This window comes from Dryobates pubescens, chromosome Z, assembly GCF_014839835.1.
Source record: "Dryobates pubescens isolate bDryPub1 chromosome Z, bDryPub1.pri, whole genome shotgun sequence".
NCBI classification, from domain to species: Eukaryota; Metazoa; Chordata; class Aves; order Piciformes; family Picidae; genus Dryobates; species Dryobates pubescens.
In genome coordinates, this window is record NC_071657.1 from 18,995,591 (window position 1) to 19,058,974 (window position 63,384).

Below are 63,384 nucleotides of genomic sequence, written 5' to 3' on the forward strand. Positions count from 1 at the left end.
CGGCGGGCAAGGCAACCGGCCTGGATGAGCAAGCAGCTCCTGGAGGATTTAAGGGAATAAAAGAGGCTGTATCACCTTTGGAAGGAGGGGAAGGCTACTTGAGGTATGTTCAAGGAAGCTGTTAGATTATGTAGGAATAAAATTAGAGAGGCAAAGGCCCAGTTGGAACTGAAGCTAGCCACCTCTGTGAAAGACAATAAAAAGCAATTTTACAAATATATCAACACTAAAAAGAAGGGCAAGAAGAACCTCCACTCCTTACCGGACCTGGAGGGGAACACGGTGACTGAAGATGAGGAAAAGGCTGAGTTCCTGAACACCTTCTTTGCCTTGATGTTTAACAGCAAGGTAGGAGTCCAGGATGAGTGGCCTCCTGAGCTGGGTAGTAGGGTCGGGGAGCAGTGTAATGCCCCAGAAATCCATGAGGAATTAGTTCGGGACCTGCTGAGCCACTTGGACACCCACAAGTCCATGGGACCGGATGGGATCCATCCTAGGGTGCTGAGAGAGCTGGCAGATGAGCTGGCCAGGCCGCTCTCCATCATTTTCCTCCAGTCCTGGCTCACTGGAGAGGTCCCAGATGACTGGAAACTGGCCAATGTGGTCCCCATCCACAAGAAGGGACGGATGGAGGAACCTGGAAACTACAGACCAGTCAGCCTGACCTCAGTGCCAGGGAAAGTGATGGAACAGATTATCCTGGCGGCAATAACTGCGCACCTGAAGGATGGCCAAGGGCTCAGGTCCAGCCAACATTGATTTAGGAAGGGCAGGTCCTGCCTCTCCAACCTGATCTCCTTCTATGATCAGGTGACCCGTCTGGTGGACATGGGGAGGCCTGTGGATGTAGTCTACCTGGACTTCAGCAAGGCCTTTGACACCGTCCCCCACAGTAAACTCCTGGCTAAGCTGTCAGCTCGTGGTTTGGACCGCAACACTCTGTGCTGGGTTAGGAACTGGCTGGAGGGCCGAGTCCAGAGAGTAGTGGTGAATGGTGCCACATCCAGCTGGCGGCCAGTCACCAGTGGCGTCCCCCAGGGGTCAGTGCTGGGCCCCATCCTCTTTAACATCTTCATTGATGATCTGGATGAGGGGGTTGAGTCAGTCATCAGCAAGTTTGCAGATGACACCAAGTTGGGAGCAGATGTTGGTCAGTTACAGGGTAGAAAGGCTCTGCAGAGGGACCTTGACCGACTGGACAGATGGGCAGAGTCCAATGGGATGGCATTTAATAAGTCCAAGTGCCGGGTGCTGCACTTTGGCCACGGCAACCCCATGCAGAGCTACAGGCTGGGGTCAGAGTGGCTGGAGAGCTCCCAAACAGAGAAGGACCTGGGGGTGCTGATTGACACCTGCCTAAACATGAGCCAGCAGTGTGCCCAGGTGGCCAAGAGGGCCAATGTCATCCTGGCCTGTATTAGGAATACTGTGGCCAGCAGGAGCAGGGAAGTCATTGTGCCCCTGTACTCTGCATTGGTTAGGCCACACCTTGAGTCCTGTGTCCAGTTCTGGGCCCCTCAGTTTAGGAAGGACATCGAGACACTTGAACGTGTCCAGAGAAGGGCAACAAGGCTGGTGAGAGGCCTTGAGCACAAGCCCTATGAGGAGAGGCTGAGGGAGATGGGATTGTTTAGCCTGGAAAAGAGAAGGATCAGGGGTGACCTCATTGCCCTCTACAACTACCTGAAAGGTGGTTGTAGCCAGGAAGGGGTTGGTCTCTTCTCCCAGGCAACCAGCACCAGAACAAGGGGACACAGTCTCAAGCTGTGCCAGGGGAGGTTTAGACTCGAGGTGAGGAAAAAGTTCTTCACTGAGCGAGTCATTCGTCATTGGAATTGGCTGCCCGGGGAGGTGGTGGAGTTGCCATCCCTGGAGGTGTTCAAGGGGAGATTGGACATGGCACTTGGTGCCATGGTCTAGTTGTGAGGTCTGTTGGAACAGGTTGGACTTGATGATCCTTGGGGTCTCTTCCAACCTTAGTTACTGTGATACTGTGATACACAAGTCAGTGCTGCAAACAGAGTGGCTTGAGGGAAGACATGGAGGTTGCTGGGTTAGAGAACTTCTTGAGCCTTACGACAGTGCATCTCTGGTGTCTTGTACCAGACAGACCAATACTTCACAGACATAAATCATATTCCTAGGGTTGCCTCTTCAGTGTTTTCTTTCTGGTGGTGACTGTTCTTGAGCAGAAGAGTAAGGATGACAAAAAGAAATACTTGAGTGTGAGGAGTCCCATGTCACCCTTGTTCCTTTCACCAGTAAGATCTCCAAGTAATGGAGATGTTTGCGAATAACTTTTTAAACAGTATTTTTCCAAAAGTAGAGGAAGGAACAACCCTGTATTTCCCTAATAACTCACTGGAGCCAATATGGAAGAGCTGGAGTAATCTGTAGGGTTTATCAGGCTCAGCATTCTTTTAGTGACATCACAAATGCAAACTCCTCGTAGGCAAACATCTTCCCTAGAGAAGGTTTCCAGATTCCAAATGGATGCATTGGTGCTTTTCAGTAAAGCAGTCAGCAAGATGCACATGAATTCTGATGCTTCTCTGTTGGTGCTTTGTATAAATTTTGCTTGAATGGAAGCACCAAACTGGACAAATCTTCCCAAGCCACCACCTTTATCTATCATTTGGAGGGTATACAAGAACCTGAGTAATGTGCTTAAACTGCAAAAGAGTTTCAGATATCTATGAACCACTCTATGACCCCACCTCGGATATCAAGGCAGTTACACCCATCACCAGAGCACTAAAACAATTTGTGAAACCGTAACAACTGGATGATGAAAACACCTGTAAATGTAGCAAGTGTAAAAAGATGGTTCATTTCTCAAAGAGGTACACAAAACATCATGTTTCCAAAGTTCTCATTATATCACTGAAAGGATTTGTAAATTTTATGGATGGGAAAATCCAAAAGGATGTAAAATATCCCAAAATTCAGATCTACAAGCATATATGTCCTAATCAATGGGAGAACCCCTCATCTATTCTTTATATGCAGGTCTTGTACATAGTGTTTTCAGCAGTAGTGTAGGACACTACACAGACCTCTGCTTCAAGGCTGGGAATAGACTTTGGTATTGAATGAATGATACCTCAGTAGAGCTTACTCGTGTCAAAACAGTGTTCAATCAGCAAGTTTACACATTTTTTTATGACAGGCACCACGATTTGACATGTGGAGAATCTGCTTTTTATTTATCAGCACCATCTTATCCCTGCTCATTCCTTGGTCAGCACAGGGCTAAAAGTAAGCAGGATGGATTTAGGGGACCATGACTTTCTCTTCATATGATTAATGATTCAAATTGTCATCCTGGTTTAGAGCTGGACAGATTCCCTTTTGTCCCTCTCAGGGCAATATAATGACACTCTCACAAATGAAATGGACAGTGATGGAAAGTTTAAACGGAAAAGCAATTGGTGTTTTACAGAAACTACAAAGCACAATGGCAAAGATATTCCAAAGCATACGGAGTCCCTTACACCACACCCAAAGGCCTCTAACACTTCACTTCTCCCCAGCTGAGGGTCTACCGAAAAAACCCCAGGGCTCTTTCTTCCCCCACCACTGCTAGGCTAGTCTCAGGCTGGCCAGGACTGAGACTGCGTCCCCTACCCCATTTTCTCCTCCTGGCATTAGGCCCAGACAGGCCTAAGAGGCCTGAAATACTAACCCACTGTTACCCAATAGGGAGCATCTCCCATGAGAGCAAAGAGAAAAGAAAGAGGAAGAGAATGACTTTGCAGATTAATTCATAGGATGCAGGATTTATGGGTATGAAATACACTGTTTCTTGTATCCATCTTATTGGGTTGGACAGTGGAGACACTGAAGGTATGTGGCAATAACACGAGGCAGCCTGCCTAAACTGACATAATTGTTTAAATGGAAATGGATCCCTAGAAGGGGATCCAAATACCATTGGTATTGCCCTAAAAAAGCCATCTTCATCTCCACCATCAGCGTGTGTTCCAAACTGGGAAATTACCAGATCCATAAAAAAACCCAGAAGATCACAATCAGTATTCATAACAAATTGCCTGGACATCAGACTATGTCACGACATGGTTGTCTTAGTGCTGTGGAGGACCTAAACAAGCCTGTCCCTTCATTTACAATTACAAATTCTCCTACAGCAGAATCTACCTCAAATGCATCTTCAATGTCAGTTGCTACTAACATTTCCAAAAAGGACGTTCCTGATGAAATTTTTCTTGATGAATGAAAATAGGAATCCTAAACTAATCTTTGGTAACACAGTCCCTTACAGTGCAGAATCTTCAGTAAAATCTGAGGAACTGAATGTCTTGTTTCAAAGGAATTGCAACACAGTATCTCCTAATGGAATTTTTATCAGAAAGGTGGTCATACATTGCAGAATTCCCATTCTTCCTGTAACAGTGATGAGAAGAAGAAAGAGTTCCTAACATGAGTTTGCAAAAAACTGATTCACTACACGGCACTGCTACTTTACATAATCACACAGAATCATTCAGGTTGGAAAAGACCCTTGGGACCATCAAGTCCAACCACTGACCCTATAAGTTCACCCCTTAACCATATCCCCAAGCACCACATTAAAACAACCTTTAAATAAATCCAGGGTTGGTGACACAACCACCTCCTTGAGCAGCCTATTCTGATGTCTGAAAACTTTCTGTGAAAATATTTTTTCCTAATGCCCAGTATAATCCTGCCCTGTTGTACTTTGAGGCCACTCCTTCTTGTTCTATCATTAATTACCTGTGAGAAGAGACCAGCACCAACATCTCTACAACATCCTTTCAGATAGCTGTAGAGAATAAGGTCACCCCTTAGCCCCCTCTTCTTCGAACTAAACAGCCCCAGTTCCTTCATTCACTTGTCATCATTCTCCAGGCCCTTCATCAGTTTCATTGCCTTCACTCACTCCAGCACCTCAATATCTCTCTTGTGTTGAGGTGCCCAAAACTGGACACAATACTCAAGGTGTGGCCTCACCAGTGCCAAGTACAGGGGTACAATCACCTCCCTACTTCTGCTGGACAAAGAAATTGGTTTTATTGGCCACCTGGGCACACTGCTGGCTCATACTCAGCTGTTTGTTGATTAGAACCACCAGGTCCCTTTCAGCTAGACAGCTTTCCAGTCAGTCTTCCCCAGGCCTGTAGCATTGCATGGGGTGGTTGTGACCAGAATGCAGGACCTGACACTTGGCCTAGCTGAAGCTCATACTGTTTACATTGGCCCATCCATCCAATCTATCCAAGTCTCTCTGCAGAAACTTTTGTACATCAGCACTCCCACCTAACTTGGTGTCATCTGCAAATTTACAGATGACAGACTCTATGTCCTTATCAAGATAATCAGTAAAGATATTAAACCTAAGTGTTTTCAAGACTGAGCTCTGAGGAACACCACTTGTGACCATCGGCCAGCTGGATTTAATTCCACTGACCACCACTCTTTGGGCCCACCCAGCCAGGTAGTGCTTTGTCCAGCAGAGCATGTGCTCATCCAAGCTACAAGCAGCCAGTTTTTCCATGAAAGAACTGTGGGAAACAGTGTCAAAATTTTTTGAAATTCTAGATGGACAGTATCAAAGCCTTTCCTGTCATTCAGTAGTTACATCATCTTGTCATGGAAGGAGATCAGTTTCATCATGCAGGACCTGCCCATCAAAAACTCATGCTAATTAGGCTTTACTCCCCTGGTTGTTCTCTATATGCTGTGTAATGGCACTCAAGATAATCTGCTCCATGACCTTTCTTGGTACCAAGGTCGGACTGACAGGTCTACATTCTCTCAAATCCTCCTTTCTGCCTTTATTGTAGATGAGCATTGCAATCACAGTATCACAGTATCACCAAGGTTGGAAGAGACCTCAAAGATCACAGAGTCCAACCTGTCACCACAGACCTCATGACTAGACCATGGCACCAAGTGCCACATCCAATCTCCTCTTGAACACCTCTAGGGATGGTGACTCCACCACCTCCCTGGGCAGCCCATTCCAATGGCAAATGACTCTCAGCGAAGAACTTTCTCCTCACCTCAAGTCTAAACCTCCCCCGGAGCAGCTTGAGACTGTGTCCCCTTGTTCTGGTGCTGGTTGCTTGAGAGAAGAGACCAATTCCCTCCTGCATACAACCACCCTTCAGGTAGTTGTAGAGAGCAATGAGGTCTCCCCTGAGCTTCCTCTTCTCCAGGCTAAACAATCCCAGCTCCCTCAGCCTTTCCTTGTAAGGCTTGTACTCAAGGCCTCTCACCAGCCTTTTTGCCCTTCTCTGGACACGTTCAAATGTCTCAATGTCCTTCTTAAATTGAGGGGCCCAGAACTGGACACAGTACTCAAGGTGTGGCCTAACCAATGCAGAGTACACACAATGCACAATGACATCCCTGCTCCTGCTGGCCACACTATTCTTGATGCAGGCCAGGATGCCATTGTCTAGGTAGAAATCAGTGACACATGCCACCCTCTGCTGTCTATGCTTGGACCAGTACTGTTTAGTATCTTCAGCAATGGCTCTACAGAGAGATCTGGACAGGCTTGATCATTGGGCTGAGGCCAAATGTTGGGTCCTGTGTGCAATGCTACACGCTTGGGGAAGAATGGCTGGAAATCTGCTCAGTAGTTTAAGACCTAGGGCTGCTGGTTGACACCCATCTGAACATGAGCCAGCAGGGTGCACTATCCTGGTCTGTATCAGAAATGGTGTGGCCGGCAGGACCATGGGAGTGACTATGCACCTGTACACCACATTGGTGAGGCCACACCTTGAGTATAATGTTCAGTTTTGGGGTCCTCAATACAAGGAGGACATTGAGATGCTGGAGCAAGTCCAGAGGAGGACAACAAAGCTCACGCAGGGTCTCAAGTCTTATGAGAAGCAGGTGAAGGAACTGTTTAGTCTAGAGAAAAAGAGGCTAAGGGGAGAGCTTCTTGCTCTCTATATCTACCTGAAAGGAGGCTGTAGTGTGGGGGGGTATTGGTCTCTTCTCTCTAGCAACAAACAATAATAGAAGAGAAAATGGCCTCAGGTTGCACCAGGAGTGGTTTAGGCTGCATATAAAGAAGAAACTTCTTCACTAACAGAGTTATCAAACACTGGAATAGGCTCCCCAGGGAAGTCATTGTATTTCCACCCCTAGAAGTGCTTAAAAGAAGAAGACATGTAGTGCTAAGGGACATGACTTAGCACCAGACTTGGTAGAGCTAGATAGTATTTGGACTCAAGGTCTTTTCCAACCAAAGTGATTCTATGGTTCTATTAAAATAGGAAGGTCTGTGCTCATATTTTGACAGGGCACACTTTAAGCAAGGTTGCAGCAAGCTTGTCAGCTCACAGTCAGTACACTTTTCCACAAAGATTGTTTTTAAGAAGATTATTAATATGTTTTACAAGAGCAGAAGATGCCGAATCTGTTTTACGTGTCACACAATTTCACTCTCAGTTTCTGCCAGCATCCACAACATCCATATATAGGAGTAATTTCAGCAATTGTGTTTTGTTCCTTCATGTTACTCAATTGCTGCTAGGCTTCACCAGATATTCCTTATAGATAAAACAAATTGGTACATTATTTAAGAGATTCAGGCTACAAGTTTTTTCATATATCAACAGCACCAAATACAATAAGCCCACTCACAGGCAGTTACAATACAAGGCTGTTAATCTTAGAGCTGTGCATTAAACAAGGCAAGAAATAAAAATTTCATACCTGTCTCGGTCCAGAGAGGGAAAGAGACTCAGTTCTTTTGAATATTCCTGTGTTATTAAATTAGAGGCACAAAAGGGGCCAAAATATCAAAAGTGAGCCTAATTATTACGCAAATTAAGTGGATGGATCAGAAGGGGACAGAAAGAAAATAGGGAGAGAGAGAAGAGGAAAGGAATTATAATCCCACACCCCTCACCCCCCAAGACTCTATGGAGGAAAGGGGCTGCAGCTTTAGATATAGAGGAGATGTTGGGTCTGTAGAGGAAGGGTGCTGCAGCTTTGGCTGTAGAAGAGATGATGTACTTGTTGTCCATGTTGTCCTCTGAGCAGCCTCTTCAGCTCCATTGAGTTGCAGCAGGTGGAACTTAGGACACAGAGGGAGGGTTCCTCTTGGTCTGCTTCTTCCAGGCTACATGGTGATGTCTCTGTCCTGGTGTTCTCTCTGTTGTTCTTCAGAGCAGCATTGCCCCAGACTTTCCCTTCTCTTGTGTTTTTCTTCTCAGCGGGATTGTCCAGGTCTTTTCCTTCTGCGTTTTCCTTCTACTGAGCCAGTAGTTGCTCAGATCTTTTAGAGTTTTTAGGTATGTATGTTCCAGAGAGTATCGATAGCAGTGGACTCTGCCCATTTTCAGGACAGCTGCAGTCTCATGAGCAATCCTTATCTATGCACCTTCCAGAAAGTCATTCCAGTGGTGTCTGCCCAATACATATCAGCTATTCTCTGGGCAAGCAGCAAAGGTGATTTCATCTTTGTTGAGCCACATCAAGAGACAAGATTTAGTCTCTCACAACACCCATGTGAAATGGAATGATAAGACTGCCCCTGGGCTCAACACAAATAAAAATATAGCCTCCTTTCTGAATTGCCCACTTTTATTATGTGCCATGCTTTTTATTATTTCCAGGACTCTAACTTTTTATTTTCTCACATGATGCAAGGTATTCTCTCAGTCTGCTTTCCTGACAACTGATTTATCTTTAAACCCAGACTTATACTTTCATTTTAGGCAATGTCCTTTCAACATCTACCGGAAGAATCACAACAACAAATAAAGCTTTTTATTTAGAGCAGCAGCATCCACTTACTCCACTGTGGTACCAGTTAGAATGTGTAACCAAGGCAGCAGTGAAGCAAGGAGACTTACTAATTGTTTTTCTTACAGTTATAAACTTTCCCAGTTAGAAACTTGAGAGATTAGCTTCTAGCCTTCTAGACAAAAATAATGATAAGGCTTTGAGCTTGTTAAGAGTGAAGGAAGACCACAGATGCAGAGAATGACTGAAGCTTCAAAGGGGATAAAGAAATAAACATTCCCACACTAAGAGGACAAAGGCAGGAAAGAATGCTAGGAGACCTGCCTGGATGAACAAGGAGCTCCTGGACACACTGTCACTAAAAAAGAAACTCTACAAGGAGTGGAAAAAAGGACAGCTAGAATGGGGAGGTATACAAGGAAGCTGCCCTAGCAGCATGAGACCTGGTTAGAAAAGCCAAAGATCACATTAATTGTCCACACCATCAGCAGAGATGTCAGCATTAAAATCATTAAAACAAAGACATGTAAAACAAGTAAAGTCATGTGGATCCTATTTTAAAAAACTTGCTAAAATATCTGCTAAAAAGAAACCAACTCTCTGAAGTCTGATAACCATGAAAACATTGGCAAATCATGGAAAAAGAAAGTAGTTTCAAGTGCAGCAGAAAGTACCAGTTAGCTCCTGTGCACTCCTTCACATAAGCTTAGGGGCATTTTTAACTACCTGCACGAGGCAAGAACTGGCACATCAAGAAAACTACCTCTTCTAAAAGCTAGCCCACATGGGGCTGGGTGCTCTGCCTGTTAAGGGCAGTGCCTGTTGACTTCAACGGGCTCTGAGTACACCAGGAACCCTTTTGGTGGGTGGGCACCAGTGAGCCACACAGGACAATGTCTGCACAGGCCTTTCTCTGTCACAGGAACTACTTCTAAAGCACGACTGATGACCATTCAATCCCAAAGCCATGGGACTGTCCCAGGAAACAGCCAGGGCTCCTCAATCACTTCAGGCCACTTCTCTGAATATTAAGCTACTGCTGATGAATATTAAGCTGCTGTTGCCTGGAAGTAACTGTCCACACTTCCTCACAGAGCCTGTAGCTGGATCTCAGACCCTGAAGTAAGTCTCTATGTTTTCTAGTCTGAAACATGGATGGTATCCTTCCCTGTCATGTAACTTATGTGCAAGACAGATTAAGTATCTACAGTAACATTTGTGAAAACACCCATTTAGCTTGGCTGTTTGTGCTCATGAAAGAGCTGTGCGTTATACCTACTACAGGAGCATCATACGCCATTGTAACAACTGATTAGATTCAGAAAGGGAGGAATTTTACACAGCATTGTCTGACTCTGATCAGGTATCAAATACGTCTTCTGGGTTTCTGTTGGAAGAAAATCCCTTTCCCACAGCTATTCCACAGCCACTTGACCAAAATAATGACCAAGTTTTCCCAGATACTGCTACATGGCAGATCATACCTTTATCAGAGAGAGTAATTAGTCTTCTCTATTGCACCCCATGTCCCTCTGGGCATGGGCCAGTTCTTTGCATAAGCAGTCAAATTTGGTTTAGGCTGCTTTCAAATGCCACTCATATGTACTGAAAGATAAAAGCAGGGCAGCCCTCCCTTTGTTTTCCTGTCTTTTAGATGCTACTTTGATTAGTCAGATTTCCATGGGTAGGACAAGGTCTCAAAATAATCAACTAAGCCACCCAGTACAGAGGATCAAGGCTGGCTATGATATAGTGCTGTATCCCACTTTTGACATGAGCATCTAAGGGCTTAAGGTAGTGCTGGCAAGTTAAAGGTCCAGGATACGGTAACAGACACCAGACAAACAGGTTCAGTTTGTTCCTCAATAACAGTACAGAAAAAAATACCTATTAGTAGTACAACTATACAAATTGTAACAACAGCAAGTCAAGTAATTTACCAATCAGGCAAAGGCTGGTGACCATAGTCACCAGGCAGGTGGCAGGGGATAACTTCTCCAGACATGTGACCCAGACCAGTTAATGACCTTGAGGACTGCAAATTCCCTTTTTTTAACAGTGAGCCACAGAACCACTACTTGGGTTTCCTAAGCAAACACTACACCCCCATCTCTGCTCACTATCTGGGCCAACTTCATCCTTGGTATGCATAGGGCCCAGGAATCCTGTGCAAGGCAATACTGCCTCATATTCCTTTATGGGTACAGGTCTGGAAGCATTATGTCATACAATACAAACCTCACAGCTCTGTTGTACACACCATCTCCAGAAATATTCTATTAGGCAATACTAGCCTTAGAAGGACACAGTTGGTCTTGTACAGACCAACACAGGAAGCAAAAAAGAACAGAAGGTAATCTCAACTGTGTGGATATTCTTATTAGACAGGAAAAAAACAGAGAACAGGCCCAGAAGTACAAAATTCTTGATTCAACTTAAGAATGACAACATCGTGCTGACAGTGAGAAGACTTAATTGATAACAGCTTTATAGTGCTCAAGACTCTGGGGGAAGTCCAATTGAACAAAGCAATAGTAATATAAAATAAGAAGGCATACATTGAATGAAGAGAATGACTGCATTGAATGATATTATATTATTTTTATTTTATTGTTTTAAAGAAATAAAAATCTAATAATGCCCAAGTTAGTGAACTATTACAAGTACCATTTTTAAGCAGGCCTCTGAAAGACTGTTGCAAGGTTGCAACATGTGAATACCTTTAAAAGGTGAAAAATACTTAAAACTGGAAACACTGGCAGACCAAACCACCCTCAAAAGTCTCATGACCTTTCACATTCTTCAGCTGCCCAATCGCTTGTATGAATACATCTTGCTCTCTCACATCATGCATACAGAAGTTCAGCAAGTACTTACAGAATTCTCCAATATGTTTGAAGGTATCTGCTCTCAATGTATTTTATGCAAACTGCAAGATTGCTTAATTGGTAACACACTGGTTTATTTCATAGATTTTACTTTGCTAGAAAGCTTTACATGTAAACTGTATATTTAAACTGTCTGCTGTGCTATTTTAAAACTGCAAAGAACTTACATTTGGTCTACTGATTCAAACTTAGTTGTGAACTTAACCATGTTTTTAAGTTATCAACCACACACTACTATTAAAAAAAAAATCAGTTAAAAACAGCCTGGTGAATAATGTTGTGACATTTGTTAACACAAGAAAATACTGGAACCAACATAATTCCCTCTTATTTTTCCACTGCTAGCTACACAGCATGACCAACAACTTTAAGAGCTTGTTATGCCACCATCTTCCACATCTTTGTATTGCAGGCATGTCGCTGGTTCTGGTGGTTATAGCTGGTGTTTCAATCACAGCTAACAAAAAACCAACCAACCAACAAAAATCAAAAGGAAAAGAATATTTAGTACGAAGCCTTCTGGCTTGTGCTGCATTGTATATAGATAGTGTTTCCTCCAACAAAGCAGGCAGGTAAGGCATGAAGTAACTACCTATCACATCCCTTGACATATCTTCTATCAGTTGATTTTTTTTCCTGGAAAAGGAATACAGTCCCAAAGCTGCAGCAAATGCTTTCCAACTTGTGGTTCCAGCTCCTAGAAAAGAGCAGAGGAAAAAATAGCAGGAAATTAGAAAATGTATTTGCACTGCTCCTATTGAGCACATACAAGCTATTTATTTATAACAAAATCACTAGATGAATTTTCTGGTGATTGGTTTCAAGTCTTTCTGAAAGAGCTCAGACAAGAACATATGCACCATGTACTTTACACCTTCCACAGGTCACGTAACTCCGCATCTCTATATCTTTTAAATTTAATTCTGTCAAATGTAGTGTAGAATGTGAAACAGGTAAGTAAGAGGGAACAGAGTGGCTCTTGGTGGAATCCTAGACAATAACAGAAATCAGTTTTTCTTAAGATTCTTAAGAACCATTAAGCTTGTTTAGGGCTTAGAGCAACTTACACAGAGGCACTGTTAGCTCAACCACGTTCTACATTCCCTTCCTCATTCTTACATCTGGAGTTTTGGAGAAGTACTGAGAAGAGGATACACAAAGTTTAGCTAACACTGTATCAAGAAGGTACTTTGAGAGGGGACTGGAGAGAACATAGAGGCTGCCACAGGGCACTCATGTACCAATTCTCTTCCAGCTTTTTGTACCTGCACTTAGCTTTAGTGAATTGTCCCGAAAGGGACAAGCCCCAAAACATGCCCTAAACCAGACAAGGGGCTAAGCACCTGTGAATTTACACATCTGGACATCCCCTGGAGTCCAGAGTGTCTAGGTAAACATGTAGCTGATGCCGTATGTGTGGCTGGCCTTGTAACACACATGTGAACTGTGTGTGCTTCTGACCATTTTTGGACTTGCTTTATTCTATAGGCTAAACTATCAGGTTTCTCTCTTATCTTTTACCAACGGACATTGTCTTCAGACAGTATTTAAACCAGCCAACCTGGTGAGCAATTTGCCTTGTTCTTACCAAGAAAGCAACAAGAGCCAAGATGCTGCCAAAGTCACAGCTGAGCTTATCCTAGCAGTCAAACTACACTGTGGCCAAGCCAAAAGCTGCAAGGGGGCAAGCTTCTCCCAGTGCCCAGAAGCTACTGCAGCAAGAGCACTGAAGGAACCCCAAGCCACAGCCAGCCAGACCGACACATAAGCGGTCCTGCCGAAAAAGCACCAAGGGATGTGTCCCTAAGAGAGAGCTACTGTAGCCCAACTTAAGAGAAGAAGGACCTGAGGAACTGCCTGGAGAAGACCCAGCAGCAACAACCTTCCTAGTTACACGCCCAGGACACACCCACAGCTACAGAGCAAAGCTACAAACCTAGAAGCCTTTTTGTGGTACAGTGTCCCACACAGTGGGAACCATGTTTGCTTTGTTTATCCACACAAATTTCAAATGTGCACTGCACTTCTTGGATTATAATTACAAAATCCAGGAAGATACTGGACAAAAGCAAACAAAGCCATAAGTAACCTGGCTAATTTTGCTACAGAGTGCCCTGTGTGGGAAAACTGCAAATCATGGCAGTCTCTCCAGTTTGAATTGCTGTATTGTAAATGCTCAAGATTTTTTTTGCTTGAATCACTTAAGTTGTCTTCATGTTTCTCATATGTGACATACATTAGCCACAACTATCCGTGCCTGTAAATAGACTTTGTAAATAAGTTACAGTGGTGTCTGAAAATATCACTGCCTGAAATATTAAATATGAAATATATTTATATTTTATAACATGGATCAAAAAAAAACCCAACTGTCCTAAGATTTACTCTACTTCAAGTCTCAAGATTCTCTTCACCCTTTGTAAGAAACTCAAGGCTACAATAACTAGTAATTCTTTGAATTTGATCTTGGGGAACAAATCTGAATAAAACTGGGAACGTATCTCCAGAATCAAGATTTAAAATTCTAAAAAAGTTTTACTTTTGGAGGCTTCCATCTTCACATTTTCCATTTTTTTTACTACACACTACATAAGAAATTGCTTTATCAAAATTCCTCCATTACTTCAATAGCAATGCCTTACTATGTGCATCCATGGACTGTGATTCAAATTAACAGATATATGAGAACAGCTGAGACAAATGTCAGGGCCAAACAAGTTAATTAACAGTAACACAGCTCTACTGAGTAAAGACGACTTTAGAAGGGAATTACATTACCTGGCCATCTCTGCTTATTTGTACTTTCTTATTGTCATTCCAAGGGTTGACCAAGTGGTGAGCAAACTGAAAAGGAATGCTTTCTTTTCGGATCCACTCCACCTTAAACACACCTCCAAAACCAGCAGATCCCCAGTCTTGGCTTTTTTCACAACCTATCTCTGAAGCCATTCTGGCAAAACCCTGGAGCAAAAATTGAAGTATGAAACATGAAATAATGTTGGAAATAAGTAAGTGACTGGACTTTATTTAATACTTTGAAATTAGTTCCAAAGTGATTCACACACTCTCCCATGTAAAGCTGGACAGTTAAAAGCACTATCACTTGTTTTTCCACTTTAGATCCAGAAGGATTTGGCCACAGAATGTGTCTTAATTTCTCAAAATCACCTTTAAAAGATAGTTTAGGTTTTGTAACAGAGGCTGAAAAGGTGTTCTAAGAATCATTTGAAGCATGAGGATAGTAGTTCATTAGCTATTCCTTGTTAGTTATGGGTGTTTTTTGCAGAAATCCATTCCTTCCAGCTAACCTGCAACTTTGCAAGGACAGATCAAGTCTTTATTGTTAAATTTGCTACATATTTGCCAACTATTTGTGGTTGACCTTGCTGAAATTGAAGTCAAGATACAGCTCCTGAAGAATCATCACCATGACTTTCCAGTGTCCTAACTTTTAAAAACTACTGTTCAGGCACCACAGATTGTATTAAGATTTGTAAAAAAGATATCAGTGAGTTTCCTGGCTTTGGAAAGCTGGGACTTGATTATAAATGCTTTTTCATTTACTCTTTTTCTCCATGACAAATAATTACTGTAGCAACAACCTGATTTGTTTGGGGTTTTTTGGTCATTTCAAAGGATTAATGCACAGTATATGCATTATTCTGACTCAAGATGTTTGAATTCAATTCAGTCTTTGCCTTTGAGTGGCAAACTAAGGTAGCAAGTCTTTACATAGTCTTTCCTCAGCAACCAGACACATTTGCTTGGTACTCTACTTATTACATCAGAAGCAAAGCCTCCACACAACAGAGTCATTTATTATGCTTTCCTAAATCATCAACCAGAGCTAGTATTTAACGTTAACTAGGGACTCACCTGAAAGTGTCCAGATCCCTGAACAGAAAATATTAAGTAAACGAGGCTGCTTGCCCAAAAGGCTCGATTTAGTTTTTGTTCATTACTTGGTGTAGTAGACCATACACCCTTCTGTTGAGAAATATCAATGTTTTGCAGATTGCTACTTTTCATTATAAAGTATCGAACTGGTGTATATGGTCTCCGTGTAGGCGATTTAGAACCCTGGAAAAATTACAGTAAATTAAGCTACAATAAAATAAACCATACCATTTTGTCTAAAGTTTTAAACACATGAAGAGAGAAATCCCTTGACTATGCTACCTTCCTCTTCTACAAGAAACACAGAATCTATCAGCTAGCACTGTTTGAATTTAGTTTAGAATTCATTTCACATCTATTTTACATTTAAGTACTTTCCAATAATTCATTTGTGAGGGGCAGCAAACATGTAGAGCAGGATGTGCTATAAATAGCATAGTGACTAATTACAGTGCTTTTAAGTCTTACACAATTACAAGTTTTTGACAGGCAACAAAATTATCATTCTACCCATAGTACACTATTCACATTTCCACCTTTAGGAAACAGGTTTTCTCCAGTTTACACTGGGTAAAATTTAAAACTTAGGAGCAATTATTTAATCCTCCAAGGACTACATGCCTAGAGGAACAATAAGGTTTCCTCTGAGTGATCTGTTCAACACTATTGCAGTTTACTATTCAAACACTTAGTCAGAATGGCACCAATAACTGTATTAAAAATGTGTGCTTTGTTAAAACAACAGTCACTTAAAAAGCAAATAGTCATATTAAGGCAGAAAACACAAACCAGAGACAATCAGAATCTATATATGCTATTACAGAAACAAAGGCAAGTAGATTCCAAACAGTTCAGGAGTACATGCACTGCATACTAGTTTAGAAAAATAAACTATATCTTCACTGTTTATTAGATCATTGGGGGAAAAAAAAAAAATTCCTGCTTTGGATACAATTATCTCAGCAGTGTGCAAAGAACACAATTTTTACCATGATAAGCTATTTTACCATGTTAAGTTATCAAGGGTATTTAGCCTAGATTTTAGATTCAAGAAAGGAAACAAGTATTATGCAGCTGCTAAAAATGAACATTTAAGTTAGGTTCTTAAATTCTCAACATGCCTGACAACTGCTGAAAGATACAATTTTGAAGAGCAGGTTAATTTGTTTACAAGAACTCTACCTTTCCAGATATTGAAGAAGAAGGACTAGCACAGGGGCTAGGATAGCTACTGCTGTCTGTAGACTTCACTGATGATTGATCTGACCTGTCATCTGAAGTTCGTTTGAAACGCAGAATGTTTTTTTCTTTGTACCTTTTTGGCTGGTCAATTGAAGGAGTTGTACATTTCATTGAAACTCTGTAAAATAAAGGTAGATACACAACATACCAGGATTCTTAGAAACTGTCTACATACCACCTTATTGCACAAATATATATGACAGTAATTTCAAAACATATTAAACTAACTGAACGTTAGGATTAAACCTCTCCTGCTGATTCTTCCCAGAGATGACAATTCATGGACAAACACCAAGAAACGCATTAAATACTTTGCCGTGAAATCAAAACTACAACACAGCACAGGACAATCTCAACTCTTTCAACTGTATTCCTCTTGTTTCTTCCTTTTTATTACTAGCAGAAATTCAAGTATATAAATAGCAACTTAAAATCTCTACAAGATTTCAAAACCTTACTTTTCAGCATTAAAGGAGTCAGAGAATTCAGTTTCTGCTGAGCTTTTTCTAGTGTTGACTGACCTCCAAATAGGTGCTAAAGGAAGTTCTTCAGAAGCCATAGGTCTCGGTCTCTGCCCAATTCCTGAAGGCTGTTGCAAACCCGCCGACTGTTCTTCACTAGTTAAAACAGCTATAATTGCTCGTACAGTTGTTTCATCAACTTGAGACCATGGTTTAGAAGGAGCTCGCATGCGACGCAGAAATAAGCTATGCCACTTCTGTCTGAGTTGAAACAGCAAACCAGCAGCCTGTAATAAATTTCAGTTCTGTTAAATGCTAATAAAAATTAGGTCAGACAGCTAAGAGTACTCCACATCTTTCTTATCAGGAAGCGTTTGGCATTCTAGAACGAACAGGACCCAAATGGAAAGAAACTCATGTACTGGAGAGTGGAGGAAAAGTCCACACTTAAACTGTTATGTTACCTTTTCTCAGGCGCAAAACCTTCAAAACTTCATTTAGTTCTGCAGAACTTCATTTAGTTCTGCAGAACTTCATTTAGTTCTGCATAATACCTAAAACTAAATTGTAAGCTCACAGGATTTTATCTTTAAAAAAAACCCATAAAATTAAATATTTTCATGCTTTCTATGCTTCCTCTCAATTCAGCCTGTACTCATGCATTCTTCATTCATACCTGAGGGATATATTCTTCTTATGCAGACTTCTGCTCAAATGAGATGAATTGATTTAGAAGTCTAACTCCCACATTACCAAAAATAGCTCTTTTTAAAAATCACACTTTTGAATATCTCAAAGAGAGACAGTTATTATTATTAGATTCATTAAGTCCAAGTGTTTCATAATCCTTCAGCTACTCTAACTCCTACCACACCCAGAACTTCTCTATGACTGGAAGATTTTTACATTCAAAAGGTGTTTTCTTAAATTTTGCTAGAATCTTAGAGCAACATTCTTTCAGCAACTCCAAGTGCTCCATTTTGATCCAACTTCAGTCATCCTCTCAAAGAAGGAAATACACTATATACTCTTGGGACTGTTCATGCAAATCCTGCTCATATTTTGGCTAACAGCTCATGCTAAGGCCTGCTGTTTCCGGGGCACAGTGCCATTACGTCAAATAGGCAGGACAATTGCTCAGAAAGGGCTGACAGGCCATTATGCAGCCACTATCAGATGCAACTGGCTGTCCTCTGCAACTGTTATGTTTTGTCTGGAAGCTTCATCAGTATCTGCTAATTTACAGAAATGGATCAAATCTCTAAGCTGGAAGGTGTACAAATATCAGCTGTGCAAAAAGATCCAATAGCAACTGAACTGCTGAGGCTTTCCTGCTTCCCAGTGTGATAGAGTGGACACCCACATCATGACAGAGGAAGAAGGAAAAGCACTCTTGGTGTCAGCTTGGTAATTGCTTATTTTTGTTAGCTCACAGGTGAAGGAATTAATACTCAGAGGTTATAAATTATGAAACCTCCTGACCTGAATGTTGCAGAAGTGAGTTCATAGGACAGATTAGTCTGGGGAAAGCCTTTCTTTGTCATATTTCTTAATGAGCTCATAAAACAAAGGTTAAATCACAGACTACTTTTTTCTGTAAACTTGAGAGACCTAAATGGACGTGACAACCATTCTTACAGAAAATTGTTAGTTACTTAAATATTTATTTCAAAATCTTTTTAACAAGAAATTACATGAACATGCTCCTACAAGAAATAAGTATTGAGAGATACGTTACTTACTTCAGGGTCCAGTTTGAGATGGAGCCATTCATCTAGCTTCAGTAGTGACAAATTAGCAGTTGTTTGGTCCTCTATCTCACTATCGCTGTTATCATTAGATACCCCATCCCCTAAGTTAAATATAAAAGGTGCATGAACATTTCTGTATTATTTCCATTTACATACAAAAAGAATTCTATTGTGTTATCAACAATAAAACAATTTTCCATTTAAATTTTATTTTACAATGCAAACAATTACAGTTTTCTGAAAATACACTTCATTTTCTTCACCACCTGTATTGATGTGATCTGATTCATTCATATACCAACAAGCCATTATCAAACTTTTGCTTGAGGCTGTTCGAAAAAATCACATATTGCCCCATGCTTTATTTCCTACTAAACCATCAGATTTAAAGCCCTTAAGGAAAAAACCCTAATATACACATGCAGCTATTAAGCAGGAATTTTTTTTCTTACGTGCAATTCAATTGGCATAAACACTATTTTAAGGGTAGCAATATAAAACCAAGACAGGAAAGCTTCACAAATAACACTCTGATTCAAATTAACGTATTTCTAGAGAACTGACAGCAAGATACATTATTTTTCTTTCTATTCCTACAGCACTCCATTTCAAGAAAAAAAGAAATTTTTATATATTTGTTATTACCTCAAATTATTAGCATAGCTAATTGTAATTAAAACTTATCAGTAGAAAATCATCTTTAAAATGCAGGTGGAAGCAATGACTTTGCCATGTTGATAGTTTCTAAAATATTGGTCAATTTGAGTAATCTGCTTCAAAGCATCAAATAAACTATTCTGCAGGAGAAATACACATATTACACTTTTCAGCATTATTATTGTAACTAGAATTTAGTTTGGGTTTTTTTATTATTTTGTTTAATATTTTTTATTTCATTATGAAGTTCTAAGACTTCATAATTCTGCAATCTAATTTCTGGACATGAATGCGTAAGGATTCACAACACTGAAAGATTTATTACAGACCCTGTAAACTATTGTTGAACACATCCATAGAAACTACAGCTCTGCCATTTTAAGAATTAGCCAATATGTTGTCATGGTAGGGCTAAATGTCCCCAGCACAAACCCAGACAGACACTAAGGTGTCTAGACATGGTCCCACTCTCCTCCCTCCTTCTTCCAGAAAGCCAGGGTAACATGGGAAAAGGAACAAAGGGGACAGGACCATGCGTGTCTGGTAAACAACCCCCGATCTATGGTAAAGGCATGTGTTCTGGCCACAGCCTGGCAGAACTCCTTTTCATTGGGTAACTGTGTGCTAGTTCCTGTTGCCCTATTGGCCCAATCAATCTTGGGCAAGATTTATATATAGGCTGATTTCTAGTCGCCTGTGCCTTGCTCAAGCCTTGCTCAAGCCTTGCATGGTAGAACCCACTTGGGACCTTGCCTGGCATGAAGTTGCCTCGAGTTGCCCGGTCCAGTGTCTGGGATAACGCCATGAGCACACACACCGCAAGCCATGAGAGAAGCCCTGACCTTAGGAGTCAGAGCCAAGCCTGATTCCCCTTGCAACCAGGATTTTGCCATGCCTCAGTTTCCCCAAAGCAAGCGCCCGTTGCAGAAAAGCCCACTGCCTGCTGAAGCCAGACCAGCCACAGAAGACTGCTTGGCCATCCTGCTGGCAACCTGCTGTGCCTGGCACATAAGCCTCTAATACACAGCAGCAGCACTCCCTACTTGAGTACAACCAGTTGTAAGTAATTAATTCCCTGCCTCTTTGGCATAACAGTTCTTGTCGCATCTCCCCTCTACTGTGGTTGAGCACCATTCCACTCTCAGGGTGTTCTCTTTCTGTTGTATTTCTCCCAGTTTGCAAAAAATAGCTTAATTCTTATAGTTGCCCAAATACTGTACATTCCCATTGTCAATATACTCTAACCATACATCTAACCTTTTGATACCTTTTGGCAATTTTCATATTAATAAGAGGTTATTATTATTTTGATTAATATTGCTGTATTGTTTATAAATAAAGGAAATATTATATCCTTCAACATACATGTATAAAATAGTCTGGAAAAATAAGCTTTGTGTATCACATACACCAATGGAAACATCTAAAAATCAAACCCCACTATACCTCGGAGGGACGAAGGTTCCTGCAAAGCATTACTTGGTAATCTAGCTGGTCCACAGAATAGTGACACAGTGACAGGTGTTATGACAGAACAGCATCTGATGTTTGCTATCCTGTGAGCTCTCGTCATTTCGTCATATATAAGCCAGTCTGTAGGTAGTGCCTGAATGGCTGCAGCTTGCCCATTTGATGGGGGAATCTGTGCAAAAGTAAATAAGACCATTCTATTTTACCCTCTAATGAAAAGAAATTTCAGTATTTCTGATTTGATGTATGCAGAAATAAATACATACATCTTTATATACACATAAACACACAGAGAAAAGCCAGAAACAATTCAGCTAGACTCACAAATTATCCTACTTCCTTTAAATGAAATATTTTGCTTTAAAAAGAGATTTAAAAAAACTTCTTAAAAAAACCCTAAAAAACAGTTTCACAGCAGAGCTTCTTCCTGCTATTACAAACAGGGTTTGTCAGACCTTAAAAACAATTTTGTAAATAGGGTTAACATCTTGACCATTCCATCTGAAACCAGTTTCGATGAAATATGGGGAAAATAATGCAACTCCAATTCTTTATTTCAACAACTGCCAGGAAAAAAAAATAAATCTAAAAATGCAGTGTTTTATGCACATGCTGTTTTGAAAGTACTGACAACTATGACGAGACACTTCTAAAACATTTGCTATAGTGCACCTTTTTTCTGAAATGTAAATTCAAAGTGATTTTACCTTCTTATACTGAGGTTGACTAAGAACAGAGGTAGGATGAAATCGTACTTTTTTCTCCTTCGGTGCAGTCAAAACCAAGTTTTCTCTGTCTACATGCACTAAATTGGGGTACATCCCAGCCACCAAGGCAGCTTTAACTACAGCCCAGTTTTCAGAGTTAGTATTAACATCTTTAATGTCAGCTCCTCCTCTGGCTCTAACAAAACCTGAAGAAAGATGAGGACAAAAATGTTTTTGTTTTACTTTAAGGTCTACTTTTTTCAAGATTCTCAAAAAGAATTTGAAGTAAGAAAAGTAAACTAAATACAAATTTGCTGCATTTTTTGCAACTACCAACTTTAACAGAATCAAGAAGAAGCCATTATACTGACAGCATTTCCAGTAAGATATTCTGTACAAACCTGGAATTACACAGGAAGTATCTTTGTGTCATAAAAAGTAAGTAATTTATTAGAATGTAAAAATCCAAGAAAATAACAAGTGGTCTGTGGTCGATAACAAGTTATCCATGGGACAGCAATGTGCCCTTATAGCCAAGAAGGCCAATGGTATCCTGGGGTGAATCAAGAAGAGCATGTTCAGCAGATCAAGGGAGGTTCTCCTTCCCCTCTACTCTGCCCTAGTGAGACCACACCTGGAATACTGTATCAAGTTCTGGACTCCCCAGTTCAACAGGGACAAGGATCTACTTGAGAGAGTCCAATGAAGGGCTACAAGGATGATTAAGGGACTGGAACACGTACCTTATGAGGAAAGGCTGAGAGAACTGGGGCTTTTTAGTCTGGAGCAGAGAACACAGAGGGGATTTAATAAATGTTTATAAATATGTATGAGGGCTGGGTGTCAAGAAGGAAGGGATAGCCTCTTGTGTCCTGTGACAGGACAAGGGGCAATGGTTGTAAAGTACAGCACAGGAAATTCCACCTCAAGATGAGGAAGAACTTATTTACTGTAAGGGTCACAGAGCACTAGAACAGACACCCCAGAGAGGTTGTAGAGTCTCTTTCTCTATATTAGATTATATGGTTCTACTCTGGCAGAGGCATGGGACTCAATCTCCAGAGGTCCCTTTCAGCCCCAAACATTGTGTGATCCTGTGAACACGTTTCACAGTGAAAGCATGTGGAACAATCCGGGCACTTTAAGTTAGATCAGGTTTTTTTCCCTGTCACACTTCTGCATGCTAGCATCTGCATTACATGCAGAATGAATTGTACCAGTCTGTTTCAAATTAAGGAAGGAAAATTACACCAGTGAACACTATTCTTGTTACAATCTGTATACACTTGTTCTTGATATACACTTGACTCCAAAATTATTTCCAAGCTAATTACCTGAAGCTCTAAGCTGGCCAAGCAACTGCGTTCTCATTCCTATGATGATTTCCATTGTGGCTTGAGACAGAAAGTTCTTTTCACAGAAGGCTCTCTCCCAGCCGTCACTACGTGCCTTCTGCCATGCCTGTAAAGAATATTTTTATACATTTGCCTATCGATCTATCTAAAATTTTAAAATGCACTTAAAACAAACAAAAAAACCAAACCCCCTTGTATTTACATAAACAAAACAAAGGCAAAACCATTCTGAAAGGAAGGTTGTATTAAACCAGATCTTTTTTTCTGAGTTAAGTAGTAGACTGTTTTTACCCATTTCCTCAATATATGTAATGATCATAACATTCTTATGAAGATCATCATGTTCTTACAAATACTATTACGTTACTACAAAGATTGTTATGGTATCATTATTTCAAGTTAGCATGTGGCAGGATATAAGTAGCACTTTGCTAGAACATTCAGAGTTTAACCAGGTTTGAAAATATAAACAAAAGATCTGACAAAAATTGTTCCTTCACAAATGCATGAGTACCAAAAGCTATTAGTATCATAGTATCAGTCAGGGTTGGAAGGGACCACAAGGATCATCTAGTTCCAACCCCCCTGCCATGGGCAGTCTAAGGACTAAATCATAGTCTACAATTCTCCACCCAACTTGAGTAGTATATCATTTACTTTGACATGTAATCTGTTGTGATTAGCACTCTTCAGTTCATAAAAGATGAAATAATACCTGGAAAGCCCTGAGAAGTGCCATATGGTCACTAAATGTTCCTGCAGTAAAACGTTTTCTACACAGCATGGCTGCACGCTTTTGAGAGGCCAACGCAGGTAGGACAAAAGGGTCTCGATATGCAAGAGTGCACGCAATAGTGAGAATAGGATCCAGGCACTTCAAAACAACACCACACAAGACCATTTTACCAAGGTGTGGCTCTACTGGTAATTCAGTGAGATGATAACCAAGTTCAGTGAGATCTTCCCAAGAGTCCATGGCATCTATGGTCTGATTGGAAAACAACACAAAAAATATAAACAAGGGAAGAAAGTGCAGAGTAACAATAAAAGCAGAAAAGGATGTGAATATTGAACATTAACTAGATTTGTTCCCAAACACTAGGAAAGCAGTCAAACTCTTAACAGTAGCACACTCTTCCCTTAACAAATACATACATAGGAAATGAAAATAGTCAACACACAACAAAAACAAAGCCACATAATAAATACAGAATCAAATATAATTCCCATCTAAATCTGTTCTTCTGCTGACCTTAAGCATTTGCACAGCATTTCTCACAATTAAAGCTGGTGGAGGATCAGGAGCTTTCATAAGAAAGTCAACAACGGGACAATTAACTGGAGCCAGAAGTTTTGTGTGTAAACAAAGTTCCTGCAAATTAGAAAGCAAAAAGACTGCTAAGAAACAAACACACACACACACCCCCCAAAAAAAACACCCCACCTCCCAAAAAAACCCACTTTCCACCTCCACAAAACACCCCTCCCTCCACACACCCCCAAAAACACACCCCTGGAGTTAATAGTACGGTTTGATGTAAGTATTTTTTTAGAAGTTATCATTTCTAACTGAACATGCACCTGAAGTGGCATTCTTAGAAGTTCTGGGGTCTGAAATTCCAACATATTCTGAAACCGGAGCCTGCTGAAGAGACGAAAACAGACTCCAGGCTGACAGCGCCCAGCCCTTAAAAACAAAATATAAGAAGAGCAGAATATGCTGAAAATCAGACTTCTTTTTTAAAGTAATAAAATAAAAAATTGAAACCTACTTATACACAAATTAAGAATGGAAATGCAGAAGCAGGTCTAAGTTGAGGGTAAATCTCACACATGAGGGGAGAGTTTTCCAGCATATATTATCTTCGATAGTGGGGAAATTTGTTACTATTTTATCCCAGAACTGAAAGATCTGGACAAACAGAATTACGGTGTATCTAAAAATAAAGTAACATGGGGTTTTTTGCTAACCTAATACCAGTCAAAATCTCAGCTCTCCTTTGCTGCAAGGAATAGAAGTCATAAACTTAACCTCTTCCTTGAGGACTTCTACAAACAGCTGGAATTTACTCTGAGAGTAAAAGGTAGAATAAAGACCAAACAACTTCTGAGTGAAGGGACAGAAACAGCCAATGCTCTCATTCACATTCAAATTCCTGCAGGTTAATGCCAGTATCCTATCAAACACAGGCCTTTTTTGTTACCTATCCTGTTAGCCCTCACCCAGCATTGGGAAGAATGCGATGAAGGCCTGTAAAGTCACAAATAGTCTGAAGAAGGTGAATAAAGTGTCATCGCTCAATGTCTCTTTTAATGAAGATGAAAGGCTATCAGTTAAAAACTATCAGTTAGCAGCCCTTTGTCCACAGGTAAGTTGTGAAAACCCTAACTGGATGCTATGGCTGCTCGTGCTATGGGGGAGAAAGGAAGAACAAGTTCACAAGGGGAAACAACCTAGAACTGATGTTAGCTTTGGGAAACTCCCAAGTACACTCTTCTACAACTTGGAAATGACTCCAAGAAAATAAATGCTGACCCTCACTCTTCTTGCAGAGAAAAACTATTGGTCCTTGTCCAATACTGGACTAGGCTAGCAACATTATCCAGTGTGCCTGCTATTACACTGTGCATTTTATCCTACAGAACTATATATATCTTCAAATAAAATACAGTATGAAGCATTTATTACCTGCCTTTTCTCTGGATAGCACTTGCTTTTGAAATCCACACCATTTTTAGCATTGTAACACAACTCAGCGCGTCAAAAGACTTCTATAAAAGCAAAGCAAGGAAGACAAAACTGACATTGAACAGGGTACATGAAATAATTACTAACAATTTAGATTATCAACATAAGCTGCCTGAAAAAAAGAACAGTAATAATAAGCGCCAGCATCTTCTGGCACAAAAGTATGTTCTAAAGTTCTTAGTTGCAAATGAATTTATGCTACCTCATTTGCGGTATCTTTGTGCTACAGTTTTCAAAATTAAAGTTTTCTAGTCAGTAGGTACCTGAAAGTCAATAAAAGACAATAGACTGTGCTTGGTGGTATCACAAACCAAGCAAAATATATTATTTAAATAATGTTTTCTTTGTCTCACTTGGAAATTAAGTCCTTTTACTGTATTTGATGCAAAGTTACAAGAAAAGTGTATTAACATGAGAATTTCAGAAATTTGGGGTATATATTTCCTATGAAATCCAGTTTTATCTTCTAAGCCATACAGTAGCTTTTAAACTGCTTCATTACAATTACTCACTTTTTTGAACAAGTAATTAGAGAACAGACATCAAAAACAATGTGACGCAGATTAAGAACTGGCTGAATGACACAGCATTGAGGGTTGTGATACAGGGCGAGTCTAGTTGGAAGTCTGTAGCTAGTGGTGTTCCCCTGGGGACAGTACCGGGTCCAGTGTTGTTCAATATAGCCACCAGTGACAAAAAAAGAGGAGTGGCTGACACTCCTTAAGGCTGTGCTGCCATTTAGTGATACCTAGACATGCTGGAAAGATTGATGCAGTGTAATCTAATGAAGTTCAACAAATTCAAGTGCAGGGTCCTGCACCTAGGGAAGAATCACCCCATGTACCCGTACAGGACAGGGGTCGACCACGTTCAAAGCCACTGTGGAAAACAACTTGGGAGTCCTGATGGACAGGATGATCACCAGTGGTATTCTGCAATGCACAAAGAATGTTACCAGGTTGAGGAATGCTCTATTCTACTACTCTGAGGGGGCATCTAGAGTACCGTGTGCAGTTCTGGACTCTCTACCTGAAGAGACAGAAGGAACTACTGTTTTAGTGCGAGAGCAAAAAAAAAACCTCCCCCACTATCCCCTTCCTCCCTGCCCTCTTACTAAGAAATAAGAAAGGGAGGGGAAAAAGGCAGAGAGTTTTTTCAGTTGATTTATAAAGAATATTTTACTCCTTCACTATGGAAGTTTCAGATTACATCAGTATATCTATGAAACAGAAAGGGAAAGGAAAAACACCATCCAGATCCCAAAACCAAGAAAAGGTACACCTGCACACTCAAGACCCAGAAAAGTAAGTGTGACTGAGAATCTCCTGTCCAGGATGGTAACACCCTAGAGTTGTAAAATATTGTAAATCCATAACTCTGATAGTGGGGAATAATTAGCGTGTGTTAAACCACTACATTCTCCACCCCTTATTCAACAGTATTCTGTATCATCATAATATATACAATTTACTCATTCTCATATATATTGTATGTATACAATTTACGCATTCTCATCCAGAGTGCAATTATTCTGTGGCACACAACAAACTTTTCCATCTTCCTGCATCAGCTGCATCCTGGTTGTTGGGAAAAAGCAATTCCATGAATAAGTTTGCTTTGACCTGGGCAAGGACTGACACAAACCCTCTTCCCTAGGATATTCTTTATGGGTACCATGGGAACTTTATCACCTTCTACAGCACATGGAAGCTTGGATTGGGCAGGGTTAGTCCAGTTTGTGGATCCTCCGGTGTTGACCAGCCAAGTGGCTTGTGCTAAAGGTGCATCTCAGTTTTTTAAGGTCCCTACTCCCATTGCTTTCAAAATGATTTTTAGCAGGCTGTTGTAACACTCAACTTTGATAGCAGCTGGAGCATGGGAAGGGATGTGATACAACCACTCAATACCATTCCCCCTGGCTCAAGTGTCTATGAGGCTGTTTCGAAAATGAGTGCCACTATCCAATTCAAACCTTTCTGGGGTGCTGTGTCACTACAGCACTTGTTTTTCAAGGCCCAGGATGGTATTTTGAGTGGTGGCATGGGTGCACCACATGGAATGTTTCCAGCCATCCAGTAGCTGCTTCTACCATTGTAAGCACATAGCATTTGCCTTGGTGGGTTTGTGGCAGTGTGATGTAATCAATGTGCCAGGCTCCCCTGTATTTATATTTCGGCCATCATCGCCCATACCATACAAGCTTTATCCACTTGGCCTGTTTGATTGCAGTACGTTTCACATTCATGGATAACCTGGGCTATAGCATCCATGGTTACGTTCACTCCTCAATCTTGTGCTCATCTGTATGTTGCACCTCTTCCTTGATGTCCTGAGGCACTGTGGGCCCATCAAGCTAGAAATAATTTTACCCTCAATAATTTGTTGTCAGTGTTGATCTACTTGAGCCACTTTAATTTTAGCTTGGGCCACGTTCTGGTTGTTGCAATGTTCTTCAGTCCAAGAGTCTGTGTAAAGATAGAACACTCGACATTTTCCTCAGCAACATCCAAAGCCCATTGGATGGTTTTCTCCTTTGTGAACTGACTTGATTCACCCTCTCCCTCAACGGCCTCTGCAACCTGCCATGTAGGATTCCATAAAGCAGCCTTCCACTTTCAGTGCTTCTCCACAATGTGGCACAACCCGTCAGTGAACAGGATATATCAATTTTCATTATCTATTTATGGTATGGTGGAGCCTCTTCTGTACGTCACATCCATCTGTTCTTGCGACATCCCAAAATTTCTGCCTTCTGGGCAGTTTCTGATGATTTCTATAATTCCTGGGCAATTAGGGTTATTTGAGCCCACTGCATTATCAATGCTATCCACTTGCTCCATGGGGCATCAGTTGTGTGGTGGATAGCGAAGACTCTCCCTTTGAACACCCATCTCAACACTGGTACTCGAAGTACCAGGAAAAGCTTGTCTTTCAGTACTATTCACCTCTGAGGTAGCTCAAACTCCCTCATATGCTGCTGGCATTTCTTTTTCAGGTGGATTTAGTTGACCTCAAGCTCACTTGTAGCTCTGACTCCAAAATCCCAGGGGTTGGCCTCATGCCTCTCCTGATGCTTTATGCCAAAGACACCATGTGAGACCATTCTTCCCAGGTGCAGTGTAGAGCACATCTGTAACCTCTTGTGCTGTCTGAACTGGTCCATGGGCTACTGCATGCACAATTTCCCATTCAATCTGTTCAAAAGCTTGTTGCTGCACAGGACCCCATTGGAAATCATTCTTCTTCCAAGTCACTTGGTAGAGAGGACTTACAATTGAACTGTAGTTTGGGACATGCATTCTCCAGAAACCCATGACACCCAAGAAAGCCTGGGTTTCCTCCTTATTGGTAGGTGAATAGAATAGAATAGAATAGAATAGAATAGAACAGAATAGAATAGAACAGAATAGAATAGAACAGAATAGAATAGAACAGAATAGAATAGAACAGAATAGAATAGAACAGAACAGAACAGAACAGAACAGAACAGGTTGGAAGAGACCTTCAAGATCATCATGTCCAACCTATCATCCAACACCACCTAATCAACTAAACCATGCAACCAAGCATCCTGTCAAGCCTCGCCCTGAACACCCCCAGCGACTGCTACCCCACCACCTCCTTGGGCAGTCCATTCCAATGGGCAATCACTCTCTCTGTGTAAAACTTCCTCCTAACCTCCAGCCTAAACCTCCCCTGGCACAGCTTGAGACTGTGTCCTCTTGTTCTGGTACTGGTTGCCTGGCAGAAAAGACCAATGTCTGCCTGACTACAACCCCCCTTCAGGTAGTTGTAGAGAGCAATAAGGTCACCCCTGAGTCTCCTCCAGGCTAAGCAACCCCAGTTCCCTCAGTCTCTCCTCATAGGGCTTGTGGAGACATAGCTGTGATCCTGATGACATCCATCCTGCCAGTCCCTTGAACTCACTTCGCTTTATGGTGAACCCAGCCTTCAGAAGAATCTGGATTATTCTTCCCTTTCTCATAAACTTCCTCTGCTGTGTCACCCCACACAATGATATCATCAATGTACTGCAAGTGTTCTGGAGCTCCACCCTTTTTCAGTACAGTTTGGATCAGTCCATGACAAATGGCATAACTGTGTTTCCACCCCTGGGGAAGTCATTTCCAGGTATATTGGACATTCTCCAGGTGAAGGCAAACTGTGGCCTATATTCTGGTGCTATGAGAATGGAGAAGAATGCATTAGCAGTGTCAAATGTGGCATACTATTTGGCTGCCTTAGACTCCAGCTGGTACAGGAGCTCCAGCAAGTCTGGCACAGCAGCACTCATTGCCAGTGTGACCTTGTTCAGAGCACAGTAGTCCACTGTCTCCATTCACCATTAGACTTCCTTACTGGCCGTATAGGGCTGTCAAAGGGTAAGTGAGTCTTGGTGATCACCCTTTATCTCTCTAGTTGTCAAACTGGTTTCTAGGTGGGTATCACAGAGTTCAAGCTGGTGCCTCCATTGCACTGTTGCAGTGGCAACTGGTATTTGTTGGTCTTTAACACCTAACAATCCCACCATGAAGGGGTCCTTTGAATGACCAGACAAGGCAGTTAATTAATTGTTCCTTTTCTTCTATTTCCAAGGCAGCTATACCAAATGACCACCAGTATTCTTTTGGATCCTTGAAGTAACCTCTCTTAAGACAGTCTGTGCAAGAATGCATGGGGCCCCTGGGCCAGTCACAATGGGGCATTTGTGCAATTCACTCCCAGTTAGGCCCACCTCAGCTTCTAACACACTTAGCTGTTAGGATCCCCAAGTCACTCCAGAAGTGTAGACAGGTTCTGCCCCCTCATAGTCTGATGGCATCAGAGTACATTACATGCCTGTATCCACTAAAGCTTTATAGTTTTGTGGTTTTGATGTACCAGGCCACCTGATCCACACAGTTCAACAGCCTCAGTTGTCCCACTCTTTCACCTGGTTGGAGTCAAGGCCCTTCTAATCCTGATCAGATCACATGCATATTCTAAGCATGCCTGAGAGGTCCCTTAGAGGGGATCAGAGGCAGTACCAGTTAATTTGTTCTTTTTGGAGGATTTCCCACTGGAAATAGGGGCAATGTTCTTCCAACAAGAGCTTCCTAGAAATTCATAGACTTGAGCAGCTAGAGCTGAAGTGGGCTTTCCATCCCACTTTTTCAGGTCCTCCCCTTGTTCAAGTAAGGAAAACCAGTGGATGCTTTGATGACTCTGCTTCCCAGACTCCCTCTGTTGCACAAGGAGACACCTGCATTTAATAGCTGAAACTCTGGACTGCACAGGGTAGGAACAAGCTAAGTCCTCTTGGAGTTGGTCAACTTTACAAGTCAGTTCCACTACATCTGAAACACAGGCCCATACATTAGAGTTGAGAGAGTTCCTTTGTAGTGCCAGAGCACGCTAACCATTTCATCCACTGTTTGTCCTTGGCCTTCTCTCATGCACCGGACTGTAAGTGACAATGAGTTGACGTGTTACGGTGGTACAGCTCATAGGAACTTTTTTCACATGGCTGGTATGCATACTAACTCATCTGAGTGTACAGACTGGGGATTGTCATCCATCTCATTACAGAGCTTCTCCTGCATAGCTAGTTCCCTCAAGTATTGGCTGCCTTCCTCCATGGTAGTCCATCTCCCAAGATGATCCTTCATATCCTTGGTGGGGTACATACCCTTCACATCTGCTAGAAGCCACCTCCAGAGGCTGAGGATTTGTAACAATTTCCAAATAACCTGGTCAATGCCCACTCTCCTAGACAAGGATCCAAACTGCTTGGCTTCTCTGCCTTTCAACTCCAAACCATTAGCTCCCATATGCCAGAATCGAAGCAGCTAGGTGACAATGGGCTCATTCAGCTGGTGACCATAATCCTCTCATATCATATAATTCACCTAATGATAAAGATTGAGTAATTATCTCTGGCATCTCTGGCTTTTCTTGTTCCCATGATGGCCCTGGTTCATTTGCATTCTTTGCAGCCATGAACTGTTTTCCTTGTGTACTTCTTTTTCTGTATAGGAGCAACCGATATTGTCACAAGCTGGTTCTCTGATGCTACTACCACGTCTCTTGGTCTGTTTGTAGGCCCAGAGACCTCCTCTTCCTCTTCATGCTGAACGGCGCTCTAAAGAGCGCAATATGCATGGGCCAGACCCCAACATATCACAGTGATGTGTGTCTCCCAGGAATTTTCAGGCTGACAACATCCTTTTATCAGACATTTAACCGGCTCATCAGAGTTTTGCAATTGCTCAGGAGTTAAGTTCCAAAACACTGGAGGTGACCAGCAGGTAAAACACTGGCCCAGGCTTTCCCGCATGCCCTGCCACTCCTAGCTATTCAACCTCAGAGTAGGTCTCTAAACAGCATCCTTGGAAGAAACTTGTGATACTATGACCAAGTAAACGTTTAAGAGACATGACATCAGAAGCAGTCTGGTGGTGGTGTCCCAATAATAATCAAACCCCTCTAAAGATGAATAAATGCCCTTTTCTGTTACATTCATCAGTTGAGTGAGACTACTGATAGATGATGATGCAGTATACAAAAACTGGACTAACCAAATAATTGGTGCAGTAATGCACTTATACCAAATCAAAACAGCAAGCAGAAGACACAGCATCAAGATAACCTTAAGCCATTTTGTCAGGGTGACATCATAAAAGAAACCACAGTTATCAAAGGGCATGCAAAACCAAAAAATGCATGAGAGCCTACATGAGAGTTCATATAATGCCACCAAAAGAGGTAGTGGAGCCAAGAAAGTGACTGCATTAAAATGAAAGGTAACATTCTTTGTGTACTTCAACTTGGCACTCTCCTGCCAAATTAAATACACTTTACTGTCTTAATTAGATACAGCTGCTTTCACTGCTCTGAACTGAAGCACCAATAAGGAATGTTATGATTTTATTGCAAAAGCAAAAACACTCCCTCACTTCCCCCTCGGACCTCCTCCTTCCCGTTTTACCAAGGGATAAGAAAGGGTGGAAAAAGGCAGAGAGAGTTTTCTTAGCTGATTTATACATAATATTTTACTCCTCCACTAGGGAAGTATCAAATTACACCAGTACATATACAAAACAGAAAGAAAAATAAAGGGAAAGTACCATCCAGATCCCCAAAACAAGCAAAGACACACCCATACACTCAAGACCCAGAAAGCAAAGACCTGGAACAGGCTGCCCATAGAATCACAGAATTAAGCAGGCTGGAAAAGACCTTAAAGATCATCAAGTCCAACCTATCACCCAACACCATCTAATCAAGTAAACCATGACACTAAGTGCCTCAACCAGTCCTTTTTAAACACTTCCAGGGGCAGTGACTTCACCACCTCCCTGGGCAGCCCATTCCAATAGTCAGTCAGTCTGCGAAGAATTTCTTCCTAACATCCCGCCTAAACCCCTCCAGCACAGCTTGGGATTGTGTCCTCTTGTTCTGTCACTGGTTGCCTGGGAGAAGAGGCCAACCCCCACGTGGCTACAACCACCCTTCAGGTAGTTCCAGACAGCAATATAAGGCTGTGGAATGTGCTTCTCTGAAGATATTCAAAATTCTCCTGGATGAGATCTTGTGCAACATGCTTTAGCTGCACTTGCTTTACCAGAGCGACTGGATTAGACAATCTCCAGAGGTCCCCTTCTAACCTCTACCATTCTGTGAATACTTAAAAACTTAATGGGCTAGACTGTGCTAAATACTGTAGTAGCACAAAGGTTCTCTAAATCAGGAAGATGGTGGTCTAAATGGATGGATTTGTTTTACAAAACAAACATATACTAAATAAATAAAGATACAGCTATATCAATGTATCAGTCTGCAACAACTTTTACTGGCTTTTTAAACAGCTAGCTAACTACAGTATTTGTCGCAAAACAAATGGATGTCAAAACGTTTCAGTGAGTTTTGTTGCTTGATATGCACTCTCTTGCCTACTATTAAAAAAATATGTAAATCTTCTCAAAAATTTTTATGTATTTCAGTATTTCATTAGCATGTTAACTTCCCAAGGAAAGTTTGTCAATCATACCTCTTTCATCTTGCCTGAGTCAATAACAAATACAACATCATTGACAGTTATGCTGGTTTCTGCAATATTAGTAGAAAGAATCTGCAATTAAAAAAATAATTTAGTAACTGCAAAAGCAAAGGCAATATAGATGAATAATACATAATGAAATCCTCTGATACTTGCTATTTTGCGGATGCCAGAAGGTGGACTTTTAAGCACCTTCTTCTGATCCAAAGTCTGCATATTTGAATGAAGCATAAAAACTTGGTATCTAATGCAAGAAAAAAAGCACATTTTAATGGCCTTTAAAATAAAAACTCAAGATAACCAGAGAAACTAGAAGTTTTACCTGTGAGCATTATCAGCAAATCTCTTGTCATCAAAAAGAATACGATCCCTCAGGCTAACTATCTCATCATATCCAGGAAGAAATATTAAAATTGCTCCTAGAAAAAGAGTTTGTTTGCAGAGTTAAACAAAAAATTATTTCCAAACACTTGTCAGTACCGCATATACTAGCACTCACAAGGTTTTAACCAATATGTATTAATGAAAAATAAAAAGCACAGTTCATGAGAAGCTGAGTCCAGAACAGTTTATTGGGAGTGTACATATATACCTACCAGCATCATATCTCTGACAGATATGATAAAGCAAGTGCATAATCAGGTCCAGGTCCACTTTTTCATCATCAAAACTGTGATGATATGCTTTCAACAGTTCCCTGTCCTCCACACTAAGGTCACTACCATTTGTTTGGACTAGGGAGCTTTCATCCAGATTTCCAAACTCCACTGAAGCACTAAAATATACAAATATGAAGGTCAGAGTCAAGGTTGTTTGCTTGGAGTTTGTATTCAGCAATCAATGCAAATTTAGATCAAGATCAACAAGATTACTCATCCCAAAGTTTAAAGCATAGCGGAACAGAACCTCCACAAAACTACTAAGTTTTAACCCAGCAAAGCATGCAACTTTTTAGCATTAACTTTATTACACTTAATTGAAACAACTACTTGTTCTGTGACACAACTCAAAAATACTCAAAATAAATATCACAGTGTCACAGTATCACAGTATAACTAAGTTTGGAAGAGACCCCAAGGATCATCAAGTCCAACCTGTCCCAACAGACCTCACAACTAGACCATGGCACCAAGTGCCACGTCCAATCTCCCCTTGAACACCTCCAGGGACGGCGACTCCACCACCTCCCTGGGCAGCACATTCCAATGACGAATGACTCGCTCAGTGAAGAACTTTCTCCTCACCTCGAGTCTAAACCTCCCCTGGCACAGCTTGAGACTGTGTCCGCTTGTTCTGGTGCTGGGTGCCTGGAAGAAGAGACCAACCCCTTCCTGTCTACAACCACCTTTCAGGAAGTTGTAGAGGGCAATGAGGTCACCCCTGAGCCTTCTCTTCTCCAGGCTAAACAATCCCATCTCCCTCAGCCTCTCCTCATAGGGCTTGTGCTCAAGGCCTCTCACCAGCCTTGCTGCCCTTCTCTGGACATGTTCAAGTGTCTCGATGTCCTTCTTAAACTGAGGTGTCCAGAACTGGACACAGTACTCAAGGTGTGGCCTAACCAATGCAGAGAGTACAGGGGCACAGTGACCTCCCTGCTCCTGCTGGCCACACTATTCCTAATACAGGCCAGGATGCCATTGGCCCTCTTGGCCACCTGGGCACACTGCTGGCTCATGTTTAGGCGGGTGTCAATCAGCACCCCAGGTCCCTCTCTGTTTGGCAGCTCTCCAGCCACTCTGACCCCAGCCTGTAGCTCTGCATGGGGTTGCCGTGGCCAAAGTGCAGCACCTGGCACTTGGACTTGTTAAATGCCATGCCATTAGACTCTGCCCATCTGTCCAGTTGGTCGAGGTCCCTCTGCAGAGCCTTTCTACCCTCTAACTGACTTACATCTGTTCCCAACTTCGTGTCATCTGCAAACTTGCTGATGACTGACTCAACCCCCTCATCCAGATCATCAATGAAGATGTTAAAGAGAATGGGGCCCAGCACTGATCCCTGGGGGACACCACTGGTGACTGGCCACCAGCTGGATGTGGCACCATTCACCACCACTCTCTGGGCTCGGCCCTCCAGCCAGTTCGTAACCCAGCACAGAGTGTTGCGGTCCAAACCACGAGCTGACAGCTTAGCCAGCAGTTTACTGTGGGGGACGGTGTCAAAGGCCTTGCTGAAGTCCAGGTAGACCACATCCACAGGCCTCCCCACATCCACCAGACGGGTCACCTGATCATAGAAGGAGATCAGGTTGAGAGGCAGGACCTGCCCTTCCTAAATCCATGTTGACTGGACCTGAGCCCTTGGCCATCCTTCAGGTGCACAGTTATTGATGCCAGGATAATCTGCTCCATCACTTTCCCTGGCACTGAGGTCAGGCCACCAGGCCTGTAGTTTCCAGGTTCCTCCATCCGATCCTATATTCAAAAAATATGCCCTGCCACAACCACAGCAGGTACTACGCTAAAGGAAACAGGGTACACTCATAGAAATTATAACACAGGCACCTAAAAAAACCCTGTAATTCAGCCATGACCACTTTAAGTTAGTGAAAAACAATTCTTGAATGGCCTAGTGCACGTTAGTCTATAAAGTTTCTTTAATATGGCTATCACCTATCAATAATCTACAGATAAAAACACATAATAGGTATGTTTCCAAAACAAGCATCTGAAATTAAAATGGTACATATTATAGAATTTGCATCTCCTCTGCATATTTGTACTATCATCACATTCTCTCTAGACCTATAATGATGACAGGAAGCCCATATCGAAATGATACATACTAATATAAAAGAGGTCCTGGTCCACTGAAACTTTATTTATCCTAGAAGATTTGCAAATATATTATTTTTTTTTAATAACCGTGTTTTCCAAATATTCCCATTCACAGGTAAATCTTGCTATTTAGGCCAGATTTTAAAGCTTAAAAATCTAAAATTGGTTCTGATAAAATCCAACAAACATAAAATTTCCCTTCACCATATTATACAACTGTTTCTGCAAAGCAGATACAGCTTACCTGTAGGACTCCAACAGGTCAACAACCTCTGTCTGTCCAAAGCGCTTGGCCCAGTCCAAAGCCATCCTGGAAAAGTTGCATTAAAGTCTTTATTAATTTCTCACTTCAGAAGATACATATGAATAACATGCAAGGAGACAACTGACACTGTGCTTTTTTATCAATTTCTGCATTGTTCAAATAGTGCTGTTATTGTTGAGTCGGCACCTTCCAGCATGAAGTGCATAAACAAGTCTAATGGCACTATGATTAACTAACTGCCATTATTAACCAAGAAAGTTTTGCACAGAAGTACATGCAAACATGCAGAAAATAAGAATATGCCATTCCTTTAAAAATCGCACACCAATGTGTAGAGTTACTTCAGGCCTTTACTAGCTCTTTTAAATGATCGCAAGAAATCACACCGTGGACATTTTTCTCCAAAACATGTTTCTTGCTGTCATACAGAGGCTGCCCTCCTCTCAATGCAGTTCACTGCTTTCCTTCTAAACTGTTTCTTTTCTAGCTTTTCAAGTGGTTGTACCAAATATCAGACAAGTAGGATTCCAGGAGTCTATTTCCATATTACAATTATTTACTATCATTTCCTCTTTATGTAAGACACAATTAAGGGTCACAACAGTGTGAGTTTTTAAAGATTCACAAATACTTTTACATGGTAACATATTTACAGGTATAACACAGCAAAGATCTTTGAACCTGTTTTTAAATATTGTAAGGTTACTCTCTTAAAGTAAGAATGGCCAAATATTTTAGAAGTAATTCTATGAACTCAGTGAGAAACATTCAAATTTTTCTATCAACCACTGTGTTAAATCAGATTCAGTAAAATCAAGAGTGTATATCTGTCCTGGAGGCACAAGCCCAAACATGTCCTAAAGCAGACAGTGGCTTAGTCTCCTCTAAGTCTGTAAAACTTGGCTTGTCCAGACAGGTTTGGTTTCCAGGTAAACCAAACGGACTCTGTGTGTCTCTGGCCATGTTTGGACAGACTTGATATATAGGTTAAGGTATCGAATTTCTACCTTATCTTTCTCTTTTGCCACTGGCCATTAATTGTCTCAGACACTACTAGAACATGCCAAGATTGTAAGCAACTTGCTTACACCACTGCCAAGGCAACAGCTGCAGGGACTAGCTGCTCCTGAGCCCCATAAGCCTTGCAGTGTGAACTGCCAAGCCATTCCAAGCACTGGAGAAACCCCAAGCTGCAGCCTGCGGTCCAGCAGCATCAACTGCCTTGCCTGAAACATGCAGAGAGACACACGCCCAAAGAGATCTACTGCCGCCCAGCCCAGGAGACAGAGGACCCCAGAACCCAACCAGAGCACTGGAGCTACCCACCTATAAACACAGAGGGACACATCCCCATATAGCCAAGCTGCAAAACCCCAGAAGCCCACTTCCCAGCACAGTGCTCCACATGATGGAGCTTTATTTTACCCGTGTGAATGCAAATGCATCCGTAAAGACATGGGATGAAAGCAGAAAGCAGTGAGTAATCCAGCTAATTTGCATATTCCTTTGTATGACAACACATTACATGCAACCGATTATCAGTACCTATATATACACACACTGTAAATAAGTTTTAGCTGTTTTGATACAGTATCTCTGCCTGAAATATTAAATATAAATACCTATATTTCATAACAATATCTCATAATAGAGTGTGTAATTAAATTTAGAATTTACAGCAAACAATGCAATAAGGATAAGCTAGAAATTCTTCAGACTGTCAAAGCAAATTGTACTTACAGTAACCCAATCAGTTAGCTAATTAGTTTAGACATGACAGAAATTCATCTCGCTTATACATTCACAAATAAATGTTTCACTTTATCTGTTTGCTTTTACCAGCCATTGGATGATTTGCAGTGAATATCAGCTCCCATACTGATCAGTTGTTCTACTTGACTCAGAAAGCCTCTCCCTGAAGCAATCATTAGTGCAGTTGCACTGGTTTCACTGTGCCTGTAATCAACTGAGAAGTTAGAAACAGGGGGTGCAGGGAAGGAAAAAAGAAGAAAGAAAAAAGAACATCAATGCCAATATAAACAATTATTTTTCTCATCTACATGTAGTATATGACCTTCAAAATCCAGCCCGAAGAGAATGCTTCTTTACTTACTTCCAACAGTCAGTTCTTGTGAAATTAGTACTATATTAAAAACGTAGTATGTTAATACAACAAACAACTAAAAAACTCAACCAATTTTGCTTAACCTTATTCATTTTTTTCAATTGGCATCAGAATTCAAAGGTAACAACATTGGAAGTTGGTGCTAAAGTGGCCACAGAAACCCAAGAAATTTTGTGGTTGTGTTTTATGTATATAACAAGAAACTTACCACTGACATTTTCGGTTAAAATGAGATGGAACACCTGAGCAAAGGAATCAATATCTTTATGCAACCAGATGTCAGAAAGACAAGAATCCATTTCTTTTATTAGCCATGGTTCAAGGCAATTTGCATCTTTTTCAGTCTGAGAAGAAAAAACAGTACTGAAATAAAAATCTCTTCAAAGACTTGTTTTTATTTGCATATATTAGACATAAAGAATATGAAGTTATAACTGGCTTCCAAGTAACAACCAGAAATACAGGATTCAGATAGAATAGAATAAACCAGGTTGGAAGAGACCTTCAAGATCATCGTGTCCAACCTATCAACTAATCCAACCCACCTAATCAACTAAACCCTGCAACCAAGCACCCTATCAAGTCTCCTCCTGAACTCCTCCAACAACAGCGACTCCACCACCTCCCCGGGCAGCCCATTCCAATGGCCAATCACTCTCTCTGTGTAGAACTTTTTCCTAACATCCAGCCTAAACCTCCCCTGGTGCAGCCTGAGACTGTGTCCTCTAGTTCTAGTGCTGGTTGCCTGGGAGAAGAGACCAATCTCCGCCTGTCTACAACCTCCCTTAAGGCAGCTATAGAGAGCAATAAGGTCACCCCTGAGTCTCCTCTTCTCCAGGCTAAGCAACCCCAGCTCCCTCAGCCTCTCCTCATAGGGCTTGTGTTCCAAACCCCTCACCAACTTCGTTGCCCTTCTCTAGACATGTTCCAGCAAGTCAACATCCTTCCTAACCTGAGGGGCCCAGAACTGGACACAGTACTCGAGGTGTGGCCTAACCAGTGCAGCGTACAGGGGGAGAATCACCTCCCTGCTCCTGCTGGCCACACTATTCCTGATACAGGCCAGGATGCCATTGGCCCTCTTGGCTGCCTGGGTACACTGCTACCTCATGTTCAGCCTACCATCAACCAGCACCCCCAGGTCCCTCTCCACCTGGCTGTTCTCCAGCCACTCTGACCCCAGCCTGTAGCACTGCATGGGGTTGTTGTGGCCAATGTGCAGAACCCGGCACTTGGATGTGTTAAATCTCATGCCATTGGACTCCGCCCATCTGTCCAGCCTGTCGAGGTCCCTCTGCAGAGCCTCTCTACCCTCCAGCAGATCAACTCCTGCGCCCAGCTTGGTGTCGTCAGCAAATTTACTGATGATGGACTCAATGCCCTCATCCAGATCATCAATAAAGATGTTAAAGAGCATGGGGCCCAGCACTGATCCATGGAGCACACCACTAGTGACTGGCTGCCGGCTGGATGTGGCACCATTCACCACCACTCTCTGGGCTCGGCCCTCCAGCCAGTTCCTAACTCAACACAGTGTGCTCCTGTCCAAGCCATGGGCTGATAGTTTGGCCAGGAGTTTGCTTTGGGGGACAGTGTAAATATGAATAGAGTAGAGTAGAGTGTAGATATGAGTTAGAGGATCTGTTGTATTGTATGAAAGTACCTTAAACAATGGCAGCTCAAGCCATTTGATTGAAACAAGTTTTGTACTATAGCTAGAGTAGTTCATGCTAATAAAAAAAAAAAATCTTACAAAAATGTTCACATCCTCCTAGAAACTTTACAGAGGTAATACCTTTAGAAAATAGTTTTCAAATGGGTAGTAATAATGTAACATATACTTAAACATCTCTTCCAACAAAAAAAACAACTTACCAGTTGATTAAATACTGCATCACCACCATCATCCAACAGATTACACTCATTGGTTGCACTTGGGACAGATTTTTGTTTCCGAGATACCAGTTTGCTATTATTTTCTTGGAAAGAATACCACTCACTGAGAGTGCTCTGCTGTTTTTCTTCTAGAATGCATAAAGTATTTCCAAAAATCATTTTACAGTTGTCTTAATTACCCACTGCTGTCAGTTACAAAACAGAAAGTTACATGAAGTCACAAAGTTTCTATCTGTTCTATAGCTTTTATTTAATCTACAGCATTGTTACCAGTCAAATGCAAATGCCATAATTAAGGGCACCCAAAGTGCACATTGCAAACATCTGCTGTAAGAACAAGGTGAAATACGATTTAGATGCTTATATCCCTAGCTTTCCAGTGTTCCAAAACTACATTAAAACAAGTTTTCTAAGTAATACTTTCTACATAATGTTCAGTCCAGATCTCCCTGCAGAAGTGGACAGCATGTAAATATGTAATTTTTGTACACATTTAGAAGAAAGATCAGAAGATACCAATGCTTTAACTGAACTTTTCTATCCACAGTTAACCACGTGGAGCACTACAATAAATGTATAGCTAGAGTGCCATGTTACAGCTTTGAGTATTTGTTTTGTGCTTAAATACATACTAGGATAATTACTTTCAGTTCTCAGGAAAGCTCACATAACATACCTAGATAATCAACTGAAAAATAACTGTAGTAAGTTCAAGTGTGTTAACACCAGGCTACATAGATTAAATACATCCATGTCTGAAGAATGCACTGGAAAATATTACTAACAGGAATCACTTCTGTGCAAGACATTCAAAATTCTGCTCTCTCTAAATGGCTCCACTTTAATTTGCATTTAGAATTCAGCAAGTGGGCAAAGCCCTCAACCATGTATTTTTTCCTACTTTTTCTGGAGTAGAATTGCGTACTGAAAGCAAAAAGAATGCACTCATTGAAAGAAAGCAAAACTACCTTTTTTTCAGAAGCTACTTCAATAATGCAGAGACACTGAAAGCTTAGCTGAGAGACATTAGCCATCTTCTAATCATGTCTCTTAATATTCAGACGGGAATTTTAACAGAGAATCATCCTATTTATTTTTTCAATCAAATGAGACTCGCTACCAATACTAACAATTAGTAAGTCCACCAACCTTGCTGTTTCTCTTTTTTATACTTTACCATCTCTTTGTTTGTATACCCAGTGGTTCGTAAAATGTCCTCCAAAAACATCTCTTTAACTTCAAAAGGTCTTCCTTGTACTGAAAGTATAAATAATTCAGGAAGTATGAGATATTCCATAATTTATCATTACAAAAAAACCTAAAAGCATTTCTGTAGACAAAAAAAAATAACTGCTTTAAGGAATTATTACTTTCCTTGAAGTCTTGCAGAAATATTTTTGCTGAGTCTGTTTTCTAAAGATTTCAAAATGGAAATGCTAGCTGGGTACCTTGTTACTCCTTAACTTCTTCAACTCTATTATGTATTACAGTAAGAGATGGTCATAACAATTACTAATTGCAATGTTATCAAAACTAAGTAAGAGACATTTTCGTTCAAGGTTATGAAATGACAAAAATTTAAAATTCCTGTTTAAGACTGCAACCTGAATTACAAAACGTAACAATTATACAGATTTAATGCAAGATCCCAAAACCAGACTGCCACTTTTTTTTATTAATAAGAACTACAGGAGGAGATGGATATCTCTCCATTTTCTCTTTAGTGAATACTTCCTGATAAATAAGATATTCCAATGGTCTTTATCTCCTAATAGTTTACCCTCATTTCTTTTTCAGTACCACTGTTTTCTAGATCTTATTTATAGACCTTATCTGTGTTCTGCAAGATCCTGCCACAATTACAAAACAACAGGTCTTGCAATCAGGATTTTGTCAGCTATATGGTTGAAGGCATATAAAATCTTTTCCAGAACTGCAGATTACTGAGTCTAAACATATATTAACAAAAATTGCCATGCCTTCTCTTAATGTTTACCTAGATCAACAGTTAATAATTCCCTTTAAAATAATGAATCACATCATTAAAAAGTGAAATTCTCATTTGCCTAGGATTGCATTTCTGAACTGACCAGATGCAGTTATTCCAGCAGCAATTTCTGTGAGGTTCGAAGAATTACATGCTACTGGAATGAAGGAATATCTATCACTCTTATAAATTCTAAGGTCTAAGATCACCATGGAGATCAGCACTTCATGAGCCTTTTCCTGCTTCTTGAGTTCAACATGGCAGGAACTAGGATATCCCTTCCCTTACAGAACTCCCTGTGATAAACACGCTTCAGTCTGAAGTAGTTAAGAAAAAACAAAAATGAACAAATAACAAATATAACTCTAATTCTCAGTGTATTTATGAGGCTTCTTTACTCAGAACAGATTTACTACAGATTTGTTACAGATTTACTAAGATATGCAAGTCATAGAGCAGGTATACTCGAATTTAAGAGTTTACATCAATACTTACTGTGTATTAGTGGACAATTTCCAAAGTATCTCATGAAGAGATCTGCATCTAAAGCAGCACTGGAAACAATTAGTTTTAAATTCATCTGGTTTTGCAACACATCTCTCAGTTTTATTAACAGGAAGTCACTGAACCTATCCCTCTCATGTACTTCATCCTATAACAAAAGGGAAACAAAATCAAACAGGTAACAGTTATGGTCTTGGACCTGTGATGTTTAACAAATACAAACTTCTTTGAAAACTAAAATATACAATTTCCTGGTACATTACAGATTTATTAAAATGTGTAATTCTAAGTGAAGTTTTTTAAAAAAAAAAACAACTATCAAACAAGACAAAAAAAGAAGTTTTTATAAAACTTCTTTTTTTGTCTTGTTTGATAGTTGTTTTTTTATAAAGATAACAGAGCAGACTGCATTGGTAACGCACAAGCCACATATGCATTGATTTCAGAAGTTCAAGTGAACTGAAACTTTTCTATTTGGATCTCATTTTCAAGATGACACAAACAACAAATCCTACCAATCTTATTTTAATATTCACTACATAACTGATGAATATTTTAAGAAATGTATGATACCACATAATCAGAGAAATGTTACATTGCTTAGATATATTAATTCATGCACAAAGCTTACGATCAGTTATGGCTTATAACCGATTCATTTGTTCATGCCTTTTTCTGGTTTGTCTCATGTTATGAATTTATGAAAAGAGGACACAAATACAACATCTTTAGGCTGAAATCAAGAATGTATAAAACATGCTAACACACTTTTCCCTTTTGATAAAGGCACTTAAAACTATCATGAAGTTTTCTGTCTTCAGCAGTGGAGAACTTAATCTTCCATTAAATATTTTGGTTCCACTGACTCAAACTCCACAGTGGCAATATTCAAGTAATCACAAACAAACATGCTTACAGAATCACAGAACTGCTCTGACCATCAACCTAACACCACCATGGCCAATAAACCATGTCCCAAAGCACCGTGTCTACGTGTTTTTTGAACACATCCAGGGATGGTGACCATCACTTCCCTGGGCACTTTGTTGCAATGCCTGACCACTTTCAGTAAAGAAATTCTGCCTAATATCCAATCTAGACTCTCTCCCCCAGCACAGTTACAGGCGACTTCCATTCAATACTAGAAAGAATTGACCAACCCCCACCTTACTACAACTTCCTTTCAGGTAGTTACAGAGAGCAAGAAGGTGCCCCGCCAGCCTCCTCTTTTCCAGACTATACAACTCCAGTTCCCTCAGCTCTTCAGGCACTTCACCAGATTTCTTGTGCATCTTCAGGGCTCAGTGCCAGCAACAAAATGTCCTTCTCATAGCAAGGGACCCAAAACTGAACAGTATATTCTAGACACAGCCTCACCAATCCTGTGCATAGGTGCACAATCACTTCCCTACTCTTGCTGACCACACTATTCCTGATACAGGCCAGAATAGTGCTGGCCCTCTTGGCTACCTGAGTACACTGCTGGCTCATGTTCAGCCACCTGTTAACCAGGAACCTCAGGTCCTTCTGTCAGGCAGCTTTCCAGCCACTCTTCCCCATGCATGCGGTTGTTGTGACTCAATTCCCTCATCCAGATCACTGATAAAGAAATTAAATGGAACTGCTCTGAACATTGAGTGGTGAGGAACACTGCTTATGACCAGCTGCCAACTGGATTTAAATCCACTCACTGCTACTCTTGGGGCCTGGCCATCCAGCCAGTTTTTAACCCAACAAAGTGTCCACCCATCTAAGCTACCTGCAGACAGTTAAGTAATCTTGTGAAAATTAAGAGCACTTATTGTCTCAAAAGTACTTCAGCAAGCAGATAGATAGCAAACCTGGTATTGCTAAAACAAGTACATGATTCACAAGAAATTTTGACAAACACATATATTAAATCTTATCTACATAGGCCTACCTAAGGCTTTTCTGTTTTCCAACAGAGAAAGTTCAGAAAAATTTCGAACTCTGCTCTGCAGAATTGCATCATGATTGAAAAACTGTACAACCTACAATAAAGACTTAGTAAGCCTTTAACACTAATTCAGATTCTAACCATAACCATCTTGAATGCTTGGCAAATTAATAAAGAAAACTAGGATCTCATCTTCCAATTAACAATTAACAAAGACTGTTCCAGTTCACATGAAATACAATAGGATTCTTACCACAATAATGTGTGTCACAGTTGATAGAGTGCCGTCTCCCGCCATTAGTGTGCGAAGCAGTATGCCATTAGTGCAAAATGTTAACAGTGTCTTTGGAGAAACTCTGTTGAATAATTCATAAAGATACATCAGGTTTTCATACCATTTAAATGCTGCTAACCTTCTGCTACTTACTGAAAATTAAAGGACTTAACAGAAGTGGAATTAGATTAATTTTTTCACCAAAGAATTCATGCACTCTGTTAAATTTAAGCTACATCTATTCCCAGAGAGTTCCTTAGTGCTTATGCTCCAAAACTTCATGCAATGGATTAAAATGAAATACAAATTTAGATAGATAAATAAGCAAGTGAAACAGAACCTTGAGAACTTCTCCATGTTGTTTAATTTACTTGTAAACTCAGTATGGGCTGCTTCACAAAAATATGTTCCAATGCTTCAGCACATCTGGATATAGTCTTCATATCTACCTACATGTGGTGGGTGGACTATGGCTGAACACCACGTACCTACTAAAGCTGCTCTATCACTCCCTTCTTCAGCTGGACAATGGACAGAAAATATGATGAAAGGTTGTAGTAGTTTTAGGCTATGCTTTTAAAATTTTGTAATAGATTTCAAGCAGAAAAGTAGAAAAATTTAAATAAATCACTATTGGGTGTAAAAAATGAAAATAGAGATAATTCTAAACAATTTTGTTGGAGAGATATCTGCTGTAAAACTGGTTGTACCAAAACAAACTTCGCTCTTCTCATGTCTTCTCTGCTTGCTTCATTGCTCTCAAGGGATACTAATCTGCTTCTGCTTGACTTTGGCACATTGTTTTAATTAAGTTCAACAGCAACGTTTTCTCTGCTCCTGTAATGTGTTGGGGCAGATCCCCTCCCTACCACAGGCAGAGGTAACGACTCAGACAAACGGATTGCAAAAAGTGATGGAAAGTTTAAATAGGAAAACAATAAAAAACAACCATGAAAGTTTTACAGAGAACCACAAGCACCGTGACAAAGAGAGAGATCCCAGAATATACCCACGAGTGTCCCATCCCCACTTGGGGGTACACCCAAACCCCCCCAGGGCTCTTTCCCCCCTCCCCAACCCAGCCTTGGGCCTGGGCAAGCCCAAGGGAGGCAGCTCACGCCATGTTACCTAGGCAGCAGCAGGGGACGAAAGAGGAAGTGAAGACCCTGCATGGACATTTTATAGGGGAGCAAGGCATTATGGGAAATGGAATACCTGGTTCCCTGTGACCACCCCCTGGGCTGGGCCCACCCCTTGGGACCTCCCAGGTGTGGCCTGTGCAGTGGCATCTGGGCCAGCACCCAGCCTAAACCACTACAGCTCCTTTCTCCTTTAGGGATGGGGGGTGGAGGTGGGGCCACAGAGAGACAGCTTCCTTGGTCTCTTGACCAAGGGGTTCTTGTGTTTTTGTTAATTGTAAACACATGTAAATATGGTAAACACTGTATATTCCACACATATTCATTGCATTCCATTGGAGATTGCAGTTTTGGCTGTAAATACAGCTTTCATTTGCTTCCAACTGAGTTAAGTCTGGCAAAGCTAATATTGGGAGGAAATTTCAACCCACCACACCTGGCACAACTTCAGGCTGTTTTCCCTTTTTCTATCCTTTATTCCTTGGCAGAAGAGACCAACTCCCACCTGGCTTCAGCCTCCCTTCAGGGAGTTGGAAAGAGCCATAAGCTTTCCTCTCAGCTTCCTCTTCTCAAGTCAGCCATCTCTCACATTCAGCTATGTTGAGAGCTAGCTGGACAACTTTTATCTCTGCCAATTGACTGGATTCTCCTTCTCCATTATTTTGCCTCTGCAACTCTTGTGTGTAGGACTCCACACTGCAGACTTCCATGTCTGCACAAGATGCCAGGAACCATCTGGGGAATCTCTGCTCCAGCACCTGGAGCATCAATTCTTTCTCCTCACTGACCTGGGTATCTGCAGTTATTTCCCTCACATAGTCCCACTTCTCTCTCCAGCTGCAGTTGCTGCTGCATGAGGGCTTTGTTTTTTTTCCTTGTTCTGAAATAAATCATCTCAGAGGTACTAACATCATCATTGATGTGCTTGGGCTAGTACTGGCTCTACCAGACATGGGGAAAGCTTCTACTAGCTTCTCACAGAAGCCAACCACTGTAGCCACCCTGTTACCAAAACCTTGCCATGAAAACTCAATAGACAATACTTGACTGAATAACAAACAAAAACAAACAAAAAAAATCAGCAGACCCTTATCTAATTTTTCTCTTCAAGAATTACAAAGTCTTGACAAGTGCCGGGTTCTGCACATTGGCCACAACAACCCCATGCAGAGTTACAGGCTGGGGTCAGAGTGGCTGGAGAACAGCCAGGCAGAGAGGGACCTGGGGGTGCTGGTCGATGGTAGACTGAACATGAGCCTGCAGTGTGCCCAGGCAGCTAAGAGGGCCAATGGCATCCTGGCCTGCATCAGGAACAGTGTGGCCAGCAGGAGCAGAGAGGTCATTCTGCCCCTGTACACTGCACTGGTTAGGCCGCACCTCAAGTACTGTGTCCAGTTCTGGGCCCCTCAGTTTGGGAGGGATGTTGACTTGCTGGAATGTGTCCAGAGAAGGGCAACAAAGTTGGTGAGGGGTTTGGAACATAAGCCCTACGAGGAGAGGCTGAGGGAGCTGGGGTTGCTTAGCCTGGAGAAGAGGAGACTCAGGGGTGACCTTATTACTCTCTACAACTACCTGAAGGGAGGTTGTAGACAGGCGGATGTTGGTCTCTTCTCCCAGGCGGCCAGTACCAGGACAAGAGGACACAGTCTCAGGCTGCGCCAGGGGAGGTTCAGGCTAGATGTTAGGAAAAAGTTCTATACAGAAAGAGTGATTGCCCATTGGAATGGGCTGCCTGGGGAGGTGGTGGAGACACCATCATTGGAGGTTTTCAGGAGAAGACTTGATGAGGTGCTTGGTGCCATGGGTTAGTTGTTTAGGTGGTGTTGGATTGGTTGATGGGTTGGATGCGATGATCTTGAAGGTCTCTTCCAACCTGGTTTATTCTATATATGTATTCTATTCTATTCTAAGTTAGCATTCTAGTATCTGTGGCAGAGTTAGCTGTGCAAGTGAATATAGTGATCGCCCCTACTTTCTCCAGCACTGTCACCTTAAGTACTGAATAATTTCTTTGTATCATACTTTACAGTTCTTTTCTGGAACACATGAGCTCACTGGTTATCGTAAGCATTTCTTTCCAAGTTTGGAATTTATCACTCCTTACAAAAATTCCCCTATATATTCAATTCAAGGAACACACCTATGGCAGTTTTAGGCTAATGCCTAGGAAATTTTCCACAGATCTTGAGTAGAAAGTGGTAGAATGTAAATAAATTACCATTGGATGCAAAGGAAAATAATAAGATCTAAATAATCCCATTGGTCTGATGACTAACAAAGTTAGTTGTATAAACAATTTTTTCTTTTTCTTTGCTGTAGCTGATGGCTTTTTCTTGGCTGCAGCTGACCTTGGTTGTGTTCTTGCTGTGGCTAAGTAACTAACAAGCTACTCTCTGTTGTTCTCTTTTGTCTTTTCCCTTGTATAGGGGGGAAGGGGGCAGGGAGGAGGAAGCAATTGGTAGCTCCCTGGTTTTTGCCAGGGAGGTCTGTGTGTTGCTTATAAATTGCAAATACATGTAAGTATTGAATATTTTGTACATATTCATTGCATTTCTTATTTCTAGATTTGTTTGCTGGTAAATACAGCTTTATTTGCCTCCATCCCAAACTGAATTGGTCTGGCAATTTTATTTTGGGGGGTAGCTCTCCAAATTAGTTGGGGGTAATGTCAACCCACCACAACATCCAAAATCTAAATGCTTTACTTCACCTACATCTAATTTTTTCTCTTCTTCAGCAGCCTTCTAGAAATCATCATTACTGTCTAATACTTAGTAAAACCTAAAAAAACCTGGATTCCAGTGTTACTGTAAACACCTCCACCCCACATCATTTTTTGTCCAGAGCTAGAAATACTGCAGTCTCTTTTTCTCTCTCAAGTGAATCTACTGATTCTTCTTAAACAGGATTTTCTGCACTACTTCCAGCAATTCTCCCATTTCAATCTGATCTATATTCTGTTGTTCTTCAGGCAGCATAATATTTCCGTCACATTTGTGATTAATCTTCACTAACTCTTTTAATCCCTTAATAGTCTTGGGAACTTTTGTATACATACTCAAATTCTTATTTAACTTGGTTTTGTTTTTCAAGTACATTCATTTTAATTAGCTATGCATTACATAAACAACATAACTAGCTATACATTTCCTCATCTTCTCATTCAAATCCCAACTGCTGCTCAGTCCTGGAAAGCCCACTGTCTAAACAGTTCAAAGAATTTAAAAACTGTACACAATCTTCAGACTTTCATTCATTCCTGCAATTTGTTAGAGTGCTGTTCTCTCTACCTCTCTTCAAAACATGCAGGACTTTTGGATCTGTAAGTTAAAAGCAGGGAGGAAAAAGAAGAGACGAATGTGCAGGCCTAATCTGAAAATAAATCAAGGAATTCCACAATAAACCCCCAAGAAGAGATTAAGAAAAATTGCAGCAATCATCTGCCATTTACTTATACAAAACAACTTAACACATGAAGCTGCAAAATATGGGAGGAAAACTGTCCTTTTCACTCTTAAAATGTTCCATGACCCAAAATAATATATCCTACCCAAACTTTACATAGTGAGCTTTTAATAAGCTGTATCCCAAACATATGTTAAAATTTACATAAGAATGAAGATGCAAACATAGACCAATTGACTTTAAGACATGTCATTAGTACCTGCTTTCTAGTCGAATCTGATAACCAACCGTCTGGCCAATCTTTTCTCTTCTTTCTGCTGCCACTCTTTCAGCCACAGCAACAGCTGCCAAACGTCTTGGCTGAGTGCAAAATATACGACAGGGAGTTCCAGTTTTGTAACAGTCATCAAGAAGGAACTGAGGGATCTGTAAAGAAGTGGTTGAATTTTAATTTTCATTTTGATAAAATAGTATGATTTTTACACTGACATAATTTAACTGTGTCAATACTGCACAGGCTGCAAAAGGATTCATAGGAGGATTATCAATGCAAATGTACTTGAACAGACAGAAAGTCAACAAGAATAAATATCTGATTTTAAACCGTTGCAGTTCCTCTATCCTGCTCCAGAGAAATCTATTTAAAAATACTTGTAGGTAATTATTCTTTTTAACACAATAGTATTATATACTAGATATTAAGAACTAGCTATAGAATGAAAAAGGCTTCACAAAAGTTGTACTTTCCTTTTTTTATATCATTATAATGAAAACTGGTATCCATCTGAAAATTGTGCCGAAAAGTTTATGCTTTTAGTAAGCATCTTCTATTTCATTAGTTCAAAAGCAATGAAGTGAATGAATACACAAGACTCTTAAGCCTTAAAACTAGCACAAAAATTCCTTTATTACGTAAGTATTACAAAGTTGATGTTAGTTTTATATAAATGACATTATCATCTTTTGAATAAATTATTATATAAACATACTTGAGTAGTTTTTCCTGATCCAGTCTCCCCTACAATCAAAACAACTTTATTGTCCTTTATTACTTTGATGATTTCTTCCTGTTTTTCAAAAACTGGTAGTGATTGCCTGAAGGAATCAAACTCTGATTCCCCTCTTTTCACTGGAACCTGGGGGATACCGTTGTTAAGCCGCCCGCTTATCTTGCTCACTTCTCTGCTTTCTGTGAAGAGAAGTTAACAATTTGCTTAGATACAAGATAAGATCACCAAAACATCAGTTAAAAATCATACACGAACATTCCTGACTTCATATGGACCCCTGTAGATGAAGTGACAAACGCATCACACAATAAGAAGTCATATTCACTAGTTACACATCCTGTTACAGTGCTTGAAATAAATATTGTTCAAAGAATTTATTGCTTTCATGGATATTTTGAACAATAACAGGCTATCCCAGTGCATTATTCAAAGTCAAATAATGTCATGAAGAGCAAAAAAACAGAAATAGAAACTACACAAGAAAAACAGCCTATCATTTTTATTCAGCCTTTCTGTCTACATATTCACATTTCTGTTTTGCCTAGAAATATGCACTCTAAGTTATTCTAAACTGAGAGGCATGTCTTCTGAGAAAATGATTCATCTGTGATTCATCTGCTTTCTTTCACATCCTCCCTGGTCTTTCATGACCTCCTTTCAGTCAGTTTTACATAACCTAATGCCCTAGTCTGTAAGACTTTTCTTAAATTATACAAACTGAACCATACTGTACCCAGACCCCCTATACCCACACAGCACAGTGTGCTGATGTGTTAAAAAGCAATGCAAAACCAAAGAGCCTGCACAACTTCAGATGAGACTGCTTCAAATTCAGTGTTGTAAATGCTATTCTGTAATTTTTAACTATTCTGGAAAACAATTAAGACGTTTGCTGTACATTCAATTATACATATTTACTATGATTAACAGAGTAATATATACTAAATCACAAGCACTCTCTTACCAAGACAGACATAGGCTAACAGATTAAGAGCCAAAATGCACATCATAGAAGTAAAAAGACAATAAATTCTAAACTGTTCATTGCTTTGGGCCTTAAATTCCTAAGGAATTGCTTTTCAGTACTTCTATTATAGTTTCCTTCTGTTGTTTAAAAAATCCTGTTACATAACTGAAAAAAAAAATAGCAAAGGGAGCACTTAAAGCATGAACAGTCGTCAATCAGAAATACCCAATGAAACAAAGCATACCCATACAAGTGTTTTCTGTGTACTAAGTTCAGTTTTGGAACAGAAATGCAACATAATTCTCACACTCTTAACCATTCACAGAATCATAGAATGGTAGGGATTGGAAGGGACCTCGAGAGATCATCTGGTCCAACCCCAGCACTAACAGAAGTACACCTAGATCAGGTTGCATAGGAACACATCCAGCCAGGCTTTGAAAGGGTCCACGGAAATATATTCTAAAATCTTTCTGGTCAGCCTGTTTTAATGCCTCAACAACTTCAAAGTAAAGAAGCTTTTCCTTAACATCCTGTGTTCTACTTTGTAACCATTTCCCCTAATCCTATCACTGGGCACCACTGCAAAGACCCAAGCCTCATCCTCTCAACCTCCACCCTTCTCCAGACTAAAGAGCCCCAGGTCCTTCAGCCTCTGCTCCTAAGAGAGATCCTCCAGTCCCTTAATCATCTTTTTGGTCCTCCATTTGACTCTATAGTAGTTGCCTGTCTCTCTTGACCTGGACACAATATTCCAGGCATGGTCTCAACAGGACAGAATAGAGGGCGATAAAATCTCCCTCTACCTTGCCACACTCATGGCCTTCTTGCCCATGAGGAAACATTGCTGGCTCATGGTTAACTTCTTGTCCACCAGGACTCCCAGGTCTTTCTCCACAGACCTGCTTTCAAGAAGCAGTTATGTTTTAACTTAACTGTTAAAGCAGCAATTTTGTTAAAACCACTGTTTAAAACAAAACACAATATATCAGAAGTCTGTCTTTCAGTGAACTCTTTTGGACTGTAGAAATCAAGCAGCCTAGTTAGTAGTCTCTTAGGGAACAAATCTATTTTAGAAAGGGACAAAACAAAAAACCAAAACCACATAACAAACAACTTTATCTTAATCAAGAACATGAATTTCAAATAAGCACAACAGCCAGCCTCATATCTCATAAGGATGTTCTTATACAGCAATCATGGTAACGCTTCTCTCTTCAGTCTTACCTCAAGGACCTTGTAGAAACTCACACACTTCAGAAACATACTTCCAAATAAATTTGCATGGAACTGGCTTAAAGATTCAGAAGTAGCTTGGTACAAGGGAGACAATGGAATGTGGGCAACAACTGCCTAAGTTCCTCATGGCACCAGTTTTAAAGACTTTGTATTAGCAATTTAAAGTCAAGAAATTAATGGGTTTAACGAGTGTCAGCTGGGATGGGAGAAGAGATATAAAACAAAGGTTTTTGTTTTCTGTCCACATTGTGATTAGGGTTTTTTTTAAGCAATGTTGATTGACAGGTACATATGAGAAGACACACTGAACATACCAGCTTCAACAGTACAGGAATTTCCTCGCTCCAACCGTGGCAGAAGTTCTGTTCGTTCTTTACTTGTGACAGGAAATCTCTGAATGAAACTCCAAAGAGTACTTTTTGAACTGGGAGCCAAGCAACAAGTCATTATTGCACATGTTAGTTCTGATCCATCCTTTTTCCTTATGGTCAGGTATCGACTTGCTCCTTTTCTAGGAGGACAGAAAGACAGAAAAAAGTATTTTCAAAATATTACAGTATGGGTTAGGTTGGAAAGGACCTTAGAGGTTATCTACTACAACTACCCCCCCATGGGCAGAGACACCTCTTAACTAGACTCAGATGCCTATTTACCTCTATGTAATGATCTCTGATCATAATTCTTTCAAGATGGCAGTCAGGTATTTTATTGATACAAGGTCATAACCAGAAACTGACAAATAATAACCTGTGTAGAATAACTTGCACCAAAATTACAGAAGCATCCACAATATCCACCATCAAAATCATCTTCCAGTTACACAAGGTAGTACAATATAGATACTGGAGACTTTGGGTGACTGCCTAGCACAACCTTACAATCTGTCCTCCACAATGTAATTCTTCTGCCTAAAGGTCTATCACTGCATTTGCTTCCCAAAAGACCACCACCTCCATCACTTTATCAATCAGTACAGAGAGGGATTACACAAAATTCTAGAGTAATTTAAGAGATTTGGAGGGTTTTGGGGTTTTTTTTAATTAAAGATCAACAAATAGACATAACAGACAAACAGCCTTCTAGTAATAGTCCAATAAATCCACAGAATGTTCACTATCAAAGATTTGCAATCTCCAAATAGAGCAAAACACGTGATCATAATACTGCCTTTGTTCTTAGACTAAACTCTGACACTGAAATGCAAAGAAATGTTGAAAATACATTTGAAGCTGACCTATCTTGTGCCTGCACTACAATGACATAATCAACATTTTGAAAATGACTTCTCAGGATAAGAACAGAATGTTACATTAAAAGCCCAATGCCCTATCTCTGGTAGGGGTAGTATAATGGTGTATGTGTATGGGGTGCATGTATCCAGGTGTTGGCAGGGGTGGCTTCTGTGAGAAAAGGCCAGAGCTGCCCTGTGCCAGAAACAGCTGGCTCCACCAGACCAAACAGGACACCTGGTATTGACTCTGTAACTACCCTATTTAAGAAATGGCAAAAAGCTGCAAGGAAAGGAGTGAGAAAAACCTAAGAAAAACAGCCCTGCATATACTGAAGTTAGAAGGAGGAGGGAGCGGTGGCTCCACGTGCTGGTGGCGAGATTCCCCTGAAGCACATGGAAGAAACCCAGCTACAGAGGGTTTATCCTGAAGGAATTTCAGCCTGTGCAAAAGACATCACTATTTTCTCCCTGTTACCCTGTTGAGGGGGGAGAATGGCAAACCAAGCCATGTGGGCACTTGGCCAGTGACCAAGGTTAACCCACAATATTGGCTGCCTTCCAAGTTGGTGGGTTGGGTTCAGCTCCTGCTTCATGCAAAACAGTACTTCAGAACAACAGAAATACTGAAGCTGGAAAGGTCTCAAAAGGTTGGAAAAGCAAACCACAATGCTTCCCATGATGATACTTTCAGTCTTCACTAGTTTGTATTTCAGCAGCTTGGAACCAACAACACTGTTCTAGCTACAAATACAAAGCTGCTACGGGGAATATCAACAACATCTAAAGGAGCATATGCTAGCAAAGCAGAGGTTATAGTACGTTTTCTCTAAGTTTCAGCATATGCTTGCTTAACTCATAGGAAAAACTAAGGACTCAAAATACTGTCCTATGGTTCCCAAGCAGTATCTTTTTCATCCAGTCTGTGCAACAAGTGTAGACACAGTAATGAATAGTAACATTAAAAATACAGTGTCTAGAAATGAAAGCAAATCATGATCAAGCTTTTAAAAGACTGATCATTTAAAAAGCTATTGCAAGCATAAATGCTGAGGAAATCTAGGGAGATTTAATATGAGTAGAACACTTGAATTTCTTTTAAAAGGAAATTTACATTTTGTAAATGTTCAATGAATTATTATAGCCAAAAAAAAAAGTTTGTATTTTCTGAGATGACTCTCAACTACTCACCATGATTTGTGTCACCCTGAACACTCTACATTTAAAAAACAACAACACACACCAAACAAACAAAAAAAACATAACCACAACACAAAATAAAAATAGCAGGTAATTATTCCACTCTATACTGCACTAATGCAGCTGCACCTCAAGTAATATGTGCAGTTTGAGGCACTTCAATACAAAAAGGAGAGTGTGCCCAGAGAAGTGCAACCAAGGTGGTGAAAAGCCTTCAGGCCAAGACATAAGAGGACCACTCAGGATCACTTGTTCATTTTGGAGAGGGGAAGGCTCAAATGGGACCTCATCACAGTCATGTGGTGGTGCAAAGGAAAGAGAGGTGCTGGTCTCTTCTCTCTGTTGACCAGAGGACACAAGGAAATGAAGTTGTGTCAGGGGAACTTCAGACTGGATGTTAGGAAACCGCTCTTCAATGAGACTGTGCCGCATCACTGGAACAGATTCCCAAGGAAGTCACAGTACCAAGCCTGTCAGGGTTCAAGAATCAGAGAACACAAAGCTGTGTGGTCCGGTTGACACACTGGAGGAAAGCGGTGCCATCCAGCAGGACCTGGACAGGCTTAAGCATGGGCCCATGCCAACCTCATGAAGCTCAACAAGACCAAATGCAAGGCCCTGCACCTTGGTAAGGGCAATCCTATGCACAAATACAGGCTGTTCAGAAAATGGCTTGAAAGCAGTCTTGAGAAGAACTTGGGGGTGTCAGTTGATGAAACACTCAACATGAGCCAGCAATGTGCACTTGCAGCCCAGAAGGCAAACCGTATCCTGGAATGCAGCAAAAGTAATGTGTGGTCAAGAGAAGTGATTGTCCCTCCCTACTCTGCTGAGACACCACCCAAGTATTGTATCCAATTCTGAGGCCCCCAACATAAGAAGAACATCAAACTGCTGGAGTGGATACAGATGAGGGCCATGATGATGATAGAGAGCTGGAGCACTTTCCCTGTGGGGACAGGCTATTATAGTTGGGCCTATTCAGCCAGAAGAAGAGAAGGGAAGACCTTACAGCAGCCTTCCAGTACCTGAAAGAGGCCTACAAGAAAGCTGGGGACAGACTTTTTACAAGTGTTTGTAGTGACAGGATGAGGGGGGATGGCTTAAAACTGGAAGATTTAGGCTGGATATAAAGAAGAAATTCTTTACAGCAAGGGTGGTGAAATACTGGAACATGTTGCCCAGTGAGGTCGTGGATGCCCCTCCCCAGGAAGTGTTCAAGGCCAGGCTGGACAGGGCCTTGAGCAACCAAGTCTGGTGGAAGGTGTCCCTCCCCATAGCAAGGAGGTAGGAACTAGATGATCTTTAAGATCCCTTCCAACACACACCATTCCATGAGTTTATGTCCTTAGGCATATTGTTTAGTTTTATATATAACCCTACAAGTTGGGAGCTGGAGTTGAAGAACCTTAAGGGCCTCTTCTGGCTTGAGATATTCTATGATTCTATCAAAATAACCATCAAAAATACCACAGAATCTATGAGATAGCCACTCAAGTGACACTTAGAAGGCACTATGAAGAATCAACAAGCACTCTAGCAGGGTTTACCAACTACATAGAAGTACAGCCACTATACAACTCAACCACCTGCACACATCTGATGAGGCTTTTTATGCTCCATGTCCCCACGCTACGATGCAAGGATAAGCAACTTTACATAAATGTATTGTCTCTGGCATCTGTGACAAAAATCAGACATACCAGTCCTGAGACTGGAAGCATAACTTACCTACCACCGTGCTTGAATAAACATTATGAAACCAAGCTACACATTCAATACATTCAGTGCTGAAGAGCACTTATTCTCACAGAGATCAGAGATGTAGCATTTTACACTATTTTTGTAAGAATTGTGAAGTATCATCAAAAATAACGAACAGGAAATGCGGCTACAGTTTCACAGTAGTCCATGCACACACACATGGCTATACTTGACATTCCCTCTATACTATGTTTTTCTGTAACTTTCCTTTTCCTATTGCTTTGCCACCTGAATTCCCCAAGTTTTCACACAAGTTCATCAGGTCCAGGAAACATGGGATTCTTATTCAGAAGATCAGAGCAGGGCAAGAGAAAGAAACATCAGCATACCTACAGATGAATTCTAATCTCCTGTACTTCTTAAGCACACTTTTGGGACATGCTAATTTAAGTTACATTTTATTTGTCAAGGTACGAGATTCTATGCAAAACCTTGTGACACAACAGTGCATGAAAAACAACAGATCTTTGCGACAAGTCTTTTTTATGCACCCCCAAAGTCCACCAAAGTGTAAGGGCAAGTTAATTCTAAGCACATCACAAGCTTTTTAACTAGACAGAGCAAGGCACAAAGATACTGTTTCATCTTACTTTTTAAAGCCGTAGTACTATTCCCTACAACAGTGCAGGCACATAAACTGTTTTAATATTGGTCACAGTATTTCATACAATTGCACACAAACACGAAAAAGCCAGTCTAACTTACCCCTTACTTTTAGATATCAGTCCAAGAGACTGACAGAGTCGGTGAACAAATGCTCTTTCTGTACTAGTGAAAGAGGACGGAAATTCCATTTCTAAAAAGGTAATGAAAAAGCAAACATAACAACACAACATATGACATTTCATCTCGATGTTACAAGCTTTTCAATCGCCAAACCTACGAGAGAGCAACGGGACTAACAGTGCGGTGAACCATCATACCTGCAAGCGACGCACGGCTTGCAAACGAGCCATCTTACTCGGGCAGAAAAGAGCTGAGGCTTCAACTCCTGAGGCAAGGAAGTGCCCCCGGCCTCGCCTCCCCACAGCGGCCCAGGCTAGTTGCTCACAGGTGCCCTGGCTCCCCGCAGCCCAGCGCCCGCCTCGCTGCCGGCCCGCGGAGATGGACCTTTACAGGCATACTTCGCAGGCGGCCCCCCAGCACCCATCTCCCCAGCGGCTGGGCTGTCCCTGCGCACCTTTCTCCTCTCCGTACCGGAACCGCTCCAGAGCGAGGTTCACCGCGATCTCCACTTCCTCGTCGACGCGGATATCCTTCAGACCCTTGCCTCGGCCGCGGACCGCCGCGCGCCCGGCAGAGGCGACCGAGACAGGGGTACCCGAATCTCCGCCTGCCTGCCGTGGATAGATGCTACTGGGCCGTGACATGGCTTCGCGACAAAGGGTTGCTGCACGACACGACAGCTGGGGAAACACCGACGCAAAGCGCCAGGGAACCCCAAACTCCACCGCTTTCCTACCGCCGGCAGAGCGGCGCCCGGCGGGAGTAGCGTCATCACGTCAGTGCGCATGGCGAGTGGGGCAGGGCTGGCGGAGGCTCCGCCCGCCGTGTGCTGGTGAGGCGTGCCAGGGTTCGTGCGGCTTTCGGCTGCTGACCGGTGTGGCCCCGGCTGTGTGATTTGTGCCCCATCTTCAGCTGCCACTCCTCAGCCTTGGGCTCGGCAGCGAGGCCCGGGGCCCATAGGCGGCTGAGGAGCGGTTCTTCCTCAGAGTTCGGAGACGCTGATTCCTCGGCCCAGGATGTTGGGAGGATTGTCTTCGGTCACGTACTGCTGTGGAGCGATTAGTACAAGTAAACGCTGCGGGAAGTGTGGCAGATCGTGAGCGCTGTTACTTCGGTGAACGTGAAAGCTGAGTAGTAAAAACTGCCTTCTGCCCCTGGGCGAGATGGCAAAAGTACTCTGCTGATGCCTTCGGTACAGTTAACCGTGTGGTGGCCCCAAACTGATGTTGGCTAAACACAAAATTAGGATTTGCCTTCTCCGGGAAGGTTTGGGGGTTTGGTTGGTTTTTAATTAGGCTCTTAAAGTGTATATAATTGAATTAGTGTATAATTGGCAGTGACTAACCATGTAGTGCTTACACCTGTCTGGTCAGAAATGACATAATTTAATTGGTACTAAATACAGGTGGAAAACATAATTGTAAGCGTCAGCCTCTTCACTGTGAAATAATACCTGCCCTGCATTTGGCAAAATGCAAGTGATTTTTAAGATGGCACGCCGAGGGGAAATCATTTACTGTTTAGCACCATGGGGGATTTGTTGGTGTCTTGAGTATTCCGTAGTTCAGGAAATAACCCTTTGGCTGAAACAGTTGTCTTTTCCTCGCTCGGCTGGCGGGCTGGAGTTGTGGCGTCTCAGAGGCCAATGTTCAGCAGCATTCAGCTCACTTTGAGGTAGAGCCATCTCAAAACAGTGTTGTGAATATGCTTCTCCGCCAACAGAAATGCTGAGAACATCGTAAGGGTTCACCAGAGCTCTGACTCCCTGACAGTGCTTTGCATGGGACATTACAAACCCACAACGTGCCCTGATGTTACAGGCTGCAGCTTATGTTCCAGGCCCTCCCATATGTGTGCAATGACTCGCGTCATAGCTGAGCATGATCTGGGAAATGTCTGATGAAAACTAAAAACAGTGGTGTAAAAATACATTTTTTTGGTAAATAAAGGCAGTGTGTCCATCAGCCATGGTTTGCAGAAAGAAGGTAGAAAATCTGAGTGCTTTCAGAAATCTTGGAAGCCAAAGGGCACCTGTTAGAGAACTTGGTTTTGTTATACCTCATTACTGTTAATGTCAATACTTTCCTGGGCCTAACCCATGATCTGCCTGTATTGATGATAGGCAGCAGTAGAACTGGGGAAATAATTCCATGTTACATCTTCCTTAAAGGTAATATTAAAATGCGAGGGCATTAAATAACCTTAATCCTCCTTAGCTGCATTTGTGTTCAGCAAACTAAAGAAATGCTTTTTGATCCCTTTATGTTTCTTTGGTTGTTTCTTTTTTAATAATAAGAAAATTTATTTTAAATATGTATTTTTTTTACATGCAGCTTGCAGGTAACCTTGCATAGCAGCTGATGGAAAGTAAGTGCTCATTACTCATTTGGTAGAGAAAAATCTTGTGTCATTGCCATGGGCTGTGAGCCAGCCACAGTGTACAAGCAGCTATTTTGGAATATACTTATGGTGTTAATTAATCTGTCAGCTGTGTTGGAGAGAGAGCTTAATATTTACAGATCTCATTTACCAGAGTGTCTCAGGCAAAGTAAGAGAAGTGGGCAGCATAGTGTTAGATTAGTGGCACTGCAGTGGAATGTGATGCGGGGATGAGTAAGAAAGATAAAAGTAGTAGTCAGGATGGGGCAGATGCTATGGGGACAATGATCTTATGGGTGGAGGATGTGTGGTGAGGAGAAACAGAGAGCTGGTCCAATGCTGACTGACATACAAATAGGCCATTCACTTCCTTGATTTAGAAATGCTTAATTTAAAGGTCACTGTGGCCATTTGAGGCTGGGCCTTTAAGAAAGGGGCACACTGGCTAAATGTTTGTAAAATATTTTGGTAGTCTAAACGAATTTCATTGGCCAAGTTGAGGTGGGAGGTGAGATTGGACCCAGGGGAGCTGAGAACTTTCTCTCGGTCTTCCTTCCTTCGCTGTCCCTTTCGGCTGGATCTGCTTCTGGGCTTCTTGCCAAGAGATGAGAACTAACTCAATCCCTGTAACAGGCCTGTCCACTTCTTCCCCTGTCCTGCTAACCATCCTCGTCTCTTCTTCTACCTCTTTGGGGGAGAAGGTAGGGAGTGAAGGGGGGCACAGGGGGAAGCCCCCTCTGTGGGGGGTCTGGTTTCTGGTCGAGTTCATTTGCTGTATATTCCTGTATATATTGTAAAATACCTGTGTTTGTTGTGTTACATATAATCTGTTTCCTTGTAAAATATAATCTCATTTCTCCGAATGGGTTTAGCCGTGGTCTCTTTCTCAGTGGGGGAGGGAAAGCAGAGCCTTTCCTTTCAAACCACCACACACTCTTTTTTTAATTGGCTCACCAACGTGGGGCCTGGCAATTAAGTAATTAAGTTGATTTATTGCTTGTCTCAGCCGGAGAAACGAAATGAAGGTTCTCTGGGTTTTAGAATGTTTATTCTTCTCGGTCTGTGGCATGTTGGTCTACCGGTACTGCATCGGATTAATGTTAAACCAGATAGGTAAATATTTAATGCGTAAAATCTATTTGTGGTTTATGCATAGGATCCAGCTGTTGTATCAACGTTGTTTAGGTTTTTTTCAGCTCACTAATTACGGCAATAGAACGTCTTCCAGTTTGCCGATCGAGATAAGGGAGTTTAAGGCTTCAGGAGGTCAAAGAGTAACTTTAAGTGCTGGCTGGGATCTTAAGGTGATTTATTTGACGGGTGTAATCCTGCTGTTGCTGATAATTAATGTCTATCTGCTGTGGGCTCTACATAGAGAGAAAAAGGTTTCTCAACCATGTTTTATGATTAAACAAAAATCTAGGAAGCTTAGGCATTCCTCTAAATCTGCCCCAGAGTCCTCGAGTGACGAGGAAGGGGCTGCGTCAGTTAGAAAAATAGCAAAACCTATTGGCAAAGCAGCTTTAAATGCTCCACTCTATGACTTTGGCAAGCAGCCAGGGGCGGCTCCCATTCCCAAGATGGCGACCGGTAGTGAGGCAAGGTCATTTCCGTTTGCCATGACAGGACCGGAAGGGGCCCCCACGGCGGCTGGTTTAGATCAGGACCTGTCAGCTTCTATCAGGATGGCTGTAAATTCAAACACAGCTCCAGTTAAACAAGTAGCAGTCTTAAAGATCAGAGGTGGAAAGGCCAAAGCTGATCCAGGAGCTAGTGGAGCTAATGGAGGAGAAGAGCAGGAGACCGATCCCAGTGAGGGAACCTCTACTAGACAGACTGATCCTGGTGAGGGAAACTCTGCTAGGAAAGGGCCTGCTGGAGATGAAGAGAAGGTTCATCTTAGAGATATAGCTGAGTTATTGAGATCATCACAGGATGGAGATGCAGCTAAGACAGCAGCTGGCAGTGGTGCTTTTCAGCTTAAAGAGGTCCTTAGGAGAGTGACAGCAGGATTATGGGGACAAAACGTTCACGAAGATGTGATAGATGGAGAGCAAGATGACATCACTGAATGCTCGTCACCGAGGGAGGAGATTCGCAATGTCCGTAAGGATTACCTCAGAGCAGATAAGGAACCCATCCTATCTTGGCTTGCTAGGTGTTATGATACAGGTGCTCCAGCTCTAATAGTTGGAGACAAGTCAGCAGCTCAGCTAGGAACTCTCTCAAAGGATAATGGAATAGATAGACATCTAGCCAGGATTCTCGGTAAGGTTAATCTGTGGATACGCCTTTTAATGGCGGGTTCCCTGAGATACCCTTCCCGAGATGATCTTCCATGGAATCCTAAGCCCTGGACTACCATGGATGAGGGAATTAAGCGTCTGAGAGAGTTTGCCATTAGAGAGATACTCTATGGTGACCATGACACTCTGAATCCTGACGATATTCCTGTGTCAGCTGGTCTTGCTAAAAAGCTCATCAAGCTTGCTCCTTCCAATTATGCAAACATTTTGGCAAGCAGAATTGTGGCAAGAAATTATGGTGGAGATCCTCCTACGGTTGGCCAATTCACTGATCAACTAAGACAACTGGATGATAGCATGACACGTGTT

The 63,384-nt window shown here is 41.4% G+C and overlaps 1 protein-coding gene across 1 annotated transcript; it reads right to left on the minus strand.

Moving 5' to 3' along the window:
* Positions 1-11,863: 11,863 nt before the first annotated feature.
* On the minus strand, positions 11,864-59,060 carry YTHDC2 (YTH N6-methyladenosine RNA binding protein C2). Its single transcript, XM_054178591.1, has 29 exons — positions 58,845-59,060; positions 58,370-58,460; positions 53,787-53,983; positions 51,246-51,445; positions 50,516-50,682; positions 45,692-45,794; positions 43,512-43,668; positions 42,179-42,286; positions 41,009-41,157; positions 39,342-39,477; positions 38,848-38,974; positions 36,988-37,053; positions 34,563-34,741; positions 34,289-34,385; positions 34,123-34,210; positions 33,958-34,038; positions 25,869-25,951; positions 24,761-24,866; positions 24,432-24,551; positions 23,895-24,167; positions 23,159-23,285; positions 21,825-22,030; positions 21,094-21,289; positions 18,982-19,091; positions 17,237-17,526; positions 16,719-16,896; positions 15,516-15,719; positions 14,418-14,600; positions 11,864-12,336 (listed from the first exon to the last, which is right to left on the minus strand). Exons 1-29 carry the CDS (start codon positions 59,032-59,034, stop codon positions 12,259-12,261), a joined length of 4,290 nt encoding a protein of 1,429 aa, XP_054034566.1. The 5' UTR covers positions 59,035-59,060; the 3' UTR covers positions 11,864-12,258.
* Positions 59,061-63,384: the final 4,324 nt, after the last annotated feature.

Excerpts from the sequence above, each read along its gene's own strand:
- YTHDC2 (XM_054178591.1), bottom strand. The coding sequence starts at position 59,034 with ATGTCACGGCCCAGTAGCATCTATCCACGGCAGGCAGGCGGAGATTCG. Across the intron at positions 45,795-50,515 it reads CAGATTCGACTAGAAAGCAG|AGTTTCTCCAAAGACACTGT; the intron begins GTACTAATGACA and ends ATTATTCAACAG. Across the intron at positions 34,211-34,288 it reads TTTGCTGATAATGCTCACAG|ATACCAAGTTTTTATGCTTC; the intron begins GTAAAACTTCTA and ends TTCTTGCATTAG.